The 69,740-nt window shown below is 33.2% G+C and overlaps 4 protein-coding genes and 2 long non-coding RNA genes across 8 annotated transcripts; 3 read left to right on the top strand and 3 right to left on the bottom strand.

Annotated features, from left to right (window-relative positions):
* Positions 1–806: 806 nt before the first annotated feature.
* LOC105783647 (nuclear transport factor 2) lies at positions 807–3,820 on the top strand. Its single transcript, XM_012609220.2, has 9 exons — positions 807–973; positions 1,500–1,679; positions 1,778–2,069; positions 2,156–2,403; positions 2,493–2,643; positions 2,746–2,867; positions 2,959–3,024; positions 3,133–3,184; positions 3,340–3,820. The coding sequence occupies exons 2-9, from the start codon at positions 1,500–1,502 to the stop codon at positions 3,579–3,581; spliced, it is 1,353 nt and encodes a 450-aa protein (XP_012464674.1). The 5' UTR covers positions 807–973; the 3' UTR covers positions 3,582–3,820.
* Positions 3,821–41,028: 37,208 nt separating this feature from the next.
* On the top strand, positions 41,029–42,709 carry LOC105783684 (ninja-family protein AFP3). The gene is made up of 2 exons (XM_012609273.2): positions 41,029–41,596; positions 42,206–42,709. Exons 1-2 carry the CDS (start codon positions 41,113–41,115, stop codon positions 42,601–42,603), a joined length of 882 nt encoding a protein of 293 aa, XP_012464727.1. The 5' UTR covers positions 41,029–41,112; the 3' UTR covers positions 42,604–42,709.
* An 86-nt stretch (positions 42,710–42,795) lies between these two features.
* LOC105783682 (LRR receptor-like serine/threonine-protein kinase RPK2) lies at positions 42,796–46,379 on the bottom strand. Its single transcript, XM_012609272.2, has one exon. It carries the CDS (start codon positions 46,065–46,067, stop codon positions 42,921–42,923), a length of 3,147 nt encoding a protein of 1,048 aa, XP_012464726.1. The 5' UTR covers positions 46,068–46,379; the 3' UTR covers positions 42,796–42,920.
* A 4,949-nt stretch (positions 46,380–51,328) lies between these two features.
* LOC128035987 (uncharacterized) lies at positions 51,329–52,324 on the bottom strand. Its single transcript, XR_008192704.1, has 2 exons — positions 51,891–52,324; positions 51,329–51,600 (listed from the first exon to the last, which is right to left on the bottom strand). It is a non-coding gene; the product is annotated as an uncharacterized LOC128035987 (long non-coding RNA).
* Positions 52,325–55,945: 3,621 nt separating this feature from the next.
* Positions 55,946–57,923, top strand: LOC105784072 (uncharacterized). 3 transcript variants are annotated; one of them, XR_008192520.1, is made up of 4 exons: positions 55,946–56,460; positions 56,579–56,721; positions 56,933–57,026; positions 57,489–57,923. It is a non-coding gene; the product is annotated as an uncharacterized LOC105784072 (long non-coding RNA). The 3 variants fall into 3 exon arrangements; XR_008192518.1 differs by having other exon boundaries at positions 55,949–56,460; positions 56,933–57,923; XR_008192519.1 differs by having other exon boundaries at positions 55,953–56,326; positions 56,933–57,923.
* A 1,849-nt stretch (positions 57,924–59,772) lies between these two features.
* LOC105781263 (hypothetical protein) lies at positions 59,773–61,639 on the bottom strand. Its single transcript, XM_012605802.2, has 2 exons — positions 60,673–61,639; positions 59,773–60,334 (listed from the first exon to the last, which is right to left on the bottom strand). Exons 1-2 carry the CDS (start codon positions 61,554–61,556, stop codon positions 60,118–60,120), a joined length of 1,101 nt encoding a protein of 366 aa, XP_012461256.1. The 5' UTR covers positions 61,557–61,639; the 3' UTR covers positions 59,773–60,117.
* Positions 61,640–69,740: the final 8,101 nt, after the last annotated feature.

Genomic DNA, 69,740 nt, shown 5'->3' with positions numbered 1-69,740 from the left:
GAAAACACGAGAATGTTTGACTGGCGAACCCCACATAGGTTTCAATGCAAAACCTTAATTTGAAGTCAAACAACGCTTTTAATTGGACCATCATCTCATCTTAACTGTAATGGAGTGGCGGTGCGTTACGCTCCTCTGCTTACATGTCACCAAATAATTCGCCCTTCACTGATCACAACCTAATGCTAGCCTAGATTTCAGGCATTTTCTCCACAATACATATAGTTAAAAACTAATAGCCACCGTAGTCTGTTGAGGCGTTTAACATAGTCATTTCTGATGTTAGGATAAAGTTTGAGATTTGAATTTTTTTACTTAATTTGACATAATGTAATCCTTCTCTTTTTATAATGTTAATAGTTGTCCAAATTGACAATATTATTAGTTGTTGTTGGTAAAGCGATGACAGGATATTTTTCAAAATAACCTTAAACGTTCGATTAACATTTAAATTTATGATTGATCAGATATATTAATGTTAGATTGTGGTTTCACATTGCCCGACATAATAACAGTAAATAAAAACAGTTGCACATAATCACTTTAGTAATAAATAATTAACGATGTCATCGGAGGAACTGATTAATTTCAGATACTAAAATCAAAATTAAACCAAGTTTAAATTGTAAAATTTGTCTCGCCTCCTATAGAAGCCGGTTTCCAACTCCAGCTTCCCACCAAACCCCTTTCGCATTCCATCTACATAATCAAATCAAAACCGTTGAAGCTAATCAATCATAAATCGATCACGACCGCCAATTAAATAGTTGGTCCACAAAGTCATCGACGAGACCAATAGTAAACATCTCTAATTTTTTTTTAAAACAAATTAAAAAAATCCAGTAAGGATTCGAGGATTTCACCCTATATATCTCTCTCTCTCAAATAATAAGGTGAAATTTAGGTTACCTCCCTTTTTCTTTCACCTTTCGATTCTCCACGGTGCCGCCAGGCACTGTTTTCTCTTTTCTAGGTAATCCGATTTTTCTTTTCTATTTTATATGATTTTAGATGGCATAATTTAATGAAATTAACTGTTTTCCGATCTGGGTTTAACATCAATCGGTATAATGTTGTCGCTGCTATTGATTTCTGTTGGTTTTGTTTCTTGGAATTATAATCATAGCCTGAATTATGATAAGTTTTTCCCTATGACCCGATATAGTAATAGTGGATTATCCATTATTAAATTGTTGAATAGATCTTATTTTTTAGTTACAATGCAGATTTATTTTTGATAATTAATGAATCAGTTTTCTTTAACCGATTGGATTCATACTAGTATAATGGTTTAACTTAACTGAAAAAGGCATCGTCTTCCGGGTTTTCGCACTTTTGATTTGTTTTTTTCTCAATGGTATAACGTAAATATTTTGGATATTGTTCTCTGCTTTTCAATTTTCACTGGGAAGTATTTCCTTGAACTTTTACATTATGTTGGGTTCTTACATGTTTTTGTGCTTATAACAACTTATCGTTAAGTGTTTTATTGTTTGTAGATGACAACGCAATCGGATCCATCGGCTTCCGATCCACAAGGGATTGGGAATGCCTTTGTCAAACAGTACTACACTGTTCTTCACAATGACCCTTCACATGCTTATAAATTTTATCTTGACTTGAGCGTGTTAAGCCGCCCCGGTACCGATGGTGCGATGAAGTCCGTGACTACCCTGAAAGTAAGTTTCTCTTTTGCAGACAATGCAATGGGAATGATTGAATATTATTTTGTTCGTGTTATGAAAATTTACAATGTTTTCTGTAATGCTCGTAACAGGAGATAAATGAGTTGATTCTCTCATTGGACTACCAGAGTTATAAGGCCGAGATTTCTTTTGCTGATGCCCAGTTCTCATTAGCAAACGGTGTGATTGTTTTGGTTACTGGCTCTTTGATCGGAAAACATGATGTGAGGAGGAAGTTTACGCAGTCATTCTTTCTTGCTCCACAAGAGGGTGGATATTATGTCTTGAATGATGTTTTTAGGTATGTTGATGACAAAGAGCCAGTGGACGTGGCATATAATGATATCGATGAGAGTAATCAAGCTGATTTGTCTCAAGATACCGGTGAGTTTTATGGTTTGTGCATATTTTTACTTACCAATTTTCATTCTTTTAGGGGAGAATGTTTAATTTAAAATGCTTGATTGCAGAGGTAACTCCTGTGCCGAAGAATGCTGTGGCAAATCACACTACTGTTCCTTCGGACAACGATGATAACAATGTTAAAGAAGTCAGTCCTCCATTGGACAATGGAAAGCATACTGTTCCGGAGAATGGGGTTGTTTCCGAGCAGCTACCGCCTCCAACCAAGAAAAGTCAGAAAGATTCTCATCCTGTGAGCCAGACTTCGGCCCCTGTAATTCAGGATGATGCTCCGAAGAAGTCATATCTATCAGTTGTGAGTTCATATATCCTTACCAGCATTTAGAAAACCACTTATTTTAAATGGGAAAAATAATGCTTTTCCTTTTTAAATACTTGTTTCAGGTACATGCATTGACAAAGAATTCTGCTCCATTTATTGTGAGAGCTCCGGCTCCGAAACCTAAACCTGTGCAGCAGTCTCGCAAAGCTGCAATACCTGAAGAATCTGCTCCTAAAAGCTACAATACCTCAGAAAAGAGCAATGAATCTTCAGGTTTTTGTTTATTGTTCTTCAAATTCATTAGTATCCAGTGCTTCAAAAATGTTAATGTTGCAGAATTTTTTCATCCATATTCCTCATTTCAACTTGTTTCAGGTAAGAATACTTCGATATTTGTTGCGAACTTGCCTATGAGCGCAACTGAGGAAATGCTGAAGGAGGTTTTCCAAAAATTTGGACCAATTAAACCCAATGGCATCCAAGTCAGAAGCTTTAAGGTTTGTTCTTTACGTCTGTTTTGGAATTGATCAATGTTTCGAATGCTTGTTTGCACAACATTTACAACCTTCACTTGGTTCATGTCTTCAGGACAACAAAAACTGCTTTGGGTTTGTAGAGTTCGAGTCTGCTACTTCTGTGCAAAGTGCTGTTATGGTATAAATTTCTCGCATCTCACATTTATAATTAGATTGATGTTGATTTCGTGTTGCATGATGGCACGATGTTATGTCTGTCTAAAATTTTCAATTCCCATCATTGCAGGCTTCTCCTATTACAATCGGCAACAGGCAGGCCAATATCGAAGAAAAGCGAGGCACGTTAACATATCTTCTTCAACTTATGCATTTTTATGTTGATGTTCTCTTCATGGCATGAATGGCAAATGTTGTTATCATAAAGTTGTTTATAGCATAGAATAAGAGGTAAGGGGAAAGTGCATAAATTATGTTTGTTTTAAATAATTTGCAGGACCCAGCAGTGGTGGGAAACCAGGGTATGGTGGTTATAGAGACGAAAATGGCTACCGAAATGACAACTTCAGAGGCCGTGGGAACTTCAATGGCAGCCGTAACTTTAGAAGAAACGAAAGGAACGAGTTCTCAGGTCAAGCTCGGGGCAATGCAGGGCAAAATGGAGAAGCTAACAGGAAAGTTTATCAAAACGGGGGACAAAGAGTTGCTGCTGCTCGCTATGATGAAGGTGAAAGTTAAGGGTTTTGAAGATTAGTTTCTTGGTTTTTATCACCAAAAAAGTAGGGGGAAACAAGAGAGTAAATTTTTTTTTTACTTTTTTCTTTTCAAATTTCTACTTTTGAAGTCTAAATTTTCGTCATTTTCGGTTTTGAGTTTATTAAAAAACTTAAATTAGGTAGGCAGATGGCTGGAAGGCTTTGGAAAATAATCTGTGGAATTATTATTCTTTTTGCTTTATATTATTTAATCTTTGATGAGATTTTGGGATAAAAAATGGGTTTTTCTTATGCTGCTAGTGAGTTGGGAATGGGTAGAGAAGAGGGTTTAGTATAAAGGCTTAGCAGTTATGGCGTTGTAATCTGTGAAGAGCAAGCAAGATGTTGTGAATTGGTTGTTGTCGGTGGTGACAGAAATTAATCTGCAAATATCAATTGAGCATCTATTGTTGTGTCCAAACAGCCGATGTTGCTGTTGAAACTCAACACCCAATTCCCAAATTCATCCTTCCATTTGCCACCCTTGCCCTTGCTGTGGTGAATCCCATTTCATCTGCCTCATGGTTCCAAGCGCCCCACTTTTCCCCTCCTATTATTTACAAGTTTTATATAATTCAACATTTTTATACAAGTTTTTAATTTCTCGATTTTTTTAAACAAAATATTTTTATAAAATTTTTGTTCTTCTTTAAAATTTAAAGATTATTTTGATGATTTTGTATATAGTTCGAGAGTGATTATTTCGCTTGTTTTCTTGATTTTTTCAGGGGTTATAAATTATATTTCAATTTTACTCAAATTGATTCAATTAACTTTTTTTTTTTTTTTTGACAATGGCTCCTATGCTTTATAAATCTTCTAATGTGATACTTTTAATTTCAAAATGGCTATTTTAATTCCTTAACTTTAATTTCGTTATGGATGACTTCAGCTGCTCATTTGCAAACTATTTCGAACCAAGCCTTTTCGGCGTGGGCTATCTCAATCTCTGCAACTATCTAGCCTTTTCGGCCTGGGTTTTCTCCGCCATTCAAACTAAGCCTGTTTGCTTCACTCTTCTCATGAATGTCACTTGACCCTATCAATAGCTTTAAGTGAGTCCTACATTTCTTATTTGAGTTCTGCCAGTGCTTGATGATGGTAGAAGCTGAAGTTCAAGAACCTTAGTTGATTTCAAGGCCTGAAATTGAGGTTGAACTCCTCAAACATGAAAATGGAAGATGAACGAGGCATGAAATTTTTGTTTCCTTTCATAAAATGGAAGATCAATTAGGGAATTTTGGGGATGAAGATGTTAAAAGATATTGAAATTGAAGTTGAGATGAACAACAAGATGGAATTTCGGTTTCAAATTTTGAAAGTTGAAATTTTTTGGTTTTTAATGTTTTATCTTTTAGGATTAAATTTTTTAAGTTATTTAACTTGAGTTCTCTCACATATTTTGAAATAAAAAATAATTTTTTTTGATAAAAAGTAGCAAGTTGCTTACAATTGGGACAATGTCTTAATAATTCAAAATTTAACACTATTAGACATGTTTCATTGCAATCAATTTCATTCCGATACTACTCATATTGGTTGGAACGCTCTGTTCCGATAGTAAATCGAAACAATAAACTTTAGGTTCAGTTTTGGTGTAAATTTCGATTGGTACCGTTCATACTAGTCGATTTTATCAATATTGATTGAAATATGGTGTATCGTTCGGTACCAAAGAAATTGAAAGTGTAGATATTAATATAATCATTTTCAAAATAGAAGTACCATATTAAAAGATTTGTTCTGGTAGTAAATCAGAACAACAAACTTTAGGTTTAGTTTTGGATAAATTTCAATCGTATTGTTCATACCAGTCGATTTTGTCAGTATTGATTGAAATATGGTCTATTGATGAGTGCCAAAGAAATTGAAAGTTTAGATACTAATATAATCATTTTCAAAATAGAAGTACCATTTAAAAGATTTGATAACAGATGAAAGATAAATATACCATTATCCCAAATTTTTTCAACTTCTTTAAATCCTTTACATGCAAATCCCCTTACTGTAATTCCTATCCCTTTTCTTCCCATATTGTTTGTTTTTCATCTTTGAAACCATCTCTCGTAAGTAAATTGGAATGGACAACACTTAGAGATTGTAGCTAGACAAAAAACAATGATTTAGATCCTCCTTCTTATGAAGATGAGTGCACGCAACATCTTGTGGAAACAAAAATTCATCTGTCAAACAATATAGCCGAAGAAAAAAAGGATGAGTGATTTTCTTTGACCAAGATCTTTCACTCAATAGATCCCATTCGAGTCATTGTTTAATTGCCATAATTCATGATTTTTAGGTATAAGAGAGTTTGCAAAATTCGTATTAGGTGTGGTATAATTTGACATTTTAGAAACAATTGTCCAAATGGTGAAATGGAAGTTGAAGATATCCTTAAAGATGAAAAGGAGAATATCAAAAAACAAATCGAAACCTATTTTGATTCTAATCAAATTCTTCTTAGAGGACCTATAAGAATAGCTTGAAGTAGAGGACCTAGAGGATCTACATATGTGGATCTCAGGCCAAAGGTAGCCATATGCAACAACTTGTGCCCTTTTTAGAGAAACCAATATCAACTTGGTGTAGGGGATAGAGGGATTGAAAGTGATGATTTATCTATGGAATCTGATCTGTCGATGAGAAGTCAGAGGAATGTTTTTGAAGATTGAACACTTTTTAAGAAAAGAGAAGGCGACCAAACACAAGATGGTTGAAACTTGAAAAAAGATAACCATAGAATGGAGGGAAATGATGATTAGAATGAAGCTGAATGCAATGAGAGGCAAAGGGGGGAGGGGTAATGTTATAAACTAAATAGAGTTAGATTTTGATCAAAGATCAAAGAGAGACAAACCTTTTTGTGGACCCGACACCTTAGTAAAAGAGAGTGCAATCAGATGACTTAAAGGATATTAATGACTATTTTCCACCTCCAAGCACTCAGGTAAGACAAGAGGCACATGAAAAGTTGTTAAAAAGATAGTAAGGGAAAATTGATAAGTTGTTAAGTGAACTCTCAAGTATGTGGATACTAAGGAGCCAACACTTACAATTAGATGTGTTCAAAGAAGTCAGAATATAGCTAATAAAAAATGTTCTGAGATTCATTAAGCTACCTAATTTAGATTTTTTTTTACTAATGAAAGATTTGACTTAGACGCGAAAGGAAATATTAATGAATCTAGTAGAATGGAGGCCGAAAAAGGTGTAGCTAGAAGGACTATAAGTGATTATTTGAGGTATACAAATTCCACTAAAACAATTATTGTTGGTGGCGAAATTATGCAAGAGGAGTCTTTCGATTTTGTTTTTTATGTTGAGATAAAAAACTAATAATATTCCTAATTTGATTGATGTGGATATTGCTACGACTACTAATAGTAAGGATATTGTGATTCTTGATAGGATTAATGAAGTGCCTTTGTTATAACCTAAAGATGTTCGTGACTTTGGTAATAGTTTAAGGGGAAATGCATTGAAAGATCTAGCTGGGATTGACCATGGGAAGAATAAGCCTCTGACGGCTCATGCAATCAATGTGGAATTAAAAGGCATGAGGAGATGGAGGAAGAGTCTAGTACAAATGAAAAATAACTTGTTGAAAAAAGGTTGAAATTATTGAATGTTTCAGAAGAAGAAGGCAACTTAGATGCATATCAGGAATAAATCAATAAGGATTGAGAAGAGTAAACCCTAAAGGTGCAGAACCTTACTATATGAGAGATTCTTGAAGTGATCACAAATGCTAGAGAGGGAACAAAATATGATGTTGTCCAATATAATATAGAAAATGTGGAGAAAGAAAATTGAAGTGGAAAAGAGGGGTGAAAGATGAATTGATAGAGTTGATTCCTAAATCTCTGACAAGGACGAGGATGCAACTAGTGGTTGATGGTGATAATTTACGTATAATAACTGGTGATTGTAAGGACAAGAATATTCAAGGTCAAGTTTCTCCCATAATTGATAACAATGCTGTGAATGTTATGTTTAACTCTGAGTTTAGAATTGTAGAAGAGAGTAATATTTTTATTGATAATGTTTGTAACTCCATTATTGTTGCTAATATAGAGGTTGAGTTTGGGGAGGGTAATCCTGGGAATAATTTCAATATGTTTCTAACTTATGAAAATGCTGGGGGGTAAGGAAACTATTAATTGTTGATTATTGTGATACTCTAGGGGATTCAAGTAGGCAATCTCTAGGGATGACAATTCTGATTACAGATTTGGATATCTATAGATATTCAATTTGAGTTTTACAATATTGTGGATTCAAATGATATTCTATTTGGATATTAAAATTACCATCCACTACAAATTTGGAGCAAATATGGATAGAGCCTCTTAGATATCCATTATCCAAATCCATATTGCTAATTCAAATAACAAATTTAGATAGATATCCGAATTCACAATTTTAATGCAGATTAAAATTCAAATAATTTGAATCCAAATCTCTGGTTACAATAGGCTTGAACCTCAAATTTCTTATACATAAAGCTAAGTTTTAACCATCAATACATCTCTTGAACTTTAATTATTATTTATACAAATTAATATATAACGATAAAAACATAATACAAATATATTCCAAAATGAATATAATAACAATAATAAAATTAAAGTAATTACTTAAATATGTTAAAAAATTGTAAAAAAAACTTCTTTAACATCTCTTAAATCTCATGTAACTTATTTTAAATCTTATTCTTTTGTATTTGTAAACTTAACTGAACAATGGAATGAGATCATCAAAAGCCTTAAATTTGTCATTATCCCTTTTATTATTTGACCAACTCAATTAGTGAAATTACTTTAAACAAAAATTTAATTAATATGTATATAATTAAAATAAATTATAATACAAATATATTTTATAATGCAACATAATTATAATTACTACATATTATATTATAAAAAAATATAACCGCATGTGCATGTGCGTAGAAAATAAACAATTTAAAAGCGCGATTTTAACTGCAAGCGTACGGTGTCAAGTTGTAATATTTATATGTGTTACAATGGAAAGCACATAGTATTCCAAGGATCAACCCAAAGAATTGTCAAATTGGTAAATGTGTTTGTCAAATAAATTACGAGCTAAGCAATTACTAATCTAATCGAGTCAGAAATTATTAGTGCAACCAAATAAAATAAGATTTGAGTTATATCTAAATTAACAAATAAAAAATATCAAATTAACTTTATTCCTTTTTACTAGAAACAATGTAAATGGTTGAAATGATGGTTGAATGAGTCATGGATTACTAACTAAGCTAATAAACCTATGATGATTATATTGTTTGCCACTCTTAGTTAGGAATCTCCTTTCGGTCTCATTTTAAACTAAAATATACCACCTAGGCTCTCTTTTTGGTCTCACTTAGCCATATAGATTTCCTCACTGTCTCACTATTCGATGCAAGTGTAACAAAGTTCTACACGATAGAGTCTCATCTTGGTTTCGTCTATCTAAATCTTTCACTAGAGATGTCAATTCTAGTGCAATATATAGTTTAATACACTTGAAAAAATAACTAATCAAGGCATAGATAATAACTTAGTTAAGTAACCCACTCATCAATCAACTAATAAAACAATTCAACAAATGATTAAATGTAAATTCCACACAAACATTTTAACAAACACATGGTAGACATAAAATATAAAACATAAAAGTTGAGAAAATTCTCATTAATAGATAAAAATTCGATGAAGTGCAAGTATTTAATCCATCTCCATCCACAAGATTCCAACAAAAATGAAGAAACAAAAATACTACAATAAAAACAAAAACAAAAGAAAAATAAAAAGAGAAAAGAAAAAAAAAATGAAAACCTAAGCTAAGAAAAGAAGAGTAATTTTTTTACGCTATCCTATCCACCTCCAAATAGTTGATATAAGGTGGTATTTATAGGCAAAAAATTTTGACCGAACATTGAAAATTATGGCTTTTAAATAAAAAGTGACTTAAGCTTATGTGGGCACAAAATTGCCCTGCAGTTTTTCACCCGTTAGGCTTTAGTGTTGTGACACCCAGACTTCGGTGTCACGACACCTTTGATAGTGATGCACTCGTGGTTTTAGGGGTTCTCGATGTCACGACATCACTTGTGGTGACCACAATTTCTTCACTTCAACAACATTACGGATATCACGACCTCAAAGGCTCAATATCACGACTTCGGGTTTGGTGTCACGACTCTCTTGATAGTAGGCTACAAGTTGATTTCTTATTGCAGTGTTGCATCTTCGAGGCAAAGGGACTCGGTGTTGCAACTTTCATAGCATCAATGTTGCGACACCCACTTTAAATGATGTTTTCCTCGAGGTTAGGCTATTGTTGTCTCCCTACACGAACTCAAACACCTTGTTAAGTCTGCCATGACACCATTTTTCCAATTTGGGTCTCAAAAGGAACAAAACTAAAAAAAAATTTATTAATTGTGAAAGCTAAATATCAACAAAAATATAGAAAAAAAAAACACCTAAATTGTGTGAGAATAAGCTCCTAGAGTGTTTTGGAGGGCCTAATTTGACATATCAAATTACGACAAATCAATATACAAACAGTGTTGGAAAAAATCTAACTTGAAAATGATTTTATAGCATAACACTAAAATCAAAATTTGAAAACTGAGTCGGTTTGTGATATTTATAGTAAGAAAATTTTCCCAAAATTGCACCCGTGTCTTGGATTAGACGGATCCTTTTCGTTCCCAACTTTCAATCTAATGGCCTTCTTCGCTATTCTCGTACAACAAACTACTTCGAGTGTGTGCTCGAACAAAATTGAATCAAATGTAAAACCATAAATTATTTACTTACTTTCAATAGGAAAGTAAATCTCTTTTATAGAAATTGGTAGAATTGTTATTTTTGGGAAAAAAATTATACTTAGAAATAAATTCTCACTATTTTAAGGTAGAATAAAAATATCTCAAAGTTGTATTTAACTTATTTTGTTTATATCCCTACCGGTTCCATCTATTTATAAGGAGAGGAAGTGAAACCCTTATTGAATTAGTAGAAGCATTTAATGACTATTTAATAGAAAAACAATCTCCTAGTTGAACTAGGAGAGAGAGGGGCAACAAACATAGTTAAACATACTAGGGTTTGTCGTCCCTTGTATTCAATATGATAAGCTTTTGGGCCTCTCCTGTATCGAGTCTAATTATAAGTGCTTCATGTACTTTTAAGCCAACACTTTATAATTCAATCCAACACAATACATATTTTTTTTTATTTTCCAAAATCAACATCATAAATTAATTTAAATAAATTAATTTTCCAATTAGATAATTTTCTCAACCCAATTCTAATTTTGTTAAAATCATGACAACTTTACTACAGAAGAATCTATGATAAAATATATTTAATTTCTACATTCAACAGATTTCATAATGGCCAATTAATTAAATTCCATTTTCGAGCTTCAATTAATTAATAATTTGAAAAACTATAAATTAGTTCTCAGGTCATTTCCATACTTAGTGAGAAAACCACATTCATTTTCGAATGTTTCATGTTTCTCTAACTTTATCATTTTTATCAATTTCTATTCATTTGAGTCAACATGCTATTCATTTCTGGTTTCAACGAGCTAGCGGGGGGACCGATAGGACATATGCTATTAGGGCTATAAGTGTGTTATCCTCATAGAATATCTTTAATCTCTTTAGGATAAATCTGCTCTCCCAATATGATCCTATTTTATCTCATGGTAACCATTATACCTTCCTTCGTAACAAGCCAATTACTATCAAATAGTAATTAAGTCATTCATCATAAAAGCGAATGACCCGTGACCACATTCACTTTTCATCTATTATGTAATGCCAATGAGAGGAAATAATTTACCCATATCTTAGGCTATGAATTAAACTTTTGTGAATGATGCTACATACTACAGAAGTCGTATACTCAATGCACTAGCTTTCAGTTTCTGATCTATTTGAACTCAAGCTTTTACTTACATTAAAGTAGACGAGTCACACATACATAATCCATCATCCACCCAAGATTAAGGTTGTCACACTATGAATGTCACAAGTGAATAAATCCATAAACAGATTCAGGATCTATTCAGCTTAGGTTCAATCTGATGTACTATCAATCCAGTCAGTTACATCTATGTCTCCATCTTCTAGGAGTCATCTGCTTGGGTGCCCAATATAAAGTAGCTCCCAATTGGACTTGATAGACTGCATATTATTCTTTCAATCAATTTTCTCATTTTCGATTAGACTAAGGACATGTTTAGGTTCATCTACTAATATAAGTTATTTTTTTGTATTATGATTCGACCTCGTAATATCATTTAGTATTAGTTAAACATTAGACAACCAATGAGTTAATAGAAAACCAGTGAGATAAACATGGTGATAATTATATGAATGGGAATGTACGTTCATGCATATATGAGATAAGCATGCCATATAGATTAGAGAGAATGCCACATGTACTTATTATGCATATATTTATAATTTATTATTGAAACTAGACATTAAAAACCTTACATGTTTTTGAAACATTGAGTGAGAGAAGGTCCCTAAACAAGATACACGACCTCTATCAATGGTCTCTTGTGATGGCATGCTAATTTAACTACCCTATGTTAGGATTGTCATGTGGATCTCACTAAGGAGATTTCCTGAAAGTAAGTTGAACTCTCTTATGATTGTATAATAGTTGGATTGGCCTTCATGGTAGGTACTATCATACAATATTTCAAGAATTTTTGTCTTCAAAGGGGACAACTAGTCACAACATGCTACTCGATGAGATTAGCCCACAATGACTCATTTGTGGTCTTGATGTGATGGCTGTTGAGTTGATGATTATACACTCAAGATCATTTAGTTAAGTAACTTCCCATGAAGCTTTACTTTAGTTAGAAAGATGGGCAAATGTTACACGATTATTAGTGCATATGAATGCCTAAAGAATTAGGTTCATGTGCTAACTGGATGGAAATCCATGTTTCGTACTAGTTGATCATGATCACCTCATGGTGACTCGATTCAATGGGTGTAGAAATTATTGTTGCAACAACTTACAAATATTTTCAAGGTTTAATGTAAGACGTATGCATCATCCTAATGCATATCGTAATGTTATAAAACATTTTCAAACATTTTCTTAATACAAAGATATTAATATATGAGTGTTTTATTTTCAGTTCGAAAATGGAATCAACTCCCTTATTGAACATACTCACTAAAAACAAAGTGAACTAAAATAACTATAAGGAATGAAAAAGGTTGATAATTGTCCTAATTTGTGAGGAACTTAAATCAATTTTCGATAATAAGTGCCCTCTAGCCACTCAAGCTAAGGCTAGAAAATGCTAGGAGGATCTGATTAGATAACTCATTGTTATATGCTGGCAAGTGTGACCAACACCCTATATAAGCAATTGGAGAGCTGTAAGACTGCCAAAGCGATTTTGGATAAGTTAGAAGACATGAGGTCAAGCTACCTTGCCTCGATAGTCTAGTATAACTAGTTTGATGAATATTTAGCAAGATCCCGGTACTCCGGTCAAAGACCATATGATAACTCTTATGAGATACTTTATCGATGATACGGACAATGAGGCCAATTTGGAGCAGAACAGTTAGATTGAGGTGATGTTGAAGAGCTTGTCCAATAATTTCATTGGCTTTCAAGTAGCATAAAATTTTGGTAACAAAAATCTGACGTTTACACAACTCATGAAGGAGTTACAGTCCTATGAGTTGATGTTGAATGGCGGCTAGCTAATTCAAAAAGTAGAAGCAAATACAGATGTCACTTCTTTCTCAAAAGGAAAGGGAAAGTGCGCTAAGAAAGGTAAGGCTAAGGTCTCTAGGTCACCATAAGTGGAAAGGAAGAGAACCAAAAAGCTTAAAGACTTATCTAATTTTAAATACTTCTTTTAGAGTAAGAAAGGGAACTTTAAGGCGAACTATAAAGAGTGGAAGGAATACTTGGCCGCCAAAGGCAAAGGTATGAAACTTTTTATGATGGAAGCTTTTTTAGTGGAAGATTCAATAGACCAGTGGGTCATTGATTTAGGAACCACTAATCATGTTTGTGTTTCTCTATAGGGGTTTGAGAAGACGGAAGATCTTAGAGATAAGAGTCAATCATTGCGGATCAAAACCGAGACAACTATGGTTGCTAAAATAGTGGGGGATGTAAATCTTAATTTTAGTTGCATGTTTATATAAAGATGACTTTACCATGACTTTTAATAATGAAATTGCAATATTTAGAAATCACAATCTTATTGATAATGGATGGATGTCAAATAATCTCTATTTTGTCAAACCAAAGATGTACACACTACTTGATACTGAAATATCAAATAAGAAACTTAAAAATTCTCACTCTAATGAGGCATACCTTTGGCATTTGAGACTTGGTTATCTTAACCAAGTAAAAATTACTAGATTTTTGAAAGACGTCATCTTAAGTTCGCTTAAAGAAATCAATCTTTCATAATGTGAATCTTGCTTGAAAAGTTAGATGACCAAGTGATCTTTTAATGCAAAAGGAACGAGGGCTGTAAAACCCCTAGAACTTGTGCACATTGATATATGTGGCCCCATGAGCAGCAATACAAAAGGTGATTACGAGTATTATGTAACATTCATTGATGATTTTTCCAGATATGGGTATGTGTACCTTATGCATCGCAAGAGTGAAATCTTTGATAAATTCAAAGATTTTTGTGCAGAAGTAAAGAAACAACTAGGTTTACCCATAAAGACTGTAACACCCCTCACTTGGTCCTGTCGTTGGACCCGAGTTGCTACAGTATAATATCAGAACATCCACATGCAAAGATTAGTAAGAAAATTTGTTTTAACCTTATTAAAATTTTTCTAAATTCTCACACATTAGAAGTTGTAAATATAAAGGAACCTCAAGTTTCAAAACAACCATCAATATATTTAAGCATGCTTAAGAGAGTAAAATTTTTTTAAAATAAAACATGTCTAGTTTATTTGCCAAAAAACTACCTACCAAATGGCTATTCGCTAATAGGACGCTAAAATAGTTCGCCATAACCCTAGCTTATACTCCACAATCCCTGACCACTCACTTTTAGACATATCCATCATGTTGGTTTGCCATTAGATGATACGTTAAATTACCTGAGTTCACGTAGTCCGCATATCATTTCTCGCTTAGATTGTCCGCCATCAGCGCTTGTACAAATACTATCCGTAATTTTTATTATATCATTATTATTATCCACTAGACAATCCTCATTCATAAGTTTGTCAAACAATCAAAGCTAACACCTTCAAGACATGCAATAATTTCCATTCCAACAACTAATTATCTATGCCATACACATGAACAAGCATCATTGATGCATATATGTACTTATCAATATCCTCATCTATTCACATTTACCTTTCAAAATAGATCGGTATATCATTCAACCTACATACTTGCCACTTGGTCGAGTGTAGAATTTAAAATAATTCTACCGAAATAAAAGTTGGAGTGTGAGTTGTGCATCGATCTTCCTATCAAGTTCTATTAATTTCTCTATAAGTAAGGGAAAATTAAACGGGGTAAGCATTAAATATACTTATTAATTTCATAGGTTTAAAACATTAAACTCAAGTTACAAAACATTCATACATATATATAGCTTAATTAAATTCTTTATCCTACCAACACATACCACATGTACACGGTGAGTACATCGCATTCAAACATATAATGCATCCCAAACATTTCATTACTCATTCATACCTTATTTCAATTCATATAAGTCATATAGTCAACATTTCTATTTCAAAAACATTTAGCCCGATGACTCAACATGAGCAGAGAGGAATACGCGAGTAACCATCTGATAGCATGCCAATTTGCTCATAAGAGCTATTCCAACTGATAATACACCAGATGCATATAATACAAAGCCCGTAGGCTAAATATTCTCCCCTGATAACATGTCAAATTACTCATAAGACCTTTGCAATCGATAACACGCCAGATACACAGTGCAAAGCCCGTAGTCTAAATATTCTCCCCCGATAACACGCCATATTGCTCATAAGAGCTTTCCAATCGATAACACGCTAGAATCTCTGAAGAGATTAAATTGAAGATTCATAACAAATGCAGAATTCTAAAAAACTTCAGTAAACTTCCATCATCTTCTTCACATCTCCCTTCTTTCCATACAGTGCACAAATACCACTATTGACATGCTAATTGTATCCTTTGTTCATTCAAGAAACACACATATAACTGGACTTTCTTTTTACCATTTAACACATTTTCTCACCTTATTAAACCAGTTTACTAACATTTTCTTTATACATTCCCATTCAAATATTTCATAATTAAACCTAGCAACACCATATGAACTTACCTGGTACAATTACAGAAATTGAACATAAAATGATCAATCCATGATCTTTCCTTTTCCTCTATTATCTGCTAGTTGATTTGGTTCTTGATCTATACGTGAATACATTCAATTCATCAATTACAACACTTCAAAATTTAATAGTTTTGAAATTAGAAATGTAGGTTATCTAAATCAAGATATAATGATCTAAAAATATGAAACTCATGAAGAACATGGTTTGAAAACACTTACATGCAAAGTCGACTAATTGAGAAAGCTTAGAGCTTTTCTTTCTTCTACAGAGAATAATGTTTTTGGTGGAGGAAGACGAAAATGAGGCTCTCTTTCCCTCCACTTCAGCCCATAACCTTTAACATATTAATTTCATCGTTAAATGAAAATTAACAAGTGTTTCCACTAAACATTGACAAAACTAACGCTACCATACAAAAGTGGTTATTTACCACTTCGAACCTTGAACAATTTTATTGAACTCATTTAACTAGCTCTTTGCTAATTCTTACGGTTTAGTTTGTATACTTTCATTTCTAACTTGGTAACCGGATTTACCAATTCAAACACTTATAAAACAATGTAATGAATTGGTAAAAACTATCAAATAATATTTACTAACTCTATTATCAGAATTGCAGTCTCTGAACCACTGTTTCCAACACCATAGAAAATCAGGTTGTTACAAAGACACTTCAGTTTGATCTAGGTGAAGAGTATTTATCTAATGTGTTTTTAAGGTGCCTTATAGAGAATGAGATTCTATCTTAGTTAACCAAATCGGGCACTCCACAACAGAATGGCGTGGCAGAGAGAAGGAATCGAACGTTGTTAAACATGGTATGTTTGATGTTAAGTTACTTGAAGCGGCCAATCTCTTTCTAGGATATGTTGTACAAACAACTTGCTATTTTCTGAATGATATGCCAACTAAGGTAACGTCGAAAACTCCATATGAATTGTTGCACGATAGGAAGCCATACTTTAATCATTTAAGGATTTGGGGATGCCCGACCCATGTATTGGATAAAGATACGAAAAAGTTGGACACACAGACAAATTTGCTTATGTTTGTAGGATATCTAAAAGGAACAAAAGTTGGTTTATTTTATAACTCGAAAGAGAAAACTGTTATAGTTTCAACTCATACAACATGAATAAAGTTACATGAATGACTTCAAACCTTAGAGTAAAGAGGTACTTGAGAAAATTTTGGGAAATATACAAAACCCTACAGAAACAATTTCAGAACCAACTCTTAATAGTAAACCAACAAATAACCCTGACACGTATGATTAGGTGATACAGAGTGCTGACTCTAAGCTTTGAGAAATAGTTATGAAAGCTGAGATGGATTCTCTAGACTCCGACTTAGTGTAAGAACTTGTAATGTCCTGTAAATTAGGGGTGTTGGGAAATATACTTCTATGACCCCGCCTTCACGAATCGGGCTAAAAAATATGATTATTATATTTTTGGGAGTTACTTTAGAAATGAATTGAACATTAATTAGATAATTTTTGTTAAAAAGAGACTAAATTAAATAAGGGATAAAAGTAGGAATTACTATTGAATTTTAAGATGGAACTAGCTTAAGGGCTTATTAAATAAATAAACCCATATTTATAAGGGAAGGATGATAGTGGATGGGTTTTAATTAATTTTATAGTATTACATATATTAAGTCAAGATAATAATAAGTAAAGGAATTATAAAGTAATAAAATAATGAAAACAAATTAAATAAAACATCAAAAGAGAGCATTAAAAGAAAATTTGATTAATTTTCTTCTTCTTGCTGAAAATAAAGAAAAGTAAAGAGGGAAAGGAAGCCATTGATAAAGCTTATGTTTTTGGTTTGAAGGTCTTGCATGTAAGTATTATTCAATTTGATTTTTCATGTTAATCTTATTTTTGTGTTGGAAATGGTTTAATTTAGCTAACCCATGAGCTAAAGTATAAATTGTTTGGATGTTGTGGGCTATGCCATTGTTGATGTTTTAAGGTTTTGAAACCTAGTGGTGAACCTTTGAGCATGGGTATTTTATAGAAAGATTTGTTAAAAAAGTATGATACGCTATAAATCTATTTCATTAGTCATTTTGATTAAATTATGTGAAGGTTTAAGTGAAATTAATTGTTAGAGATGTAGCCTATTTCAAAACTAAAATGTCATGGTATTAAGTGAAGAGATTCATGAGTAAGAGGACTATTTTGAAATTATATAAATAATTATACATATACATTCGGTGGGTTGAAGAAACTAGTATAAACTTAGGATTGATTTGTTGTATTTACGTCAAGAACCGAATTGAGTAAATATCAGATTTTAATGGTTAAATGGTTGAGCTTAGTTATTGAGTAATTGATTAAATTGAAATTATTAATTCTAGATCGAGATACGAGAGATTCCGTTGCTAGTCGTGAAAAAGAGAAGGCGAGGGAATAATTGTTGCAAGTGTGGTTTCGATAAGTTTATAGTCCCCAAACTCGAACTTTATAATTTGTATCAATTAATTTAGTTATTACTTGATGTTTTGTATTTTATCCTTAATATATTGTTAATTTAAGTGAATGATAGTTTCGTTTCGGATTACGACATATGGTATTAAATTTTTGATTAGCAAATATTTAGAATGAAGGAGTTATTAAACTATGAGATGTGATATCGAGCTGTGAGAAATAATATTATGATTTTGCAAATGAGTGATTGGCATTATAAATTCGTTCCACTAGCACTGGGCGCGCATATCGTTGGTTTGTCCAACCAGAGCTGGGCTCACTATTGATTTTGTCGGTTTATCCGACTAGCGCTGGGCGCAACCTTTGTCAGCTTGTCTAACTAGTGTTGGGCACACAATCGTCGGTCTAACTGACTAGTGCTGGGCTCAAACATTGTTGGTTTAACCAACTAGAGCTGGGCTCACTTTTAACATTGTTGGTTAATCTGACTAGCGCTGGGCATAAATTCTTTTGCGGTTTATCTGCTAGGGACATGGTGCCAGGTAGCTAATGGACCACACAGCAAGGTTTTATGACTTATGTGAAAAGAGTGGTATATTGATATTATTAAAGGTTTATGGTAATTTTTATTTTGTTGAAACATAATTCATATGATTTGATTATTCGTGTGGTTTGTTATGTAAATGAAGCCTATTAAATGTGAATTGGTTTTCATGTTCGCAGGTTAGATAAATAGTAGATTCAGACTCGGCATCTTTCAAGAATCCCGAATTCAACATTAGTGATGTTTATTTTTGAAATCTTAGCATGTACCTAGGGTGTGATTATGTTTATGATGTTGAATTTTTTGAGTATGTGATTTCAAGTTATGTATATAGATATATGTTTTGTAACATGTTTTGATTATGGTTGGATTTTAGCCTACATGTCTATGTCATGAGATAATGTTCAATGAAATTAGTCATTTTGAGAAAGTGAAGCATAGGTTATGTTTTTACCATATTCAATTATGTATTTGTTTGAACTTTATTTGAGGTACTTATGAATGGTACATTGGATGTGAATGGATAATTTAAATATGGTGTCGATGAGGGCACATTAGTTAAACACTTAATATGTGTGTTTTGTTACATTTTGAGCATGCTTTAATGTGCTTTGATGTTGCTTGATGTCCCTTTTATAGTGTGTTTAGTTAGGTTGAGTGACTATGTATGTGTTGGTTTTGAAAAAGCTTGTTTTTAGGTGATTTTTTTTTCACACGGCCTGGCACACAGGTGTGTGTCTCAACCGTGTATGACACACGGCCTGGCGACACGGCCGTGTGTCCCCTATAGGTTCTTTTGCATGCAAGTTAGGCTGTTACACGGCCTAGCACATGTCCTGGCACACGGGCGTGTGGCTTTGGCTGTGTGACCCAAGTTAGGGAGTTACACGGGTACGGACACAGACTGGGACACGGTCGTTTGTCCCTACTTCGAATGCCCACACGACCTAAGAAACAGACGTGTGTCTTAGCCGTGTGAGTCACATGGCCTGGCCACACAACTGTATGACCCCTGTAGTCAATTTTTTTAAAACTTTTCCTTAAACTTTTAAATTGATTTCTAATTGGTCCCGATATGTTTCTAAGGTATTTTTGGAGCCTCAAAGGCTCGACTTAGGGACGTTACGCATGTAAATATTTGAATTATAATATGTTTATGATTACATATTTATTGTATGTTAAATGTTTCGATTATATAGTAACACTCCATAACCCTACTCTGGCAATGGACACGGGTTTGGGGCGTTACAGAACTTGTAGACTTACCAGAAGAGATAGAACCTATATGGTGTAAGTGGATTTATAAGAGGAAAAAAAATACGGATGGTAAAGTGGAAACTTATAAAGATAAATTTGTAGCAAAATGTTATACTAAAAAAGAAGGTATTGATTACGAAAAAACCTTCTCTTCGGTTGCCATTCTCAAGTCAATCTGCATACTACTATTCATTATGGTGAATCTCGATTTGATCAAGTGATCCCTCATGGAACCAACTGAATATATGATGCAACTTACCAAATAAATAGTTAAAGGAAATGAGCATAAAATTTGCAAACTGCTTAGATCCATATATGGACAAAAGCAAGCATCCTTATGGAATCAAACATTTGATTAAGAGATCAAGACTTTTAGATTTGAGTAAAACATATATGAACCTTGTGTTTATAAACATTTAGGGGATGGAAAAATGATCTTGCTCATTCTATATGTCGATGACATTCTACTCGTTAGGAATGATGTAGCGACATTGTCATTGGTGAAACTGTGGTTAATCTAACAGTTTAGCATGAAGGACTTAGGGGAAGCTAATTTTGTTCTATGTATTCAAATCCTAAGGGATTGAAAGAACAAAGTGATAACATTGTCTCAGTCTTTATACATAGACAAGATATTGGAGCTTTATGTAATGACTGATTCGAAAAAGGGAAATCAACCCTCTATATCGAGTTTTCATCTCTCTTTGGAGGATTATCCTAAGACAGTGGAAGAAAGAGAGAACATGAGAAACATTCCTTATGTTTCAATAGTAGGAAGTCTCATGTATGCCATGTTATGCACATGCCCAAATATCTGTTTTACAGTGGGGTTGGAAAGTCGATATTAGGCGAATCCAAGACTAAGACACTGACAAGCAGTTAAACATATACTCAAGTATTTATGGAGAACTAGGGATATGCTTGTGTATTCTAGAGGAGATCTTACTCCTATAAGATATACTGATTCTAACTTCCAAACATGTCGAGACTTGAGGAAATTGACATCAGGTTGTGCTTTTGTCTTAGGCGACGAGTCTATTATGTAGAGAAATGTATAGTAGAGCTGCAATGCTAACTTCACTATGGAAGGTCGAATATAAGGTATGAAAAAGCTATGGCACTTTAATTGTGCGGGTATAGCTAAAGCTCAAAGCATAAAAAAGATTGATACAAAGTATCATAAGATAGACGGTAGTGTTTGACGGAATAGCGGATGTAGTCAAAGATCACATTTGAGGACAAACCTTGGGGATCTGTTTTGCTAAGACTCTTCTAGATAGAGAGAATTTTGGGAAACACATAGAGGGGCACAAGAATGCAAAACATGACTCATCTACTTTACTAAGGCAAATAAGAGACTATCGAATTTGGTACCCTAAGTGTAGTATTTTTGTTAATGTACACTTGTAATTTTTTCGAAGAGATTAGTTAATAAAATAAATTTATTGATTAAATTAATATACTTTGTATAATTTTCCTCATGTGATTTTGCACGCAAAGCAAAACGAAGCAAACATTGCTCATTGGTTGTCTAATGTTTAAACTAGTACTAAGTGATATAACATGGTCGGATCGTAATACGGAAAGACATCTTATATTAGTAGACAAACCAAAACATGTCTGTAGTCTAATCGGAAAGAGCAAAATGATTGAAAGAATAATATGTCATCTATCAAGTCAATTGGGAAGATGTTTTGTCATTGGCATTGGAGCAGATGACTCTCAATAGATAGAGATATAGATGTGGCTGATTGGGCTGACATCACATCAAACTAGACCCAAGAAGAATAGATCATGAAACAGTTTGTGGATTTATTCACTTGTAATGTTCATAGTGTGACATACCTAAATCATAAGTGGATGACGGACTATGTGTGTGTAACTTGTACACTTTGATGTAAGTAAAAGCTTGAGTTCGAATAGATAAGGAACCGAAAGTTGATGCATTGGGTGTACAACTTCTATAGTATGTAGAGTCATTCAAAATAGTGGAATTCATAACCCGAGACATGGGTAAACGATATCCTCTCATTGGCATTACATGGTTGATGAAAAGTAAATGTGACCACGAGTCATTCTTCTTTGTGATGGATGACTTTATTACTATTTGATAGTAATTGACTTTTAATGAAGAAAGATGTAATGGTTACCATGAGATAAAATAAGATCACATTGGGAGAACATATATTATCCCAAAAAGATTAAAGATATCCTATGAGGGAAACACACTTATGACAAGGTCAGGGTGAAAACTGATCGAGTTGCTTTCGTAATGGTAAGCTGTTGTGGAAAGCTCAGTCACGATACTATAGTGGAATGAATTAATGACTAAATGAATTTATAATTAATAGGTAAAAAGCTAAAACTTAATTATAAAACATTTGAGCCTCAATTGCATATGTTCAATCGGTCTCTCTGCTAGCCCGTTGAAACCAGAAATGAATTGTAAGTTGAATCAAATGAATAGAAATGGTGAAATGGAGAAATATGAAACATTTGGAACTAATTATGATTTGCTCCAAAATGAAAATAAAAATGGAGAAATGAAAAAATTTGGAAATGAATGTGGTTTTCTCCAAAAAGAAAAAGAAAATGAAAAATGAAAATGACCTGAAAATTGAATTTATGTTTTCCAAATTAAATAAAGTTAAAAATGGAAACAAATCATTTGGTCATAGTGAATCATTGAATGCAAAATATTAAATATATTCTCATAGAATATTTTATAGTAAAGTCGTCATGATTTTAACGGAATTAGAATTGGGTTGAGAACATTATTTAATTAGGAATATATTGAAGTTTACTTTTGAGAAATAGAAAAAAAATATTGGGTTGAATCAAATTATAAAGTACTGGGTTAAAAGCTCAGGAAGTACTTGTAATTGGACATAATATGAAAAAGGCCCAAAAGCCCCTTACATCCTAGTTGAACTAGGATTTCATTTTTCTAATTGAAATACACTTCTCTAATTCAATAAGGGTTCTACCTTCTCTCCCTATAAATTGATAGCACCGGTAGAGCTATTAACACAACTTTCAGATATCGTTATTCTACCCAGAAATAGAGAGACTTTTATTCTCTAAGAATTACATATATTTTCTGAAATAATGATTCTACTAGTTTCTATTTTGAAGAGAAATTTTTGTTTTCACTCAAAAAGAAGATAACTATTTCTAGTTTCTATGTTTGATTTGTTTTGTTTGAGCCCACACTTGAAGCTATTTGTGGAATGAGAATAGTGAAGAAGATCGTTTGGTTGAAAGTCTAGAACGAGAAATATCTGTCTATTCGAAAACATAGGTACGATTTTAGTCTAGGGTTTATTTCTATAAATATAAAAATCCGGGTCGATTTTCAAAATTTTTATTTTCGCTGTGCAGGAAAAACATTTTCAAATTGGATTTTTTTCCAACACATGATAGCATATGATTCATTAATGGATAAATTTCTTTATGAGAAATATTGTTAGAATCTACTGGTTGAGTAAATGGAGACAAAAACTTTGGATTCATGAATAAGGAAAGGTCTGCTTACCAGGAGAGATATTTGTAATAGGGGGAAAGATATTCACATTTGGGGTGGTATTGATAGTTGGGTGCAGTAAGGTCAACCAAGTCTTTATATGAATATGGAAAGAATGAATCTTTAACAATTCTGGTACAATAATGGTGTAAGAATAATGGAAATGGATGAGATCTTTGAAAAGTAGGAAATTGTCTTAATGAGAAGGGCATATAGGTCTTTCTTGATAATGAGGAGCTACAATCGAATTATGTGGGGAAAGGATATTATTGGTAGATTTCCGGTGAAAAAATCTTATTCATTGTTGTGGAAAGAAAGTCATGCCAATCAAGTCACTATATAACATTCACGTGCACAATTTGGAAAATCTGAAAATCCAAGAACTAGATAATTCTTAACAATGTACCTTCAAATCAGCCAGGGGCCCTGCACATATTAAGTGCACCGACGACATCCATTTTGGATTCCTTTGAAGATCATGAGAAGGAGGATTGTTTAGTCCTAATTGTAACACCCCTCACCCGTCTCCAACATCGGATTAGGATTATGGGATCCTACAACAGTTCACCAATCAAGAATATGAAATTTCAACTCAAAATTCAATTTAATCATTCATTAATAGATAAGCATTAGATAATCATGTTAATCATACAAAAAAAAGACTTAAATCGAGCCTAGGAAACTCTTAAATCAATTAAAAAAACATGGACTAATTCGAAACAAGACAAAAAAGTATGGTAAAAATAGAAAACATGGGTCACATGGCTGTGTGACAGCCTGATGTCGTATGACACTTTGTTCAATTTTGTCCCTAAAATCGAAACAAACTTATTTTTCATAATTAAGACCAAACCTATTGTGTCGAATTCATTATCATCCTAAAACAACCCTCAAATTTTGAAATTTTATAAGAAAACCCAACAAGTTTCAATATTTAATCATTTTAGTCCTTAAAATTAAAAGTATTCAAAATCACTTCACAAATTAGTCCAAATTCATTATCAAGCTTCAAACTAAACCATTAACAACTAAAAAGCTTCAAAAATATCAATGGCGAGTTTTTTAATCTTTAAAAGTATTTCAAAATAGTCTCTAGCCTAGATACTTCAAGCAACAACGATCTCAAATTTTTTTTACGAAAACCCGACTAATAAGATACTTACATGCATAGGTCAAAAGCTTTAGAAGTTTGAAGCTTATTTTCCTCCTTCAATGGAGATATTTTCAGTGATGGAAAGAAACAAAGATGATGACTTTTCTTTTATTATTTTAATCATCATGGTATTAAATTATAACATATGTTTTATAATATAATTTAATGACTAATCGATCATTAACAAATCTATGGTTAAATTGCCATATAAAACCATTAAATTACATCTCTATGCTCAATTAACTCATATAAATTAATAGAGATTAACTTTTGCAGTTTTTATGATTTAGTCAATTTTCTTTAATTAACTAACCAAACGTCAAAATTTTCGGACCAAATTTTAATACGACACTAATGACCTCATAAATATTAATTATTTAATATTTATGGACTCACACATCAAAATTGTGGTCCCAAACCCACCATTTTTGACACCATTGGAAAAAGGGCTGTTACAACTCTCCCCATTTAAGAAATTTCATCCTCGAAATTTTTACTTGAGAATAGGTTTGGATATTGCGATTTCATCGATTCCTTAGTTTCCCAAGAAGCTTCCTCAATACCATGTTGATGCCACAGAACTTTTACTTACGGTACCCGTTTATTCCGAAGTTCGTTTACGTTAGGAGAAATCACATGTAAAAGATCTGATCTATACCGTCTCAACATTGAAACATGGAAAATGTTGTGAGTCTTTTCGAGTTTAGAAGGTAGAGCCAATGTGTAAGCTACATGACTTATTCTTTCAATAATCTAATACGGCTCGATAAACCTCGGACTAGGTTTTCTTTTTCTGTCGAATCGCAACACCTTTTTCCACGGTGAAACTTTTAAAAACACTCGATCGCCAACAAAAAAATTCTATATCTTTTCGTTTCAAGTCATCGTACGATTTCAGACGATCCAATGCTACTTTTAGACAATCACGAATAACATAGACTTTATCTTCAGTTTCATGAATCAAGTCTCAAATAATTTGGTTTCGTTCATTTCTGACCAATATAGCTGTGTTCTATATTTTCATCCGTATAAAGCTTCAAACAATGCCATTTTAATGTTGGACTAATAATTGTTATTATAAGAAAATTCAACCAACGACAAATATTTTTTCCAGCTACCTTAAAACTCGAGAATTCAACACCGTAACATGTCTTCTAGAATCTGTATTATCCATTCTGATTGTCCGTTTATTTGTGGATGAAATGTTGTACTGAAGTTAAGTTAGTACCCAACATCTCGTGAAGTTTACCCCAAAATCCAAAGGTGAATCTCGTGTCTCGATCAGAAATAATAGACAATGGCACTCCGTATAATCTTAAAATCTCAGATACATACAACTCAGTTAACTTTTCAAGTGAATAATTTGTTCTGACCGGAATAAAATGAGTCGATTTCATCAATCTATCAACAATAGCCTAGATCAAGTCTTTCTTTCTCAGTGTCATAGGCAATCCAGATATGAAATCCATCATGACGCACTCTCATTTCCATTCAGGAATCATAACAGGCTGCAATAATGCAGACAAAACCTGATGCTTGACTTTCACTTGTTGGCAAACCAGACATTTAGCCATAAATTATGAAATTTCACGTTTCATCCCCAGCCACCAACACATCTATTGCAAATCACAAAACATTTTAGTATTAACCACATGAATTGAGTACATATTGCTGTGGGCTTCTAATAAAATGTCTCATTCAACTCTAGACCATTCGAAACACACAATCTATTGTGAAAATATAACATACCATCAATACCAACTCTGAATTCCGTAGATTGATCACTCTAAATTTGTTATCATTTAGCTATCAATTTCGGGTCATCATTTTGTAACTCCCAAATTATCTGAAGAAATAACGGTCTAGCTTTCAGTTCAGCGAAAATAGAATCATCACGATTCAATGTCAACTAAGCGTTCAATGTTCTCAAATCAAATAGTGATTTCTTACTTAATGAGTCAACAACAACATTAGCTTTTCCCGAGTGATAGTCAATTACCATATCATAATTTTTCAATCACTCGAGCCATTGTCGTTCTCCCAAGTTCAATTCTTTTTGAGCCATTAAATATTTCAGGCTTTTATGATTGGATATACGTGGCATTTTTCACCGTACAAGTAATATCGCCAAATCTTCAAAGCGAAAACAATCACGACCAGTTCTAAATAGTTTTAGCTGTTGAGAAGCATAACCTATAACATTTCCCTCTTGCATCAATACACAACCTAACCCACTAAACAACGCATCACTGTAAACAAAATATTCTTTTTCGGATTCAGTTGTGTCAATACAAGAGCTTCTATCAATAGAACTTTCAGTTGAGCAAAACTCTGCTGAAATCTATCCGACCAAACAAATTCAACATTTTTTTGAACTAGCTTCGTCATCGGTAAAACAATTATCAAGAAATTCTTAACAAATCGATGATAATAACCAGCTAAGCCCAGAAAACTACGTACCTCCGAGACATTCTTCAGAGCTTTCCAGTTTACAATAGCAGAAATCTTACTTGGGTCAACATGAATCCTATCCAAGGAAATCACTTGGCCAAGAAATTCAACTTCTCTGAGCCAAAATTCACATTTACTGTATTTTGCAAACAACTATTTCTCGCCTAAAGTCTGCAACACAATTCTCAAATGCTAAGCATGCTCAGATTCTATTTTAGAAAAGATCAATAATCTCATCAATAAACACAACTAGGAATCTATTCAGGTGAGGTTGAAAAACTCGATTAATCAAATCTATAAAAGCAACCTAGGCATTACGTTAGCTCGAAAGATCAACTCGAAATCACTAAGACAGAGGTGAATTGGCCTTTAAGAAAATGGTGGAAGCAACGAATGGATGAGCAACAAAGAACATAATGATTTATAGTGGTTCGATCACAATTGCCTACTCTACTACCTTAGCTTGCCATAACTAAGGATTTTTCCAAATTTACTAATTTGATAACCTTTGAGGACAAGGTTTAATGTTACAATCTCCCTTAAGATTTTTACCCAAAATCTTAATATTGCAACTCCCTTAAGGTTTCTACCCAAACCTTAAGACTCAATCCTCTCAAAGAGTAAATTTAAATAGCAAACTAAGAAGTAATCCTTACAAGATGAGAATGTTTGCCAATTAAGAACAAATAAACAAGAATACATTTGAGCTAAAGAATAAAAATGAAAGCTCACAAGTGTGTAAAAGAAAATGTATGAAAGAATTAAGCACTAAGGTTGTATTGATTGATCTTTTGTCTTGATGATCTCTCTTATTATTGTAGGACCTTTGGAAGATGACATTTATACCCTCTAATTCTTTTTCAATCGTTGTGGTTGTGGGAAACATGAATAGAGCCATTGGGGATGAAAATACCAGATCATTAAATTCACCTATACCAAAATGTATCGATATTTTTTTTAAGAATACCGATACTATTACATTTAGTGTTTGATTCCGTGACCATTAAAGTTAGTTTACAACGATACCAAAGATAATTTATCAATACTTGGTAAAATGTATCGATACTTTTTGTAATTTATTGAAAACATAATGTAAATTTGGTATCGATTTTCGAATAAGTATCTATATTTTGAAAACTATCGATACTTGGCCAAAAAGTATTGATACTTTTGGCCAAGAGCAATATTAACTTGTTTTAAAATAGTTGTAACTTGATTGAAAATGTTTAACTCAATTGAAACCATTTTTAGTTGATTTTATCATTTTACTAATTTTGTTCAACTTTAACTTTTATTCAAAAACATTTTAATTTGTTATATCAAAACATATTATCAAATAAAGCTAGGTATAACACATTAGCTAAACCAAACGACAATACCAAAAATTCATAGTGGCTATAACAAGTTCGAAAAACAGTTTTTGGTACTTCAATATCTTTAACTCGCAACTGATAATAACCGGATCTAAGGTCTATTTTTGAAAATACTGTTGTGCCTTTCAACTGGTCAAACAAATCATCGATATGTGAAAAAGGATACTTATTCTTTATCGTGACTTTATTCAATAACTGATAATTGATACACAGTCTCATCAACACATCTTTCTTTTTCACAAACAACACAGGTGCACCCTAGAGAGATGCACTCAGCTAAATAAAACATTTGTTTGTCAACTCTTGCAACTATGCTTTAAGTTCTTTCAACTTAGTTGGTGTCATTCGATACGGTGCAATTGATCTTGTAGCAATCTCAAGCATTAAATCAATCACAAATTCAACTTCACGCTCAGACAATAATCTTGGTAATTCTTTAGGAAATACATCAATAAGCTCGCTAACAATCGGTACCTTATCAATTTTTTATCTTGATTCTCAAGTATTAAGTTTATAAGCCCTGTATTCTCGAGTATCAAATTTTAGTCTATATTTCACTACAACATCATGTAACGTCAACTAATCCATTCCCAGAATGATCTCAAATTCATGAAATGGTAACAACATCTAATTAGCAAGAAAGTCGCAACCCTGTATTCTCAGCAAACACTTTTAACATATTAAGTTAACTATCACACTCTGACCTATTGAATTATAACTCAAACATCAAACTCGGTTGACTAATGTAGTGCAAATATACGAGTGAGTTGACCTAGCATCAATCAATGCATACACAGTAACATCAAAGAGATAGACTGTACCAGAAATAACATCAGGTGCAGTAGCTTCCTCCCTGGCTTGGATGGCATATGCTCGAGCAGGTACTCTAGCTTCAGATCTAACAGTTGTGTCTTTGGTCCCACTATGATTAGCTCCACTATTATTGCTCTAACTGGGACGTCTACCTTTTTGAGGCGTAGACAATTGCTTTACACTTTACTCATCAGTATCTCCCGCTTTTCTCAGGAAATTACGCATGAAATGGTCTGTTAATCCACATATGAAACAAGCACCTAACTTGGTCCTGCATTCATCGGCATGTAACTTTCCATAATGTTTGCATACAGTCCTCAAAGCATTATGAACATTTCCAACACTATCCGCAAGTATTGCCTAAAATCTCAAATCATGCTGCCTCAATTTATTTCTACCCAAAAACCTAGATGGTGAAGTGAATCGGCTAGAGGAACTCTGTTTACCGAAATCCTTAGATTTTCTTTCATTCTATTTCTTATTGTTGTAAATTTCTTCCATCTTTTGTGCCTGATCAAATAACACCACGAACTCTCACAATTCCATCGCGCCAACTAAAATTTTAATCTCATCATTTAACCCTTCTTCAAAATGTATACACATTTCTTCCTCAATTGACACAAATTCTGAGGCATATTTACTGAGCTGCACAAACTCTCGCTCGTACTCAGCTACAGATTTATTTCCCTACTTCAATTCAAAAATTTTTTTCTTTTTCCGATCCAAGTACCGTTTGCTGACATATTTTTTTCTGAACTCAGATATGAAGAAATCCCAATTTAATCTGTCTCTCGGTACAACTATTGTTAACATGGTTCATCAGTTATAAGCCTCATCTTTAAGCAAAGACACATCACACCTAAGATAATCATCGGGAGAACAAGCCCTTTCATTAGAAACTCTCTTAATGTTTTCAAGCAAATATTTTGCTCTAGCTAGATTGTCATCTGATTTACCTCTGGATTCTTCGGTACCACACTTTCTAACCTTATCAATCGGGATTCGTCAAATTTTTTTATTTGTCTGAGGACACGAGGGTGCCACAAAAGGCACAAAAAAGACATTCTTACCATCACTTTCAGACATTTGCGAAACTGGTAGACTATGGCTTACTTCTTGTTCGGAAGCCAGAATATTACTGTCTACCTTATCAATGGCAGCTCGATTAGATTCTGCCAACATTCTTTAAATCTATAAGAAAAACAAGGTTAGGTCGAATCAAGTAACATCACACTATCGCATGTTTATGTGGCATGTAATTTATAGACTCTAAACATGCTACGTTGTAACACCCATTACCCGTATTCCTTGCAGGAACAGAGTATGAGGTATTACTAGAACTCAACACTTATAATTTTTTTTTATAAAAATTTCGGCAGCATTTCTGCTTATTTTTACATAAAACCCCCTGCAAATTTTCAAACACAATTTCAAACATATTCAATAATCCAACCAAATACAGTTGTATGTTCAAACACAATTTATCCATTAACAAACACCAACATTTTAAACCGAACCATACTATATATATACATATTTAAACCACAATACATAAAGTCATCTATACATGCCATGTTTCCAAAGTATTAGTTGCAAAATACCCAAAAAGTTGATGATAGTGTGGATGATTATCTGACGTCATCCAAGTTCCGAACTGATTGATGTCACTATAATCAAGGGAAAATAAAAACGAGTAAGAATATAGCTTAGTAAGTAAACATATGACAAATAAATAAATTCCTCACATGATTACATAGTAACATAATTTTAATCACACTTAAATTTCATTAATTGTTCAATTTCCAGCAAGCTGTTTTTCTGAGTCACGGTCACTAATTTATTTTTATCTGGAGATACAGGGATCCAAATTGGATTCTGTAAATTTTTCCAGAAACTAGACTCATATACCTTTCTACCATAAAATTTTAAGAATTTTTGGTTTAGCCAATTAGTACAGTTTATTCTTTAAACTTTCCCCTATTTCACTGTCTGACAGTTCTGAACTCCCTTTACTAAAATTTACTTAACTCCCTGTATAAAATTTGAAAAATGATATCGTTTGTTTCTATCAAAATAGACTCATTAAGGAATCCAGAAATATAAATTTCAATCCATAATTATTTTTTTACTATTTTTGGTGATTTTCCAAAGTTGGAATAGGGGATTTCGAAATCAATTCAACCCTGTCTCAATAAAATTTAAATATCCCCAAATATACAACTCTTTTGCTTGCTCTATTCCTTTCATATGAAAATAAACTCATCCAGATTAAATTTCATATATTATTAAACCTCTAATTCATTCTCCACCATTTATGGTGATTTTTCAAAGTTTCCCAACTGCTGTTGTTCAAAACTGTTTTGTATTTAAATTGTTTCTTTTGTATTTTTGATATTTCCTCTCATCTTACATATGGATTGATTAAGTATCAAAACCCAATATTCCTCCCATAAACTTGTCCACCATATATAAATATTCACCTTTCCAATTTCCTCGTTGAACACTCGGAATGTTATCCGTTATCGGTGGATTCAGCACTTAGCAACCACCAATGAGTCGGGGAATCAGCACTTAGCAACCCCTTTCACATTTAAGATACGGTGGGATCAGCACTTAGCAACCACCAATGATTCGGGGAATCAGCACTTAGCAACCCCTCGGGGGAATCAGCACTTAGCAACCCCCTTCACATTTAAGATATGGTGGAATCAGCACTTAGCAACCACCAATGAGTCGGGGAATCAGCACTTAGCAACCCCCTTCACATTTAAGATACGGTGGAATCAGCACTTAGCAACCACCAATGAATCGGGGAATCAGCACTTAGCAACCCCCTTTATATTCAATGTAATCCGGCCTATTCCGAGTGTTCAACCGGAAACCGTGTTTTTCAACACTTTACCACATTTCCCAACTTAACCACACTTTTAGAATCTTTGCCAAATATTTATTCTATGTTCAAATAAATCTCGACATATATCAAATAATATAAAAAAATATGCATTATTTCACATGTTTACTTACCTCGGTGCAAAATATCGTAATTTTGCAATTTACTCCACTATCTTCTCTTTTCCCCGTTTAAGGTAGTCTTCTCATCTTTATTGATCTATAATAGCAAATTTAACTCATTTAATGTTAAAATTTAATAAAATAGTCCTCCACCCAACTTTTCGAAAAATTACAATTTTGCCCCAAACTTTTGAATATTTACACTTTTGTCCCTAAGCTCGGAAATTAAATTTCATCTTATTCTTATGTTTTACAACATGATGAACACTTTTCCCTTCTATGGCAACATCAAATTCTCACTCTAACACATACTTTTGAACATTAACTATTTTTACCGATTGTGTCAATTTACCCGTTTTCGTTTAAAATTGCTTAGTAAAAATTGTTAACATAATTTCTAGCTTCATATTACACCATAAAACATCAAAATAAACACTTTTAACCTATGGGTATTTTTCCAAATATAAACCCTAGGTTAAATTATTGCTAGAATAAGCTAAATTAAGCTACCGGGACTCCAAAAACGTAAAGAACATTAAAAACGGGGCTTGGAATCACTTACTATTGAGCTTGGAAGCTTAAAAACCCTAACTATGGCTTCCGCCTTGCTGATTTCGTTCACCAAGAAGAAGATGAGCACATTTTGCCATCTTTTTCCCTTTTTAATTCTTTTTATTACTAAATGACTAAAATGCCCCCATTTAAAAAAAATCTATTTCACCCATTTCTTATGTCTATTTTTGTCCATCAATTAACTAATGGTCTAATTACCATATAAGGACCCCAAATTTATAATTTCATAACAATTAGACACTTCTAACATGTAGAACTCAACTTTTACACTTTTTACAATTTAGTCCTTTTGACTAAATTGAGTGCCCAAACATCGAAATTTTCGAACGAAATTTTTATGAAATTTTTTCGTGAAATTGTAGACCATAAAAATATAATAATAATATTTTCCCTCGTCGGATTTGTGGTCCCGAAACCACTATTCCGACTAGGCCCAGAATCGAGTTGTTACATACGTTCAGTCCAAGAATCGACTAAAATATAGCTCTGATACCGCTAAATGTAACACTCTATATGAGTCCGATTGTTCGACCCAAACTATAAGGTATTATAATTATAAAACTTTAACATCATTCTCAAATTAATAGAAATAACCAAATAATTCATTCATAATCATTTTTCATGTTATTAAATCAAAACGAAACTTAATTCAAGCTTATGGAACATTTAAAACAATACGGGAGTAATTCTAGATTAAAATAAAACTTTTACAAAATTTCAAGTAAAAATTGAAAACAAGGGTCACTTGGCCGTACGCCCAGGCCATGTGACAGAGCTTAGCCCATGTGGCTCAAAAACATGGTCATGTGGCCAAATCGTGTAACAATCTGTGTTCTTGTAACTCAGGGTCACACAGTTATGTCGTCAGACCGTGTAACTCTTTAAGGCTGTGAGGACAAACCTACACCAAAAATCAAAGAGGCCACATGGTCGTGTCATGCAACCGTGTGAGACACATAGCCGTGTGACAGATCGTGTCACAGACCGTGTGTGCCCAAAATACCTTCAAACATAAGCCAATTCATCCATAATTTCTTAGACTCCAAGCCATTCATTTACCATAACATAAACCTATTCAAAAAGTACCAAAACATGCCAATTCACATTCAACTTATGTGCCTAACCAATATGCCCTCGTTGGCACCACAATTCAAGCAAAAACAAGAACTATCCAAACCAAGAAATAATCAACATGTTAATCTCATTCAATCATCAACTAAGTCCCAAATACCATATGTCAAAATCATCCATTTATGCCACTTTCAAATGCAAATCATATTCCATATTAAGTTCATACGTTACCAAAACCAAAATGTAAAATTTACATCCTAAATGTCATTAGTCATAACCAAGATATCTATTATCGTAAACATACCGAAACCTTATTTACATGCCATTTATAACTAGTCCAAAATAAACTAATAGCTACAGAAAGAATTGTCGGATAGTGTGATCTCCAACGATGTTCCAATCGACAGAAAAAGTCCGACAATCTACAAAGAAGAAAAATCAAATAGAGTAAGCTTACGTAAAACTTAGTAAGTTCATAAAATTAACATTCCTTTGTCTTGTTCCAACATTCCAACTAAACGAAATGGTTAAGCCTAAATAGTTCATATCACCAATACATAACATGTTAAGAATCATATACCAAGATATCATCGACCAACTATAATTAATCATACCATCTCATTTCATTTCTATTTCAATAACTAACTATTTTGCCTGAAGAACAATAGTAAATTGACTTCGGAATCACGAGAGTGTAATGTTCACACAAGTTGACAAAAGGATATTAACCAATACACAATGCTGCTCACACAAGCTTTAGAGAATCAGTAACATATGTAGGATCTCAAGCCATCGGTATGATATCCATCATCGATACATAGTACCTAAAACTGTAATCACCAGCACTAAGTGCCTGAAACTGTAACACCAGTACAAAGTACATAATATTGTAATCACTAACAACTAGTGTCTGAAATGCTCTAATGACATGTCATTTGTATCCTAGCTATTCACTAAGTTCACACGGGCTTATCCTGTTTTTCTGAGATCATCACATGTTCAAACTTTAAATTTCAATCTATTATCGTTCTATTTTATTACCTTTCAATAAATCATAGCATTATTCATATTCATATAACCAAACACATAATTAATTAAGACATTTACAAACTTAATAAATGTAATACGAACTTACCAAAATACGATAGCTATAAACACTCGATGACGACTACTCAACGACTTTTCCTTTCTCGTGATTATCAAGCGACTGATCCGTTTCTTGAAATAAATATAATAATTATTCAATTAAACAATTAAAATACCATAAAATAATTAAATTCACATATTTGACCCTTAATCAACATTTTACAATTTTACCTTTTATTCAATTTAGTCCCTAAACTCGAAACTTTCAAATCTATCACAATTAAACCAAACTCATGCTAGCCAAATTTTTTCGATGCAATTACAGCCCATATTTATTAAAATTTCATAATAATTTCATGTCAAGTTTAATATTTTATCAATTTAGTCCTTAAACTTAAAACTAACCAAAATCACTGTACAAAATAGTCCTATTTAACAACCAACCTTGTAGATCTATCATCAAACTTCGAAAACATCACAAATTTATCAACGGAATAAATCAAAATATTTAACATTTTTTATGAATTAGTCCCTAAGTTAGCTAGATTAAGCTACAACGATCTAAAAAATATAAAAATAACTAAAAACGGGCTTGAGTTTCATACCATGCAAGGAGATTAAAGCTTTACCGATTCTTTGGTTTCTCAATCTACGGAGTTTCGGTTGGAAGGGTTGAAGATGATGAAAGAAAATAAAATGGCTTTTACTTTTGTTTTCGTTTTATTATAATTAACATTATTTTAATATAAAATAACATATAATTTAATGAAAATTCCTTCAACAATAGTCCATCATATTTGATTAAGGGTAAATTTCTATTTAAACCCCTTGTATTTTAACTTTCCAAGCCATTTAACTAATGATAATCTATAAAGATTGACTTTTGCAAGTTTTACGATTTAGTCCTTTTCACTTAATTAACTATTTAAACGTTAAAATTTTCTAACCAAAGTTTAATATGACCTTGTAATAACCCTGATACTAAATAAATAATAAAATACTAACTGACTGGTCAGAATTGTGGTCCCGAAACTATTGTTTCTAACACCACTAAAAACGGGTTGTTACACCACTAGAAAACGAACTATTACATTAATAACTAAATAAAAAGAATAAATTATAGTGACTATATTGCGATCGAATGAGAGGATGGTAGAATGAAACCTTTATCTTGGAATTATCACAAGTGAAAAAGCGAATACTTATGGAGGGGCAATGGTGGTTGACAGTACAAGTGGAGAAATGCTTACTATTAGCTTTGGTATTCAATCAATATCAAAGCTTCAAGTGAGAATTTTTATTCTCCGTTTTGCCTCAATTTTACTAGAGGAACAAGACATCAAGATCTACAGAGTACTTAATAAGAAAAAACAATGGTTGAATCTTATACTTGGTAGATCAAAGATCAGTGGGAAGTTCTTTCGAACTTTTAAAGACATCCAAGACATGCTATCTTCTCTCCATCTTGTGCAAGGGTAGGAACACAAGCCATAATGTATTTCTTTATGTAATAAAATGGGGTAAATCATAAAAATAGACACCCAACTATTGGTATGTTTCTGTTTTGGTAACTCAAGTTTAAAAATTTCTATTTTAGTCACTAATGTTATCGAAATTTAATATTTTCGTCACTCCTCTATTAAATCACTAACGGTAGTCTTTTTTATTTATTGTCATAATAACAAAAATTTCCTCCAATGTTTACAAATTATATCAATTTAGTCCCAAGCCTAAAAATGTCAACAAATTTAGCCTCAACATTACAAATTTTGTCATTTTAATCTTGATTCTTAAAGATTAAAAATTAAATATTAAAAAAATTTAAAAGTTTTAAAAAATTATTTAAAAGTTTATTTTTCGATAGAAATACATACAAAATTATAAAATATTTTATAAATAAATGAATATCCATTTTCTCATTTTCTAATATGAAATTTATTTTTTAAAATAATAATATTATAAATAAAAGAATTTAAAGGGAAAAATCATGAAGAAGATTTATGTAGATTCAACTTTTTCCTTTTTCCAACATTAATGGCCATCATGTTCTGGTTGGGTAAAAAACTATAACATGAGGTTGAAAGGGTGAGAATCAATGGCTTTAAGTTGTTTCCTAGAACGAGTTTGTTGCATTTGAGGTTGTGCTTGAGGGAGAGCATGATTGGGGATATATAGGTGATGATGAAGCCTTGGAGGCCCTGTAGGTGGAAGGTTATGTTAGCAGCTCCACATCTGATTCTTAATTCAATGATGCGATGATAGAGGATGTGGAAACTAAGGTGTTTGGAGTAAGAGTTATTGGTGTCGGTGCTTGTGGGTGAAGGTGGAGCCGAGTGCTCAACAAATTTGACAAGGATCGAGAAGTAAGGCCAGAGGTATAATAAAATTTAATATCTATAAAAAAACTTAAAAAAGGAAATGTTTGAGTTTTGTTTGTAGGTTTTATTTTTTAAAAAATATCTTTTATTTTTAAAAGTATTGTTTTAATAAATAAATTTCATGTCAAAAAATAAAAAAAAATAGATACTCATTTTGGTTTTATAATTTTTTATGTATTGTTATAAAATATTATGTATTTTATTGAAAAATAAACTTTTAAATACTTTTTTATTTTTAAAGCTTTTTAATTTTTAACAAGTATAACTAAATTGATAGGATGTATAAAATTGATGGTTAAATTTATTAAATTTTTAGATTTAATACTAAAATAATAAAATTTATAAAAATTAAAGAATTAAATTAAATATTATAACAATATAAAAAATTGCATGAATAACCAAAATATTAAATTGCAATAACTAAAAAAAAAAATTAAAGGTATTTGAGGAAAATCAAGAATAGGTGGTGACTATTTTCACAAAAAAAGAAAGTGTTGCAAACATCTGATCCATTTAGCCTCATCACCCTCCTTTTATTAGTCGTATTGGGGGTTATTTTACCTAAATAGTCCAAAAAATATTATATTTACAAAAATAACTCAAATTTAAAAACAATCATCAAAATAACTTGAAATGAACAGTAAAATAGGGTTGTGGCTTGTCAATGGCCGGAATCAACTCGTATTTTGGACCCATAATTGCCTAATACTTATGTCAGACTTAAAAAAAATATTTTTTTTGTTCTGGCCTGTCAATGGCCGGAACCAGTGTATTTTTTTAGATTATATAATACTGATATACAAAAAAGAAAAAAAAATTGGGTGCTGGCCTGTCAATGGCCGGCACCCCTGTACACGGAAAAAAAATTTTTGAGTTTTGGTCTGTCAATGATCGACACCAGAATACGAGAAAAAGTAAAAAAAAATTTGGTGGTAGCCTGCCAATGGTCGGCACCACCTTTTTTGTGAGAATTTTTTTTTACTTTTTTCATGTCAATAGCAGGTATCAGTATACGAAAAATGTAGAAAAAAAATTTTGGTGGTGGCCTGCCAATAGTCGGCACTATATTTTTTGTGAGAATTAATTTTTTACTTTTTTCGTATATTGATGCCTGCTATTGACACGAAAAAAGCAAAAAAAAAAGGTGGTGCCGACCACCACCAAAAATTATTTTTTTCTACTTTTTTCGTATACTAATACCTGCTATTGACACGAAAAAAGTAAAAAAAAATTCCCACAAGAAAGGTGGTGCCGGCCATTGGTAGGCCACCACCAAAAAAAGAATTTTTTTTTACTTTTTTCGTATACTGATACCTGCTATTGACACGAAAAAAGTAAAAAAAAATTCCACAAAAAAGGTGGTGCCGGCCATTGGCAGGCCATCACCAAAAAAATTTTTTTTTTACTTTTCCTCGTATTCTGATACCGGCCATTGACAAACCAAAACTCGAAAAAAAATTTCTGTGTACAGGGGTACCAGCAATTGACAGGCTAGCACCCAAATTTTTTTTATTTTTTTCTTTTTTGTATATCAGTATTATACAATCTAAAAAAATACATTGGTTTCGGCCATTGACAGGCCAGAACTAAAAAAATTATTTTTTTTAAGTCTAACACAATTATTAGGCAATCATGGATCTAAAATACGAGTTGATTCTGACCATTGATAGGCCACAACCTTATTTTATTATTCATTTTAAATTATTTTAGTGATTATTTTTAAATTTAAATTATTTTTATAAATATAATATTTTTTTGGACCATTTAACTAAAATAGCCCGTATTGGGATATCGCCAATCAAAGTCCCACTTTTTTCCTTTACACAAAGAACACGTGTCCTGTTTTTATCTGGGAGAATCTTTCTCTACTTCACTGACGTGTCCTCCCTAATCATTCTTCCTTGCCAACAATAATAAAATAAAATAAATTAATGTTGAAATTATGGCCAACGTTAAAATCCTTGCACGTGGCTTTCATCTCTCTTCATTCCTTTCTTGTCAGAACATTGCATTGTGTTGCTACCTTTTCATTGGCTATATTTTAAATAGTAAAAATAATTTATATATTTTTCATTAAACCAAAACCTAATAATATAAAACATTGAGAACCCATCTAAATTATCATAAATTGTACCCAAAAAATAATATCTAATTAGAATCAACTATAAAAATTAAAATTTCTATTTACAAACAAAATTATTCACAAATTTCGAAATAGAGAATAATAAGTAGTCCAATCAGAGTTAATATTTATTCAGGATAAAATTAGATGGTCGTTACGTTTATTTATTAAAAGCATCGCATTGTCCATCTAAACTGGCCTCAAATTTTTTTCTCATTTATAATTAGGCAAACCCACGTGGCGATTCCTCAAACACCTAAACCAACTCGTACAGTCCTTGCCGGCTTTTCCCAACTAAGTAAAAAAAATCGCCAAAAAGGCAATATACTTCAACACTTTGTCTCTTCAAATTATATTTCGAAACGTGTGTATATTCTTTTATAATATTTGTATTTTCATGGTCAAATTTTGGTTTCATCTCTCTATTATCTTTAATTTTTACACATAATCCTTATACTTTAATTTTACATAACATTATCCCTCTTCTTTTATTTAATTCATACTTTAGCAACTAAAATATTAACATTTTAAAAAAAACATATACAAATATACATTCAAACTCATCATACAAACATATATTTACTTAAGATTGAGCAAGAAAATCGAAAAATCAAAAATCTATCTAAACATAGTATTTTGAACAATTTTGGTTCACAATTTAAAAATCGTGATTACTTGAACTAATCAAAGTCTAATTTTAATTTTTATGATGTAAAATAGTGTAAATAACTTAAATATTATATAAAATTTAGTTTTTTAAAGAATATTGATTATTTTTTACTAGAAAATTTAATTTTAAAAGAATATTTATAAACTTTTTTGAAATATTACCGAATAATGTTAAAAGGCATAAAATAAAGTCTATTTATAGAAATAAAGTCCAAAAATTCAAAATTCAAAATTAGTATAAAACCAAGAATGAAATCAAAATATCATAAATTTTGAAATAAATAAATGCGTTACACCAAACTGAACACAACCCTAGATTTATTTGTTATGGGATAGATGTTTTAGGAAAGATTAACATAGCATTTTAATCAAAATGATTAACAATGTGAATTATTTGAACTAATTATTCTTATTATAAAAATACAAAAGTTAAATTATGTCATATTAAAATAAAGGGACCAAAGCCAGAAATTGACCAATTTCTTTGATGTGAATAATCCAAGTTTAAGCTTTTATATACACGGGTTAAGGCTAACTTAGATCAAGGCCTGGTTTTTTTTTTTTTTCTGTTTCATAGGCTAAGACAATAGCTTTATTTATACCAAAAAAAAAAACTCTTTTTGTTGGGTTTTATTTACTTTGTTTAATGTTTCCATCAAAAATGGGATCAGAAGCAAGTGAAAACAGAAGCAAAGAAATGGAGAATCTTTCTTTGCAAACAGAAAATTCCCCAAGAAACCTGTTACAAAGATTCATGTCAAGAGAAACACTAGATTCAAAAAGAAGTGAAGGTGAAGATGATGAAGATGAAGAAGAAGTGGAGCTGAATCTTGGGTTATCATTAGGAGGCAGATTTGGGGTTGATAAGCATGCAAGTAAGTTGAAAAGGTCATCATCTATTGCTGGTTCAATACCAATATTTAGAGAAGATGATAGTGCCAATGCTCCACCACCATCTGTTCCTCACCCAACAACTCTCATCAGAGCCTCTTCTTTGCCCACCGTGACTGAGGAAGAGTGGAGGAAGAGAAAAGAGTTGCAGACCCTAAGAAGGATGGAAGCTAAGAGGAGAAGAAGTGAGAAGCAGAGGATTTCAAGAGGGAAAATGGAGGAAAGTAAAGGCCTTCAAGGTACTTTCTGCAGCATTATCTATGGGGGATTTGTATTGTATGTTTACAATTTGTTTCATACATAAGACCATTTGATGTAGATACCGATTTTGACCTAAGTTATTCTTGATGCTCAAGTGTGAGCATGTATTAGATTTTTCTTCTTCGTCATGTATTTGGACTTTAGTGGTCTTCATCTCACTTATAAACAAATTAATATGGCTGCATTTCTTTTTCTCTAAAGCATAAGTAACATTGCTTCTTATCATCACTAATTAGTTTAGACTTGTTTGATGTTCCTAAATATCTGCTAAACTTGTTGATTATTTTGGTACTTGGATGAATAATTTGTTTTGAATTTAAAGCACATGAAGTTCCTTTAATGGATGTTTGTTGGGAGAATAATTTCCAGGAAACAAATGGAGATATGTGGATCCAATATAATGCATTTTAAATAGCAATTATGGTGGTAATGGGATCTGGATGCAAAATGATGTGTTATTTCTTGTGAATTATTTGATTCAAAATTGTCAAGACATGGAAAGTTTCAATGTTAAATTTCCATTTATGATAAAAACAGTGATTACTCGCAGCTGGTTTTAATGGTTCTCATGATTACAATCACTTCAGGAGCTAGAAATTCTGGTGAAGCAAGAAGCTCTGGTAGTGCTTCATCCTTGCAAGAACAAGGCGACTCAGAGGCAGCTACCGGTTCTTCAGGAACAAAGACGAGCAGGAGTGAAAGAACTCTGGGACTGGTAGGTGAGACGGTCGAAAATAAGGAGAAAGGAGGGGGAAAGGCGATGGAAGATATGCCTCATGTGTTCACAAAGGGAGAAGGTCCTAATGGGAAAAGAGTAGATGGGATTTTATACAAGTATGGGAAGGGAGAGGAAGTGAGGATAATGTGTGTATGCCATGGCAATTTTTTTTCTCCAGCAGAGTTTGTGAAGCATGCAGGTGGTGGTGATGTGGATAACCCTCTTAGGCATATAGTTATTAACCCTTCCTCTTCTTCCCTTTTGTAATGTGGAGTATATGGCAACCCCCCACAAAAATGGGGCACTGTAAGTGAAAAGTTTTAAAAAAACAAATTCTTTGCAATGTCTACAATAGTGAATTTACTCTTGCTGATGTTCAACTGCCTATTTTCGGATTCTGCAGTTTCCTAGGAAAAAAAAATCTTGATACCATCAAAGTAAAAGATCAGCATCTCCATCTATGAGGAAAAGATTATACTGTGATACTAAACCTGCCTCAGTCAACATTAGATATGCAAAGTTTGTTATGATTTGTACACTTTGAGCTGTTCCTTCTAGATCAAGTCATGCACCTAGAAACCATATTAATGAACTGAAGAAGGTTGAATTCGTTTCAACCTTCGGACAACTTGCCTCATGGTTGGTCTGGTCGAGAGGCTATCGACTGTACATGTGACGGCCAAGTGCAGCAGTTCTACCAGATCATGATGAGGACCTGCATCCCTTAACCTTAAAGTGAAAACATCCTTTGCTTGACCCTGTTGAAGCAGCATGCGGGCCCAAGAGACAATATTGAAACCATTTGCTTGTGAGGAGAATGAAGGATCCAAAGCCTTCTTATCTGATATCAACTCAAGCAACACGATACCATAGCTGTAAACATCAGCCTTCTCGGATACACGACAGGTCATGGCATACTCGGGTGCAACATATCCGAATGTGCCAGCTACACCGGTTGTTGCATGGGTTTCAGATGTACCCAGAAGCCTTGATAATCCAAAGTCAGACAGATAAGCATTACAATCATTGTCCAACAATATGTTACTCGGCTTGACATCCCGGTGTAGCACTTTCGGGGTGCATTCGTCATGCAGATAAGCAAGTGCATGGGCTATATCGAGAGCAATCTTGTGAATAATTTTCCAATCTACAGCTCTAGTGGATCTTTCCCTAATAAAATTTTCTAAATTACCACCTGGTAAGTAATTATATAAGAGAAACATATCCGTTTCACTGGCATGGTACCCTACAAGAGTTACAAGATTAGGGTGCCTCATTGTCTCAAGGGTCTTTACCTCGGCATGGAATTGCTGGATACCCTGAAACCTTCCAACAGCAAGCCTCTTGACTGCCACTGAGATTCCTGGAGCTATTTCAGCCCTGTAAGTGGCACCAAAACCACCAATTCCTATGCATTTGCCAGCACTGAAATTCCCAGTTGCTTGGACTATAGTTTCATACGTCAATGGAACCCCAATGTTGACGAAAGCTGTAATTTCCCTTGATTCAGAAACCTGAACCCTGGACTTTGGGACCCGTTTCCTGGTGTAAAAGAAGAGGACAGCTAGAACTAGAAGAACTGAAACAATGGCCGAGGCACATGCTATGGATGCGATCTCAATGGGACCTAAGCTTTTATTGACAGTTCTGTTACCCAAAGAAGAAGCTACTTCATTTTGTGAATCTTCAGTGTTGATCGTCATATCAGCGGATCGTACAGCTAGTGACTTTGATGAAAGTTCTGACACTTCAAGGGAACGAAACTGTCCAAAGCTCGAAGGAATAGCACCACTCAGGTTGTTACTCCCCAAGGAAAGGTGTTTGAGATTTTTCAACTGATAGAGCCCTTTGGGTACCAGACCTCTAAGTTTGTTTCCACTTAGGTCAAGTAAAACAAGGGACTTCAAGTCCCTGAAACTTTGGGGAACAATTCCTTCAATCTGATTCTTAGAGACATCCAAAAATTTAAGGGACCTGCAAATTACACCAATTCTTGATGGAATATGACCAGACAATCTGTTATTGCTAACATTGACTATCATCCCATGGAGCTTATTACAGTTTACAAATAAACTTCCCGGAAATGATCCAGTGAGATTGTTTCCACCAGTAAGAAAAGCATATTCAATCTGCTTAACGAATCTTGCTGGTGCAATTGGTAGCCATGGGAGTGAACCAGAGAAGTTATTTCCACCAAAATTGTGAATCAACACAGCTTTCGAACCCTGAAATGGCAAAATTGTTTTGAGGCGTGTTTTACATGTAAAGAATGACAGATAAGCAGATGGCGGATCATGGGGTTGGAGAAGTTCAAAACTAGAGGATAAAATACCAGGGCAGGCACGGTAATTGAACCTGGGGATTGATCCTGACATGAGATTTCCACTGATATCAAAGAGTGTCATACAAGGAACTTGAAGCTGCTCATCAAGCTCCCCAGTTAGCCTGTTCGAGCTCAAATCTAGATGACTTAGTTTCTTGCATCCATTGAACACTCCAAAGACATCCCCATCAAAGTGGTTCTGAGCTAAGTTTATGATTTCCAAGTTCTCGCAACCACCCCAATTTCTTGGTAACTTACCCTCAAGATTCGCCCTGAGCGCCCAAAGAACTTTAAGCTTTGGAAGGGTTGTGATTCCCATTGGAATGGAGCCTTGGAAACTATTATACTCATCGGTATTAGAATGTGGCAGTCTAAATGACAGCTCTTCATTTGAATTCTGCCCACTCAGCAAGGGATCGAAAAGATTAGAGAGGACAAGAATGGACAACCGAACACAATCTCCAAGCTCTGTGGGGATAAAACCGCTAAGATTGTTCCTAGCAACATCAAGAACCTCAAGCTCATGCATCTGGCCAAGCTCATTAGGAATAACACCATCCAACATGTTGGAAAACAAAACAAGAGTCCGTAACTGCCGACAATTCCCCAAACTACCGGGTATATGCCCAACTAGGAAATTGCCAGACAGATCAAGATGCTCTAGATACCGACAATTACTTCCAAAAAAATCAAGAATCGAACCGTTTAGCTGATTATTAGACAAATGAAGTCCTTTCAAATAATAGAAACTACCAAAATAATCAGGGATAGACCCCTTCAGCTTATTCCCAGCTAAATTCAAAACCTCCAAATCCACAAATTTTGACAAAGACCCTGGGATCTCCCCTTCTAGTGCATTAAACCCGAGATTCAAAACCCGCAAATTCCTCAGCCCCACAATTTCATCAGGCAACTTCCCAGTAAATGAATTCCCTTCAAGATCAAGTTGTTCTAATTTCTCTAAACCCCATAATTCTAAAGGAATCTCACCGCCAATGTCTTTAAAAGCAAGAGAGAGAACTCTAAGTTCAGTAAGTTTCCCAATCAAAGGTGACAAGTATCCCACTAATTTCCCCCTTGAACATGCTCTTCTTCTAAATCCAAAACCATAAAATGGAAGAAGCTTTGAAGAAGGAGAACAAGGTGGAGTAAAGTTACCTTCACAACAACCACCACCAGCAATATTAATGGAGATGACCTGAGACCTTGAATTGCATGAAACTCCATGCCAAGAGCAGTGGTTTGGGTTCTTCGAAAGGTCCCAGCTTGAAAGTATCCCAGAAGGGTCAAAAACAGAGGTTTTGAACTCCAACAGGATCCTTCTCTCAGGAACCAACAACTCCCCTGAAACTAAGCAGAAGACAAACAAAAACAAGACCAAACCTTTGCACAACAAATGACATCTCATATTTGTTTCCCAAGAAAACAAAAACGAACCCAACAAGAACAACAAAAAGAATTCTCTCTGAGCTTCAAAAAGTCCACCAAAAGCCACTCACTCCTTTCACCCCCAAAGGAAAAAAGTATTTTGTTTTTCTTAAACAACGGGAGAGAAAAGAAGAGGGGGTCTTTGGAGAAGAAAAACGCGTTTCTTTTTAAAAATTTGCTCTTTATTTTTTTGCTTCTTGTCGATGGAGTCGTGCAAAGTCTGGGTGTTTGAGCTTTGGTCTGTTCCTTTTCTCACTATTTTTGGGTTATTTTCCTTGCAAATGGAGAAACAGGGAAGAGGGGGCCACGTAGTGTAAATGGGTGATGGGGGGTGATAGTGGGGTCCATCGGCGGGTCAATTAATGCATCTGAACTGTCAACACACGGCGGCTCCGGGAAGGACCAGATGGAACTGGTGGGTCCCCTTTCTTGTTTGTTTTTACGTGGAATATCTTTGCCTCTCAGTTAGAAGCCTGCGCTGTCGTTTTCCGTCACGTGGAAAAATGGAAAAAGGGTGAAACTGAAAGGTTAAAATCTGTTCTTAGTCCCTGCACTTTTACAATTTTTGAGATTTAATCTCTATGTTTTAAAAGTTAAAGGCTTAATACATAATTTGGTGCATAAGTTTGACACTTTTTTCTAATGTGGTACCTATGTTATTTTTTAGTCCAATCCGGTATTTGTATCTGACAAAAGTTATATATTTTGGCACACAAAGATCATGCTATTAATTTTTTAGTGTTTACTTCGACTTCTAGAGTTGATTTTATGAAAATTCATAATTAGCTAATAATGTAAACACTTAATTTTCATTGAATCAACTCTAAAACATGAATGAAATCACATCCATCGAATTGTATTTGATAAATTAATCGTAAAATTAAACAAGTTCACAATTAATACAAAATTTATTCTATTAACAATGTCATAAAATTCAAAGCTAATACTATTAGTAATTAACTTTCATCGAATCAACTCAAATTAAAACTAACTGTTAACATTGTTACCTTTGAATACCAAAATATATAATTTTGTTAAATACAAATACTGAAATTGAATAATAAAAACATAGTATCACATTAAAAAAATGTCAAACTTAGGTATTAAATAATATATTAAAAAGCTAAAACTAAATCTTCCTACTTTTTAAACCTAAAGTCTTTGTCCAGTAATTAATACCATTAATAATTTTCATCAAAATTTATTAACTTAATATATTTATTTTTCATTAATTATATGCTAGATATATGAGAGAAGCTTAATCATATGCTAAGTTAGCATTTTAAGTACAGGGATTAAAACTATAGGGACGGATAACAGATTTCAACTAGAGGTGATCATGGGCCGGGCCCATAAAAAAATTTCTGCCGGCGTCCTATGCCCGGGCCCGACCCTAAAATTTTGTCCAGGCTCGGCTCGAGAAAAAAATTTTAAACCCGAGCCCGGCCCAGTTCGGTCCATTTTTTAATAAACACCAAAAATTTATTTTAAAAATAAAAAAGTATTTTGAAAATATTTTAAAATTAAAAAATAAAAAAATATTTATTATATTTGGGTCGGGCCGGGCTGGGATCGGGCCAAAAAAGTGGTGCCCGAGGCCAAGCCAGTTTTTTAAACAAGCCTCGTTTTTTTGCCCAAACTCATTTTTCGGGCCTATATTTTTACCCGAACCCTCTCATATTTCGGAAGGGCCGTCGGGCCGGGCCGGACAACCCGACCCATGATCACCTCTAATTTCAACCAATCTGAAAACTACAAAGGATGCACGAGGAACTGGACTTTTTGCTGACACAACCCTACCGCCAATGTTAATTATGTAACAAATTTATTAGTCGCCCTTTATTTTTATAATGGTTTCGAATGAATAATTTAAATTTCGAATTGAATTTTATAATTTAAATAATATACGGGTGTAAATATTTTTTTGCCTGTTAATTTTAAAATGAGCAAATTCTTCTCTCAATAAAATAACAAAAAATTTTAAATTTCAAAATATTTATAAAATTCTAAAATTTATATTTTTAATATATATATGTATTAAAATATAAAGAATATGTAAACAAAGTTAAATTTTAAAAAATTCTAAAAAAGAATTTTGAGGCTTAAATAAGTTAATTAATGATCCAAGTTTATCATAGTGAAGGATATATATATATATATATATATTATTTGAAAAAGTTTTCAAATATATATGGTTTTAAATTCATGTGCTCTTACATGTAATTAGTTATATTATAACAATATTTTAATTTAACGTGTTTAATTTTTTTTAATTTAACTTGAATAATTTCACTTAAATAAGCTTAATTCAAGTTTCATTTCACTTAACTTGATTTGAAAAATTTTCAAACCGAGTTAGTATGATAAAATATGACTCGTTAACTCGAAAATTTTTCACTTGATTCGACCGAGCGCTCACCCCTAATAGTTAGTCACAAAATAAAGAATAGTTAGTACAAATTTTAATTTAAAATTAGAAATATGAGTAATAACTCTTTTAAAAAAATAAGATCTTTTCAAAGCAAACAAAAACTTTGCATTCTCTTTGCTAAAAATAAGTCATGAGTGTGACTAAATATTACAAATTAAATTACTTTATTATTAACTTATATACTAGAATATGTGTAAAAATAATACTCTTACCAAATGTAACATTAATTCATAACGTATTAATTATATATTTTTAATATCATATTTTTACTAATAATCAAATTTTTATTTTTTATTAAAAGCTAGAAACTTTTTTTTGAATAATTTTATTATAGGTTTTGATAATAATTTCAAAAATTGTTTATTTAATAGTAGAAAAATGCAGGGTAAATTACACTAACAGTCACTCAACTTTGGGTAGTTGATAAAACAGTTACTCAAGTTTCCTCAACTTTCAAAAAATAACAAAACAGTCACCACAAATCATTTTCCGTTACAGACTTAACAGAAATACCATTTCTTGTCCCCCTATCACTGCTCTCACATCCCTCTCCCTCTTCTCCACCTGACAAAACAGTTACTCATGTTTCAATTCAGTCACTCAACTTTCGAAAAATAACAAAACAGGTGTCGAAACCATTTTTTTATTGAAAAACAAAAATTTAGTTGTCGACTAAAAAACAAAAATTGGGAGTCGCCACCGACCTTTATTGAGGTGTGATCGGATCACCTTGAAAACAATTTTAGGTCTACGAATTTTGAGAAAATGAGTTCGGGAGACGTTTACGTACGAGGAAGGGTTAGCACCCTCGTAACGCCCAAAATTGGTACCGAGTTGATTGTTTAATGTCTTAGTGTTGAGAATTTGAAAAGATTTTAAAATGCGATCCTTCCCTTTTTTATTAATGCTAATTTTATAAAAGATGCGTGGATAAATCAATGCGGATACCAAAGACCTCATTGTCTGAGAGTAATAAAATGGCACACCCAATACATTAGGGCACGACATTTTTAGTCCTCGAGAATAAGTTTGTCTTTTGATTTTCAAAACTTGCGTGATGAAGTTTAAAAAGGATGTTCAATTGCTTTAAGTCAGATGAAAAATCGAAACCCAATACGTTAGAGCACGATTTCTCAAAATTCCGAGCATTGAATATTGCCCTTATTATTCTTTAAATTTTCATTTCGAGGAAACGACATGTCACATCCAATACATTAGGACACGACGTATCGAATTCCCGAGAATGAGTTTTAATTTATGTATTTTGATTAAAGAAAACTTTTGATTATTTAGATTCAACGAGGAAAATTGGAACTCAATACATTAGGGCTCAATTCTTTTGATGATTCCAAATATCGAGTATATGTGTTATTTTGAAAGACTTTTATATAAAATGATTTTGATATTTAAATAATATGAAACGTAACATTTTAAGCAAATAAAATGCGATTGAATGATGATGTACAACGTGAATTGATCATTCGTAAATTTAAATATACACTAATGAATACAAACAATCAACAAATAAATTTAAATGAGCATAGCAATAATAATTTCATACATTATGTAAATATCAACATTGGCTAATAAGAGGAAACTAATTGAAAATCAAGCAAAAATAACACTAATGAAATATATAAATTTAAACATAATTTAAGAAATAAATATAATATGTATAAATTAAAAGGTTAAAATAAATTTGAATAAATTAACAATATTGAAATAAGTTGAGATAAATTAAAATGTTAAAATATTGGAAAGAGATAAAATATCTATATAATAATATGAAATTAACATTAGATTATGTATGTTTAGATAATGAAAATAATTTAATATGAAATATGTACGCATATAAGATTATTATATAATAGCATTATAAAAATATTTACAAATCTAAAAATATGTAATGAGTGAATTTAGAGGAAATATATTATAGAATAAAGTATATTAAAAAATGTATATAAAACATATCAAATTTACATGAAAATATATATAAAAATGTGGAAATTTAAATAATGATACATAATAAATTTTGAATAATAAAGCATGGTAAATTTATATAATATTAATGTTAGATTCAAAATAATAATATATTATAATATTGAAATAGTATTGATAATGAAATAAAAATATATATTAAACTTAAATAAGAAAGAAAGTTTGATTTTATTGGACGAAATTGTATTAAATTCGAAATAAGAAGGAAAAAAATGAAAATAAAGCAGAATTGAGGACCAAAAAGGGCACGCGCGAATAACATGGGGGCTAAAGAGGAAAATATCCTTAGCTCCAAAACGCTGCGTTCAGCATGGACCAAAATGAAACCAACGACAAATTATGCTGTCCAAAATTAAAGAAATTTAAGGGATCGAATTGAAACACAGCGCAAAACAAGAAGGGCTTGGCGTGAAAATATCCCTCCCCATACCAAAACGCGCGGATCTAGCCACGGTTGGATCGGATCATCGGGCTGCTGGGCAATGGTCAATACGGCACCGTTTTGGAGCCACTGATCAGACTCCAAACGGTGCCGTTTCGTGCGTCATATGAAGGCCAAGACAAAACCCTAAACTGGCCGCATTCTAAGCACTTTCGGCAGTTTAAAAAAAAAACTAAGCCCTCCCTTAGCTGTTTCAGGAACCAAGCCTCCGTCCATCCGACCCCGATTCATGCGAAAGGGAAAAGGACTTCATCGGCGCCGACGACAAGGTAAGGTCCCCCCTTTTCTCCCCTCTTTTCGTATAGGAAATAGAAAGAATCAAAGAAAACAGTAATGAAACGCAGAGAAAGAAAAAGAAAAGAGAACCACCTTCCAAAAAAACTGATCTTTTCCTTTTTTTCGATTTCTTTGTATTGATCATGTAGTAGGCCCAAATTGGCCCAGGCCCGTGTGGAATAAATAATGGGACACAGCCCAATTTTTACAAAGCCCAAATTAAACCCTAGCCTTAACCCCCCCAAAAAAAGAGAACCCTAGCAGCATTTGCCAGTAGCCGCCGCAGCTCCCCCCGCCTTCAGCGCCTCCAGCAGCATCCGGACGTCGCAAGTTTCGGCCTCCACGCATGCCAAACTCTCCACGCACCTGCAAACACGGACTCAGAGAGTCCATTAGCGAAAATATAGTGTAAAACAAATAAGTTTTAGGCTATATAAAGCCGTTTGATTTTGTAAAATAGGGGGGATTCAGTAAAAGGAGATACGAAAATAGAAGGAAAAATACGGAGAAATACAAGGGAAATTTGTTTTTTCAAAGGTTTTTTTACTTTGTAGTATTCACTATTCTTTTTGTTTATATATTTCTTTTTATTTTCCTTTATTTTTTCATTTCATTTTTACCTAAAACAACAAAGAAAAGAAGGGAAAAGCACTTACCAGTTCGTCGAGGTCGCCGCGCCACCACCATCTCCGCCGTCGTCGGAGCTTTGGTGAAGGGGCAGATGGACGATGGCGCGGAATGGGTTAAAAGAACCTTAGCAGAGCCACTGCTTTTCTTTTAGAAAAAAAGAAACAGAATGATTTAAAGCTGAGCCATTTAGTTTGGGGGGTAAAGGTCTGCGCATATCCACCTTAAATGGGAAAATTGCGCAATTAGCCCTCCTCCTTTTGTGACGCGTTTTAATCAAGTTCTTTTTCCTCTTTAAAATTTGGCCCAAATATTTTACCCGCGTGACGATTTAATCCAGTGCTGCGCAACATGTAGGAGGGAGGGATTAATTCCCCTTTTGGTCCTCCATTGTTTCCTGCGCATTCAATTGGGTCCTTTTATTTATTTCGAATTTATCCCCGATTTTTCGTCTTTTGTTCAATTTAATCCACTTTTTCTTTTTGAACTATTTTTTTATTTAATTATATTTTATATATTATCATTATTACTATCATCATCTCTATGTTCATATATGCATTTTTCTTATATAGTATTCACATATTGTTTTTTATATAATATATATATGCATGTTTTTACACGTCTACCTATATATTTTATACATGTGCTTATATTTTTTTCAACTTCTATATATATATATATATATATATATATATATATATATATATATATATATACTTTTATATTTTAGTTTCAAATATATTTTTACGTTTGTAAATATGTACATACGCATTTTATATATTATTCTTCATAAAGTTTTTTACAAACATATATATATATATGTATACATATACATTTTAGAATACTTACATTTTTCCCCATATTTTACAATTTAAAATACACATACATTTTCCATGATATATTTATGCATTCATTTTCATATTTTTAAATCATTATAAATATTTTTATTATTTTATATATTGTACATATATGTAAATATTTGGATATATACATAAGCGTATTTTTATGACTTACATATACATATACATTTATTTTTTTATTTTGTAAATATATATTTATATATGCTTTAAGTTAAAGTATTTGTATCATATTGTACATTACCTTTTAAGCATACTCTTTTTGAAAATATGTTTTGGTTTTAACCATACATCAAAGTTATTTTCTTGCTTCAAAGTTTTTTTTAAATAAAAGCGATATTCGAGGTTTGAGGTTTTCGAGGGAAATTGAGCCCTAACGTATTGGGTTCGGATTTTCTTTGCTAATCTTAAATAACCGAGGATATTCTTTATTCAAAATGCATGAGTGTAAAAATCATTTTTGGGAACTTAACTTGTCGTGCCCTAACGTATTGGGTGTGGCATGTTACTTTCTCGAAATGAAGATTTTTCGTATAAAATAAAAAGTGATATTCAAAGTTCGGGGATTATGAGGAATTGTACACTAACGTATTGGGACTCGATTTCTTTACATGACTTGAACAACTTGTTATCCTTTTGCAAATTTCATTATTCAAGTTGATTTTAAAATCTTTTTAACCTTCGACACTAAGACATTAAATGATCAATTTGGTACCGATTTTGGGCGTTACAAGGGTGCTAACCCTTCCTCGTGCGTAACCGACTCCCGAACTCGTTTTCTCAAAATTCGTAGACCAACATAATTTTTAAGGTGAGCCGATCACACCTTAATAAAGGATCGGTGGCGACTCTAGTTTTATTTTTAAAGTCGACAACTGAAATTTTTGCTTTCAAAAAACGGTTTCGACAGATCATGTATGTAACCCTTACAGAATGTTTACTCTCTGATCTTATAGCCGAATATTCAGAATGAAAAACAAACAAACAAAAAATACAATATTTGTTCTCTCAGCTGCGTTGCGTTTGTTGTGTTGCAGGTACGGGTACGGAGACCTACGTGGAGGTACGGAGGTGGCCGTACGGAGGCACGCTTGGCGGTGCATGGCGACGCGTGTGGATGAAGGCAGCATTCGTGGCTAATGCGGCGCTGGATACTGTTAGGATTTTCTATGTCCACATTAGCTGGGCTAGGTTAACTGGGTTTTGGTTTGGGCTAGGTTAAGTGGGTATTTGGGATCTGTTTGGGTTATTGGGCTATCTGTAAATGCACTTAGTTTGTATTTTACGTTTGCTGGACTGATGGACTTTTAATAATTTTGTTTTTATTTTTATTTTTTATATATTTTTTTGTTTATTTATTTGATTTGGGTCTGGCAAAATTAGGGTATTACATCAGGCATCACTAATTATTTTCGTTACAGACTTAACAAAAATCCCATTTTTCGTCCCCTATCACTGCTCTCCCATCCCTCTCCCCTTCTTCCCCACTACCACTGCTATTAGAAGCCTAGCCACATTGTCCTTCCATTTCATTCTCTTCCATGGCCATCCATTCTTGCCTTTGCACTTCTCACCATTTTCCATCTTCGTTGTAACTTGGTTCATCTTCTTCACTCATGCTTCCATCATTTCCTAAATCATATGCAAAGAACAAAGTGTAAAATGAGAAGAACCAATGTATACCATGTCAACAAGAAAGGCCGGTCAAGCTTGTTAATGAGATTCAAGATAATGTTGTTATTAGTCACTACATTAAGTTTTGGCCCAGTGAACTGCCCATTGATAAGAAGGATAACCTTCACAACAACAAAAAATCAAAACTTTTTTTTCTTAGAAACCTAGAAACATACACATAAAAAAGCACATTACTTTCATCAACCCAAAACACAATTTCAGAATTTGACAGTTTAGAGATCAGAGTAACCTACCGGGGAACTCCAAGAATAGAGCGAGTACCATAAGTAACAGTCCAGGTGAAATACAAGGGTCTTCAGCATTCACCAAAGACACGCCCAAAACAACCAAAACACCAAAAACCAAATGAGGAATGAAGGATTTCTCCATTTTCCCTTTAATACACTAAAAGCCAACCAATCAAACATTTAAAAAAAAAACCTGGCCGAAATTGGTTTATCAGAAGACTATCACCATAACCGCCTGAAACAGAAACTCACCTGCTGGTTTGAAACTCCCTGGAAAATGAAATATTTTCATAACAAAACAGGGAAAAATATGTATACTTTAAAGCAAGTTGGAAGCTCGCATTTAAACTAATAATCGGCGCAACGCGTTCCGCGTTAAGATTATTGCTTCCCGCTTATGTTTATTTTCACTGCTTTGAAAAGGCCAAAAGTGAAAAAGAATGAAACATGTAATAGGTGAGAAGGAAAATAAAAATGGAAATCTGGGTTAGGTTGAAGTAAAAATGGACTCTAACCGATCTAATGTAAACTCATAAGCCACAAATGTTACAACACCAATCTGATGCAAGGAACAGAGTAGTAATAGCGGCGACGGTGGTAATGGTGGTGGGGATGATGGTGAAGAAAGAATAGGGGGAAGAGGGGGAGAGGGCAAGGGTGGGGAGGTTTGCAAAAAATTGAAGGCACTTGTGATAGGGGGGAGGGATGGTGGGGAAGAGGGAGAGGGATGGGAGAGTAGTGATACGGGGATAAAAATGGTATTTTCGTTAAGTTGTAACAAAAATGGTACCTCCGTTACAGACGTAACAAAAAAGGGTTAGTGGTGACTATATTGAATTGAAATATGAGTACCTTAAAGTTGGGTGATTATTGGTATAATTTACTCAAAAATATATTTAGATAAAAGGATGAAGTTCAGTAATTATTATTTATAATTATAAGTTTTATTGATGTCGTTTTTAAATAAGGTTGCATTGGCAATAACCATGTAAAAATGGGATGGGCAAATAAATTTGTTGTAATAATTAAAACAAAATAAATCTCAAAACATTAATGTTTGGATTGGGGAGTAAAAGCTCGTATCTTCATCCTTTTAGTTAATTCACTAATCACTTCCACCACTAAACAATGCTTCAAGGTTTCTTTTCTTAATTCATTTGAAGGGATATTACTGGTAAAATTTACAGCATATTTGGTTGGCTGTAATATCAATACATTACAACTCAATTCGATAGACCCATCATTAAACTATTGGGGCTTACTCAGGACAAAGATGCTGTTTACCATTTGGTGGTCTCCCACATAATGACAATTCAGGGAATGGGTGAGTAACTTAAGATTTCAATTTTACCCTCACCATTATCATTTCTTTCTCACGTCTGAGACCTTTTCCCTCTCTTCTTCCTTCCATTGTAATCATCAACAAATTACCAACTTATCAATTTAAATTTTTTTAATCCCATTTCCTCCCAACCCTGTCTCCCTTTGACAAACCGTAACAAGGCCTTCAATCTCAGAACCGCTTTTCTAACTCCAAATGCCCTCAACAAGGCCTTCTCTTGCTTTTGATTGAGGTGGAAACTTGAGAAGAGAAGCAACCAGATAGTGGTTTAATGTGAGGCTTCAACTGTACCTGAGAAGGAGGCCGAAGAGACCTTCAGGGAGAATTTTGAGTACCAAGCAGAGGTGGGTTCTTTTGCTTTTCCTGGGTTTTGCTCTTCTGTTTCTGCTTTTGGTGGAATATTTAGGGATTTACATGGTGGTGTTGGATTGGGCAATTTAGTGTTGAATTCTATTCTGTTTTTCTTGGTGCTGAGAAGGTAACATGCTGTCAGCTTAATATAACCTGCATTCTCATCTTTTGCTTCATGTATGAAGCCTTTTCGTTCAATAATTTTCAAGCTAATTGGGTTGATTGTTTATATGTTTATTGAACAGGTTGTTGTGTTTACAAAGAGTCCAAAATCAGACAAGCAATACGTTGGGAAGTTGTAGCAGACAGTAGCTCCTATGTGAATAGGGAGGAAACTAATCTAGAAAATCTTCAAGTCCGTGGTACACAGATTACACTTTATTTAAGGGTACTAAATTTGTTCATTCTTTTTCCTCTTTTACACCCTATTTGAATGTATTTGCATTTGCATGTTTAAAAATTTAAAGGAAGATAATAAATAACATTGAGATTTGAATGTAGTGTTTCATGTTACAAATACAATTGCCTTAGAAATTTCTGGTTCTTCAAATGTACAATTCTTCTGAGTGCCAAATATCTAAGATATTGTTCTCCTGCAGTCAGATGACAAGTATGAATTCTAAGATCCCACCAGAATTCAGAATTTGGTGAAGAATTATTCCCAATTTGTTTATTTCCCAATCTACATTTATGGTAAGATACCAAACCAAACAAGAAATATCAGGTAGAAACACACACACACAAAAAGGAAATCCTGAGTAGGGAAGTTGTCAGTTTCTAATTCTATGCATAATGCTGTTTACTTTTCTCCTTATTTATTGTGTTATCATGTTGCAAAGTTCTTAATTTTATTTGCTTATTTTTAGACCAATATCTTATTCTGTTTTGCTTATAAGTTCCTCCAGCATATTTGAATCCTGAATTCTAATAATATGGGTGCTTTGGGAGACAGTGGAGATTTTGTGGCCTGGGAAAGTTGGTTAGATGATTTGCTTCAAAGTAATGGTTGCAAGCTACTATTTAATGAATTTATTGTTTCTTTGAGTTGTATTGAAGATAATTTTTAGCATTTCATTTCTTCTCAATTATATGTAATGATATGTAGAGATAGGATTTTTAGTTACCTTTGGATGTCACAATTGTCGTCGTCAACAGATACGAGGTTTATCAACATAATGCTAATGCGCTCAACAAAATATTTCAAAACCATGCTTGCTTTGCTGACCAATTTCGATTGAACAATCAAGAGTTGAAATTTACCGGAGATTAGAAAGCGATCTGAAGTTGGCAAAGACTCGTCAAACATTGGAGGATCAAGCAGAGATAAAGAGATTGCGAGAAACTATCCGAGAAGCGAATCTGAAGTTGGCCAGGTTAAAGAAGTAATAACAACTAGAGTAATTGCTGCTTCTCGTTATTTCGTTCAAGTAATAGCAGTCTAAGAATCTTTTAGTGATTAATTGGAATGTTGATGATTTGATAGTAATGTATGCCTTTGTGTGAGGGCTTATGTTTGAATAAGGAGAATGTTAAGAACTCATGTGGTTTGATACTTTTGGTATTTTAAAGTTGTTTTGTGTGGAACTGCAATTTTGGTATTTTGTATTTTTCACGTCGATTTTACCGTTCATATTTGGAGTTAAAATTTTAGTACTTTACTAATAGACCATATGGTTGTTAAAATTTTTGATAAATGCATGGCATAGTTGTTTAAACCAGGTTAAACAGGGCTAGATCTTTCAGTCGAATCAAGAATCGACTGATATATCGATTTGAAAAGACATTGTTTTGAGCCTGGATTTTTTTCCCAAATTTCTCGCCTAAAACAGCAAAAGGAAATAAAAGTTCAAGCTTATTTCCTAAACTAGTTAGCCCAAATCTAAGAAATAAAAAATTAATAAATAAGCCCAAGACTCAACCCAGCCCAAACCAAAACAGGGAAGAAAAAGTTAAACCTAAAGTTTGTTCATGTATTAAATTTTTTAATCGAATTTGTAATGAATAATTGATGTTTATGTATTATTGTTATTTAAATATGTATAGTTTTTTAATTAATTATTTTTTTAGAATTTTTATTTTAAAATATTGGGTTGATCTAATCAGTTTAACTATTAATCCAATACTAAACACTAATATGCATGGCTGTATGGTGGCGAATCGAAGGGCATGAAATAATCAGGTAAGGATGGAAGGTAGTGACAAAAAGTGAAAAAACAGTAGCAAAACATGAAAGAACAGTAGCAAAAAAACAAATCAACCAAAATTGCAAATGAAATAAAAACAAACAGAAACAAATCTGTATCTATGACTTCGACTTTTGTCGATTATCTCCCTAAGTACATGCAATGAAACTAAAAATAGTTCTAATCGTATCTATGTTTGGATGGAAAATATAATTCTCAAACTATTTATTAGTTCTAACCTTTTGCTTTTTAGTTTAGAACAAAATTAAATTATTTGTTTTGTTAATGATATTTTAGCACATTAAATATACATTGCAATTTAAAAATAATAAAATAGGTTATGCATTATTTTTATAATATTCATTTTAAGAATGTTATTAAATTATGTATTATTTTATTAAATTTTTTAATAAAAATTATGTTAAAATATAATTAAATTATTTATTATATAATAATTTTATTAAAATTTAATAAGGATAAAATCATTAACTTAAAAAAATTCTGTTAATGGTATTTTTGTCATTTAAATATTTTTTCTTATGCTATTACAACATCTATTCCATTCAACCAAACAGAAGAATACGGTTACAGCTTTATTCCATTCCATTCAACCAAACAACTGAATTATTGATTGCAACTCTATTCCATTACAGTCCTATTTCATTCCCTCCAACCAAATGTGCTGTTAAGATTTTCCCATTTCCAGCTTTATTATTATTATTAATTCTAACCTTTTGTTTAATTTTTCAATTTTAATTTGGATCATCAAATAGTCGAATCAACCAATTTTTTTTGTTTAATTGATTGAATCGAAATATCAATTTAAAATTTTCTACCATGACTATGATGTGATTGAAAATTTGTATGTGATGAAAATTTAAAAGCATAATAATGAATTTAGCTCCTAACATTTATCTATATTGTTATTTTATTTTTATATTTTTATCACTTTCACTTTTAACCTTCAAGTTTAGTCAAATTGTTTTGTTTTGGAAACAAAAGTTACTAAACTAATAAAATCTTAGTAGCACTAAAGTAACAACCTGCATAATAATTCACGTGTATTTCTTTACTGATATAAACAAATTTTTTATGAAATACATGTGAATTGCAACATGAATTATCACATTAGTACTATTAAAATTTTGATATTTGAGTCTAACTTTCCGTCTAATAAAATGCAATATAACTAAGGTATAAAGATTGAGAAACAAAATAATAAAAATAAGGTTAGGTAAAGCAAGCAGTGAGTGGAAAAAAATATCTAAGGAAGCTAATGTATCAATAAACTAGATGTAAGAATTACAGAGCTATATAGATTCACAATATAACTACCTAAAAATTGGAACCCACCTTCCAAATCATGTAGGGTAAAGATGTTTTTTCCCTTCTCAACCATTGCCTCAAATTTCTGACATAATCATGCATATGAGAAGAGAAATATATATGTGAAAGTTCATGATGAGAGCCTTTTCAGTTACGGAGAAGTCATGATTGATTAAATAACATCAGATCAGAGCAAACATCCTGTAATATAAGCCATTCCAAAGGATTTTTTTGTTTTCGGCAAGGAGAGGGCGGGTTGAAAGTAATTTTCAATGTCATTGACAACAATTGTGACAGGAGCGACACCAGTGCCAATGCCATGTGCAGCATTGCCGTTGCCGTTGACAACAAGGAAAACAAGAGCAACAGTTACCGCAGCAAGATAATTTCGAGGGTGTTGAAGATGACAAGGGCTCTTGTTCTTCTTCTCGTCCTTGTCTTTGTTGCTCCCTTTTTTCTTCCATGGAAACAACATTTCTGCCATCTTCAAGACTGCAATGATCCAATATAAATTAAGTTGCAACACCTACAATGTAACTGCATATGACATGCATTAGCACATATGGTATGCACTATGCAGCAAGCAATAACTGCATAAAAAGCTACAAATTTCTACATTATTATACATACATACAAGTAGGCATGTCGAATATCAGGTTCACATTAACAACTACATAGATCCCAGGGAAAGGAATTAAGGCATCTATCTTGTTTTGCATGGAGAAAAAGCTACAAATTCTCATTCCACAAGGCATATATATAATATAACAAGTGAAGCACATGATTGTCAAAAGTAGGATTATTGGTGGTAGAGAATGGTGTTAACTTACACTGTAAAGGCAAAGGAATTTACAGTGGTTCCAACATCGGAATGGGTGGGTGAGGTCCAGAATCTCGGTGGATATGTTGGCTTTTCCTCATTTGGTTCTTCAGCACTTGGGTCTGTTTTATCCTTTGCACCATCATCTGATATCAAAGTTCCCTCACTCTTTTCAAATTCAACACTCTTTTTGTCAGTGGATGGACTTAACGCGAATAACTCCTCATCTGATTTGGAAAATTCTCCGGATTTTGAGTTCAGAAAATGCTCTCTGGAGAAACTGTTGTTCTCTACTTGAATGCTAAATAATGACTCATTAGAAGCAATACTCCAATCTGCAGGTGTTAAGGAATTTCTTCTTTTGAAGACCGAAGAGGAAATCCTATAAGGATCGTATCCTCCCTCTTGATCCATCATTTGGAGTGGAGGGGATATTGTCACTGTTGGTCCTTGTACAAAACTAGGAACTCGAGATGTAGATGTTGCAGTAGCAGAGACATGATGTTCATCATCAGGTTTAGAGGAAGAAGTGAAAGCTATGCCTGATCTGGATTCTGATAACTTTTTATTAGCTTGAAACTGATCATCTGTAGATGAAGTGGATGAGGATGAAGAGGACGACAGCCTCTGCTGTTTGGCTGAGACGACTTTACTACTTTCGGTTCCATTGAATACATCCTGGTTGAAGTAAAAAGGATCACTTGCAACACCAAGTTCTATATGTTCTTGTGAATGATCACTGGTTCCAGTACTCGTCCCACTCGAATGTGTATAACTTTGGTTTCCAACAAGTTCGGGATGCATCAATGAATGCTTACTGATTCCATTCCCATCACTTTCCTCTGTGCCTGTTTCTGAACACTTACTGGCTCCCTTCCCACGGCCAATGTCCATAACTTAAAAAAAGGAACTAGGTGAAATCCAAATTAGGTCGCCATTTCCATGAAGAGTTAAGAGGTTGACATTTCAACAGCTTCAAACATTGCCTAGGAACATAAACCCCTTTTAATACTAAATCCATCCATATCCATACATGAATGAAGCATGGATAAATAGCAAAAATTGAAGGAATCTATAAGGAAAAACATATATATATCTATATATATATCCTAAGCAAATGCAGTTCATCATATCTTGACATTTTACCAACCACCATGTTCTGCAACATTAATTCAGGAAAGCTAATGAATACATTCTTCAAATTTCAACTTTTAACATCTTTCTTGAGGACGTTGTGGAAAACACCGTATGCTGTTCTATGTGGATGAAGCAATTATTTTTTAAAATCATATATCTGATAAAGAATAAGATATTGAAGAAATTTTGCAATCAAGTTTGAAATTTGTTAAAGGTCAGACTCTCAACACCTTCAGCATTGACCTTTAATGGGGGGTTTTGTTTCCCAACTCAAGTTTCTAAAACAAAACGAGCATGCATGCCTGAGAAAGTGAACCATTCGTAATTGCGCATGATCATAGATGAACCCACCAATAGCATACAAGGCATTTCTGGATGGAAATGCTAAATAAAGTATGAGTTTGAGTCCAATAATGTATAAAACTTGGGTTTAAGTCTGTTTATACGCAATTGTGCATGGCTCTTCTTCTCAAATAACTCAACAAAACGAGCGCGCATGCTTGAGAAAGTGAACCATAAGTAATTGCGCATGATAATAGACGAACCCAATAATGTATAAAACTTGGGTGGAAATGCTAAATAAAGCACGCGTTTGAGTCCAATAATGTATAAAACTTGGGTTTAAGTATGTTTATACGCAATTGTGTATGGCTCTTCTTCTCAAATAACTTAAAAACCCCCCTCACCAAAACAACATGTTCTGAGGGTTAGACCCTCAAACAAAAACCTTGAATTTTGATAACGTTTTTCTTCGCTAATTCATCGAACAAACAAATTTGTCTCTGCATTACTTAAAAAAAAAGTTCAACTCTAAATCATCGACACCATTTTCATCACAAAGAAAAGCTACAATTATCAAATCATTCAACCAATAATCTTCTAAACAGAAAATTTTAAAAAATTAAAGAAAAATCATTGAGAGAGAGAAAAAAGCTTACTTTGGAACATTAAGCACCTGCAGAAATCAAACTCGTCGGAGGCAGCCTCCGACCCTCAACTGCCTTTCTGCGTTCAACAAGGATTTAAAATTCGCATTTACATATTAAATAAAAAATTTAAAAAATCAGACATTAAAAAAATACAAAAACTTTGAACAGATATTTGACAAGCAAAATATCAACAAACTTTTTTTTTTTTTGAGTAATGATTTGTAAGTAAATGTTGTAAAAATAATTAATTAAAATTAAAATTAAAATTAAAAAAAGAAAAGAAAATTGTAGGAGACAGATTGGAGTTGAACGGAGTAGCGCTATTTTCTGAATTTCTGTTTTATTTTGTAACTAATTTCACCATATCTGCGTTTCGCGCCATCTTTTATCATTAATTTTTGGGTAAATTACATTAGTACTCACCCAACTATGTTTTTTTTTGGTCAACCCAATTTTGAAAAGTTACAAAATAGTCACTCAACTATGTTGCATTTTTGGGTGTTTCCATTTTTACATTAGCCAACTCATGACAAAAAAAGACAAAATTGAATAGTTGAATGGCCATTTTTTAACTTTTCATAATTGGGTGACCAAAAAAGAAATATACTAATAATTGGGTAACTATTTGTAACTTTTTATAGTGGAGTGGCCAAAAAAGAAAAAAAACTATAGTTGGGTGACCTCTATTGTAGTTTACCCTTAATATTTTTATTAATATTGTGTTTGATACTGTTTGGTTTCGATGTTCAGATTGGTATCTGATTTTTTTTTTGTTTTAATTTGGCACCTAAGTTTAGCTTCAATGTTCAATTGGTACTGCCTTTTTCTTTTTTCCTATTTAAGTACTTATTTTTTTAGGAATAATTGCAAAAAAAAACCCTCAACGTTTGGGGGCTTTTGGTTTTGTGCCCTTAACATTTTTATTTTTTGATTGACACCCTCAACGTTACGATTTTTTCAGAAATCAGCCCACTTTTAACGATCAACGTGAGTTGACTGTTAATCATATTGTAGGTCAACATAGTAGCCCATGTGGCATGCAACATAAGCGTACGACGTCATAGATGACATCACCTATTTAACATAATTTTTTTCTCTTATTGCCAAACACTATTTTTTTTTCTTCAAAACACATGGTTGCTACCATTTTCTCTCTCTCTCATTTTCTCTGTTGCCAAACACCAATTTTCTTCTTCAAAACATATGGTTGGCTCATTTCATCTACAAGAATCTCCATTACCATGATTATAATCATGCTTTTGTGCAATTTTTGTAAACCCACACCACACTTCCAACTTAAAATCATTGTTTTTTCCCCCACTGTCGACTGCCACCATTTTTCTTCTTCAAAACACCATTTTTATTCTTCACTACCTAACCTCCAAACCATCCCTATTTTACTATCCTATTTCTTTTCCCATCCCTCACTTTCCTATTTTATTACTACTTTCTATCTAACAATCATAAAAGTACCTCATGGGAAAATCCAAATCATTTTCTTTATATAGATTAACCAATTCGTCTAGCATAATGGAAACATGATATACTATAATTACAATATCATGAAATAATATGCTGTACAAGTTTAAGAAACCTGTTTTGATATCTATTTACAATGATGGTTGTGGAACACTAGTTAATCTTTTAGCTTTTTCTGCACTGCAAGCAATCCAATCCATTCCACTTCATTCCTTGTACCCATCCCTTCCAACTTCATTTCTATGTGAGGGTCAAATTGACAATAAGTTTATAGAATAGAGTACAATATTTATAAAATGAAACTCAACACGCATGCATGAATTGTTAGCTCCGTCCGTACCTGAGGGTAGCAGTTTTGGCAGACGATAGTCTAAGTGATTCTCTGTTCTACAATCTCGCATAAGACTTTCGCCTGTTGAATATTATTACACACATGAAGAGAATCTAAAGACTAAAATCATGAAACACAGTAGTACAACATTAATATTTAATGCTTGTTAATCCAATAATCCCATTTCCTTGTATTTCTCGAAACAGGGTGTTAATTTGATGAGCTTAAGCAATCATCAAGTTTAATCAATCTTCATGTTCAAGAATGAATATTTTGAAGATGAAGATCAATGAACGACAGAACATGTTCAAGAATATTGTGTTTTGAAGAAGAAAAATGGTGTTTGGCAAGAGAGAAAATGTGAGAAAAAAATAGCAGCCGACAGTGGGGAAAGAGTAATGGTTTTAAGTTGAAAGTGTGGTGTGGGTTTACAGATATTGCACAAAAGCATGATTATAATCATGGTAATGGAGATTCTTATCGATGAAATGAGCCAACCATAAGTTTTGAAGAAGAAAAATGGTGTTTGGCAAGAGAGAAAATGAGGGAAAAAAATGGCAGTAACTATGTGTTTCGAAGAAAAAAAATGGTGTTTGGCAAGGGAGAAAATGAGAGAAAAATTTTTGTTAAATAGATGATGTCATCTATGACATCTTGCGCTTATGTGGCATGCCACATGGACTACTATGTTGACTTACAGTTTGATTAACGGTCAACTCACGTTGACCATTAAATGTGGGTTGATTTCTGAAAAATCGTAACGTTGAGAGTTTCAATCAAAAAATAAAAAGGTTAAAGGCACAAAACCAAAAGCCTCCAAACGTTGAGGGGTTTTTTTTTCAATTATGACTTTTTTTTACTAGAGCACAGATGTCAAATATTCATTAGGCCACATGATGTCGATCGGTCTAAGTAACAAATTGATCATTGAGGTCAAAATCAGGTATGAAATTAAGACAAAAAAATCAATTACGAAAATTGTGTAACATCCCGATACTCGAGTCGATCACCAGATTCAAGATATAAGGTGCAACATTCATTGTCGGAGCAATTACAATCAAATTACATTCATTTTAAAACCATTTAGCATTCAAATATAAGTAAAGCATGTGCATAATACGATACATAATCATTTTTGGGTATTATACGAGCTTACGGAAACTCTATTGCTACTCGAGGTCAAATTAGGACCAAATTATAAAGAATTCAAAATGTCGGGTTGACATCACAACTTTGGGATTTCCTCGTCATGACGCAACATACTGGCTTGGCTTGTCGAGACATTGGGAGTACGTTGTCATTACGTAACTCTCTATTTGGTCTCATCTCTTGCAACATTGAGAGGACATTGTTGCAATATAATTGACTGTTTAAACACTTCAATATCTATAAATTTCAATAACATACCAATTGTATTTATGCCAAACATTCCAAAATGGTAAACCAAGTTTACTTAACAATAATTGTTCAAAATGATCATTTGAGATAAAAAACTGGTTCAAATCTTAGGTGCATGTCATTTACTAAACGAAGGAGAACTTTACAAATATTATTAAGTTGGAGATCGCCTCTTGGATGCTGGAATCGCTTATCAGGACTTTAAGATGTACCTATACCTACACACAAAGAAAATAAATCGTATGTTGAGTGATAAAGCTTAGTGGTATTTTCATGATTCAAGTCAATGCAATAAAAGCTTATATCAATTGTATACATCCAATACAAATTCTATTATCACCTAATTCATATACCATTCATACCAATTCTTATTCAATATAGAAACCAAAAAATGCTACTAAGAATACATTTACATCTTATAAATCAAACCATGCATAACTCACTTAACCAATCTAATATGCATATCATTTTAACATTCCAATGTCAATAGAGTTTGTAACGCCCCAAATTTTTAGTATTTAATTTTTGTATGTTGTGACACAACTACTTGTTTGTTTCAGTGGTTAAGTAATTTTGGGTGTGTATGGGAGTGTTTGAGGGGCCTGGGTTCAAGTCTTGGCTTTTGCAAAATTTTAAGTTTTTGCTCTTAAGTGAATCTGGAAATAGGCAGGTAAGCTTTATAAATTTTAAGGTTAGTTCATTGACATAAAAAGAGTTTGTGGTGTGGTGGTAAGGTGGCGACACAGGTGTGGTAAGGAGGTTAGAGGTTCAAGCCTCACTGCATGCAAATGGGATTATTTATTTTGCTCATGTGGAGGCAAAAGTTGGTGTTGGATTTGAACTCTGTGTTGGAGAGTTTGAATGGGTCAAATGAGTTATTTAAAGAGTGGACCATGGAGGATTTCAAAAAGAGGATTGGAGGAGTGATTTTAGGAGAGAATTGAGGAATTTGAGTAGAGGAAGAAGTGTATCCGTTTAGGGGTGTTTCAACTTTGAGATTTTGGCTAAGGGGAAAAAGGGGTGTTATTTTTGGCATTCTAGAAGAGCTTGGCTGAATTTGGTCTTTAGGTGCTAAGGTGTTCGGTCTTTGGGGGCAATTTTCGTGTTTTCCTTTTTAGTTTTGGTGTCGACTATTATCGGGTTTTAAGGAAGTAGCCCTCGGGTTTGTCCCATTCTACCCTTTTGCTTTCTTCTTTCCCTCTCTGAATAGCCGAATTTTTCCCTCTTATTCATTTTTTTCTTTTTCTCTACCGACCAAACCTTCTTTTTCCTTTCTTTTCTTCTTCTTTAGTCGAATATCATCCTCTTTCTGTTCTTAATCTTTACCTCCGATTATCCCCTTATTGTTTGAGAGTTAATTCCCTTTATTGTTGTGATTCTACTGTTACACTCCTCTCTGTCAGCTCGAACTCCAAGAGGGCTGAAGGGGAATCAAGTGATACCAATTCATCGAAACTCTTCCTCTCTTTTCTCGTTTTAAGGTAGGTATGTGGGCTATTATCTAAATGTTGGTCGAATACTTGTGGTGTTTTTTTTTTGTAAGTGGTCATGAAGGGGATTCAAACCTTTTGACTAAGCAACTTTGGTTAATAAATCTGGTTGTAATGCAGAAACCCGTCTAAGGATCATAGTTAATCTTCGACAGTGATATATGAGGGCTAAGTCACTGTTGTCATTCGAGGTAAGCGTTTTGGGGGTTAAAGATTTGAATAATAGAGATCAACCCTTTCGTTAGTGACTAATGAAAACTTGTATGAATGCAGAAATTGGGTGGACATAGATCTTGGTGTATTTTCGCAAACAGGTGTGTAATCACACCCTCTCTACCGCGAATCGGCAAAAGTCAAAAAGTAAAAAATACGACAATCAAGGCCACATGAGTGTGCGATCGCTCATGCGGGAAAATTGAGCCCATGAGACTGGGCGTCGGACTGTAGAGGCCCTCATGTGCGTTTCCATGGGCTTAGGCCTTAATGGGCCTAAAATTATCGAAATACCCTCGATGGGTAAAATTATCAAAATACTCTCGATGGGTAAAATTACTAAAATACCTTCGATGTGTAAAATTACCAAAATACCCTAGATGGGTAAAATTACTGAAATACCCTCGATGCGTGAAATTATTAAAATACCCCCGAAAGGGTAAAATTATCGAAATACCCTAGATGGGTAAAATTACCGAAATACCTCTGATGGGTAAAATTACTGTAATACCCCCGTTAGGGTAAAATGACTGCTAGGTTTTTATGATAAATATATATATGACTATTATTGAGTAAGACATTTTACATACACGAATAATTTATGGCATGACATACTACATGGGGTTGGGATTTTGTTATAGAGGAGGTATCGCTTACGGTGGCTCGCCACAATTCCATCATTCATCGGTGGCTTTACCACATATCTTGATCGGGCACTCTGCTACGTTATTATTACTGGCAGCTATGCTGCAATATTGGTGTGTGGGCTGAGTGGGTCGACTTAGTCTCCACATGGTGTGTTGGGTTGGTACGGGTGGTGTGCTGGCTGGATTTGGGGTGGGTTTGCATACTTGCGCCATATCGACCAGATTGGGCTTAGCCCACACTGATCGACATGAATAGGGCTCGGGCCTGATTATTCTTCACGTGTTAGGGATTATACACTGAGTTCTCGTAACTCACCTATTTATTTTGACTGTGCAGGTAATCCCTAACCCTAGATGATTTAGAGCTGCGTGGGACTCGGAGGTGGCCTCATTTGCCAATATTTATTCCGGACCAGTTATTTAAAATTTTACTTTGGGGTGATTTTTATGTAATAAGGCCTCTGGTATTTTAATTTTCTTTTAATATAATTGCTTATTTTGAACTGCTTAATGGATATAAATAAGTTTTCACAACAAAAATAGTTTTTCAAGGCAAACACGTATTTTTCAACCTCAAGATATCTGTATGTAGAGTAGCTTCCGTGAATTTTAAACCTGCTATAACAAACCATTTTACCGTGTGACATTTTTTTTAAACTTACCAAATGGTGCTAGGAAGTAAGAAATATTTGGATTTTTATTGAACGAATTTCCCATCAGACTTTGGTTTCGTAAAACACTTCTATGCTACATGTCAGATTCGGTCGTAACATCTAAGCCGGGTTTGGGGTGTTACATTTAGTGGTATTAGAGCCAAGTTGCAAAACTCGACTGTGGAATGGGTTTGGAAATATCTGGAATTTTTAAAAAACCGTTTTGATTTATTTATGAAGATTGCAAGTGTGGTACACCGAGTCTCTAGTGTCGAATCTGTAAGTTTCTATATACTGTAGACTGTTTAAACTGAAAAATATTGAGGGTTTATTATAGATAGTAGGACCGTACTAAAACTTTTAAGTTAGAGTGAAACTGAAACTATAGGAGACTGTAAATTGTAGTGAAATCTCGATCCGCAGAAACAAACCTCTAATGACTATTTTTCATAATACATTTGCTAATAATTACTGAAATTATAAGCTGATACATAAGACTTTTTAATCAGATAAAGCGCATATCGAAATGAGCACAGGAGTTACTCGTGGAAAGGGTACACGAGGCCGCAGTAGAGGCCGAGGAAGTACTCGGGCCGGATTATCGGCATCAGGCCATATGCCTGCAGGAGAAGCACCAGCCTCACCAGTAATGGAGATGGGGTCTTTTGATCGAGCAGTTGGGGATGATGCTTTATCCCAAGCAATGCTCAGTGTTCTAGAAAGGGTTGCTGGAGTTAGTATTAGAGTAGTGGGCCGAGGGTCAATTTTAGAACGACTCCGGTCTAATGGAGCAAAAATTTA

Source organism: Gossypium raimondii, chromosome 13 (genome assembly GCF_025698545.1).
Source record: "Gossypium raimondii isolate GPD5lz chromosome 13, ASM2569854v1, whole genome shotgun sequence".
Lineage (NCBI taxonomy): Eukaryota > Viridiplantae > Streptophyta > Magnoliopsida > Malvales > Malvaceae > Gossypium > Gossypium raimondii.
This window is presented reverse-complemented; position numbering and strand designations above follow the sequence as displayed.

Bases quoted from the DNA above. Each gene is read 5' to 3' on its own strand.
- LOC105783647 (XM_012609220.2), top strand. From the start codon at position 1,500: ATGACAACGCAATCGGATCCATCGGCTTCCGATCCACAAGGGATTGGG. The intron at 2,070-2,155 runs GTGAGTTTTATG...GCTTGATTGCAG, and splicing joins TGATTTGTCTCAAGATACCG to AGGTAACTCCTGTGCCGAAG. The intron at 2,644-2,745 runs GTTTTTGTTTAT...AACTTGTTTCAG, and splicing joins AAAGAGCAATGAATCTTCAG to GTAAGAATACTTCGATATTT.
- LOC105783684 (XM_012609273.2), top strand. From the start codon at position 41,113: ATGTTTCCATCAAAAATGGGATCAGAAGCAAGTGAAAACAGAAGCAAA. The intron at 41,597-42,205 runs GTACTTTCTGCA...CAATCACTTCAG, and splicing joins GGAAAGTAAAGGCCTTCAAG to GAGCTAGAAATTCTGGTGAA.
- LOC105783682 (XM_012609272.2), bottom strand. From the start codon at position 46,067: ATGAGATGTCATTTGTTGTGCAAAGGTTTGGTCTTGTTTTTGTTTGTC.
- LOC105781263 (XM_012605802.2), bottom strand. From the start codon at position 61,556: ATGGACATTGGCCGTGGGAAGGGAGCCAGTAAGTGTTCAGAAACAGGC. The intron at 60,335-60,672 runs GTAAGTTAACAC...GGATCATTGCAG, and splicing joins AATTCCTTTGCCTTTACAGT to TCTTGAAGATGGCAGAAATG.